Source organism: Glycine max, chromosome 15 (genome assembly GCF_000004515.6).
Source record: "Glycine max cultivar Williams 82 chromosome 15, Glycine_max_v4.0, whole genome shotgun sequence".
In the NCBI taxonomy this organism is placed as follows: Eukaryota; Viridiplantae; Streptophyta; class Magnoliopsida; order Fabales; family Fabaceae; genus Glycine; species Glycine max.
This window is the reverse complement of record NC_038251.2, coordinates 23,049,516-23,121,604: the sequence shown is the minus strand read 5'-3', so window position 1 is coordinate 23,121,604 and position 72,089 is coordinate 23,049,516. Positions and strand designations below refer to the sequence as shown.

Genomic DNA, 72,089 nt, shown 5'->3' with positions numbered 1-72,089 from the left:
AAGCACATCTGGTAGCGAAAGGCTACAATTAGAAAGAAAGAGTGGACTACAACAAGATCTTTTCTCTAGTAGTTCAACATACTTCAATACATGTTTTACAGGCTCTTGTAGAAACTCTAGACATGGACTTAGAGCAACTCAATGTCAAAACAACCTTTCTCCATGGAAGATTGAAGGAAGATATTATGATACAACAACCTGAAGGTTTTGAGATGCAAGGGAAGAAAATATTTGTCTAAAGGTTGAAAAGGTCTCTTTATGGGTTGAAGAAATGTCTAAAGCAGTGATACAAGAGATTCAATAAGTTCATTATGTGAATGTATGAATACATGGTTTTGATGATGCCAAAGAATAATCAAACAAGGTTGCTTTCAAGATTACTTCAACAAACATTCAAAGGTTAAGCATTGCTTCAAGATTAATTCAAGATCAAGCTTTTACCTTAAAACAAAGTGTTTCCAAGAGATCAAGGCTCTGGTAATCGATTACCAGGTAGTTTAATCGATTACCAGAAGACAATTTTGAAAATAAGCTTTCAAAAAGGGTTTTGAATTTGAATTTTGAATCATGTAATCGATTACCAGATGTTTGTAATTGATTACCAACAACGACACTTCAGAAAACACTTTGAAAAGTCATGAACCTTCAAAATATAACTGTGTAATCGATTACTAGAAACCTGTAATCGATTACCAGTGAAGAATTTCAGAATTTTTTTTTGAAAAGACACATCTCTTCGAACCATTTTGAAAAGACAAGAAGGGCCTATATATATGTGTGTGTCTGACTTCAAAAAGGAAGAGAGAGATATTCTAAGAGAACGTAATTTCCAAATGCTCTCTCAACAACTCTTGGGCAAACACTTGCAAATTTATTGAGAATTCATCCAAGAACTTCAAATTATATTATCATCTCTAAAAGAGAGAAATTTCTCTAGGAACTTCAATTTGTATCATCCACTCTAAAGGAGAGAAATACTTTTGTTCATCTCAGAAACTCGGTTGTAATCAAGAGACTGGTTGTCTCTTAGATTGTGAGAATTGTAATCAAGCGGGTTGTCTCTTGGAAAATCTTGAACACAAGGGTAAGGGATCCCATGGTGTGTTCAAAGTCTGTAAAGGATTTACAGAGATAGTGGAAAATCTCAAGTGGGTTGCTTGAGGACTGGACATAAGCATGAGAAGTGGACGAACCAGTATAAATCGAGTTTGTATTTCTCTTTTCCCTTATCTCATTTATGTTATTGCAATCAATTTTTTCTTGCATGTTTAAAGAACATTATTAAATTGATTGTTGCTTCTTCTTCTGCATTTTGAGACTATCATTTAGAAAGGGGTTAAAAGTTTGTTAGTGGGAATTTTGTAAGACTCAATTCACCCCATTCTTAAGTTATTGAGGCCACTTGTCCAACACATTATTTCTCATGGGTACAATAGAAGTCCTTATGATTCATGTGTCTATCATAGTAAGGTGGAGGATGGTTCCCACATTTATCTACTACTCTATGTGGATGACATGCTCATAGCATTTCAAGACAAGTCTAAAATTTAGAATATGAAGTCACTACTCAATAGTGAATTTGAGATGAAAGATATGGGAGCTGCAGAAAATATTTTGGGCTTAGAGATCAAGAGGGATTAAGTTTAAAAGAAGCTTTTTTTTATGTCAGAAGGAATACATTCAGAAAATGTTGAATCGTTTTGGGATGGCATCCATAAAACCAATTTGTACTCCTTTGACAACATTCATTCATCTCACTGAACTCAATGCCACTCAGTCAAAATCAGAAAGGGAATACATGTCTCATGTTCCTTATGTGAGTGTTGTAGGTAGTCTCATGTATGTAATGGTGTACACAAGACCAAACCTAGCACAAACAGTCAACGTGGTAAGTAAGTATATGGGTAAACTTGGGAAAGAACATTGGCAAACTGTGAAGTGTATATTTAGGTACCTTAAGGGTACAACTGATATTGGATTGGTCTATCAAGGTGACACATCTTGTGCCCTTGCTGGATATTCAGATTCTGACTATGCTATAGATTTGGATGCAAGACAATCCGTGACAGGGTATGCATTCACAATTAGATATTCTCTTATTAGTTGGAAGGTTACACTTCAATCCACAATTTCCTTATCCACTACAGAGGTTGAATACATGGCTCTAGCAGAAGTAACAAAGGAAGGTATTTGGCTGAAAGGTCTTATTAGTAATCTTAGGTTTCTATAGGATAAAGATATCATTTACTGCAACAGTCTAAGTGTAATTTGTTTAGCCAAGGATCAAGTCCACTTCATCTTGTTGGATCGAGTGGCCTCAGAATAATTAAGAAGGGGGGTTGAATTAATTATTCCTAAATCTTTACTAATTAAAAATTTACTCTTCTAAGGCTTTTACTATGTTGTTAAGTAAATAAAGAGTAGAAAAGAAACTTAACCAAAAGTAAAAGCGGGAATTAAAATGCACAGCGGAAATTAAAAGAGTAGGGAAGAAGGAGATAAACACACAAGAGTTTTTATACTGGTTCGGCAACAACACGTGCCTACATCCAGTCCCCAAGCGACCTGCGGTCCTTGAGATTTCTTTTCCAACCTTGTAAAAATCCTTTTACAAGCAAAGATCCACAAAGGATGTACCCTCCCTTGTTCTCTTTGAACAACCTAGTGGATATACCCTCCACTAGAACTGATCCACAAGAGATGTCTCTCTCTTGTTCTCAGTCAAAACCAAGTAGATGTACCCTCTACTTGTACCACAAAGGATGTACCCTCCAATGTGTTAAGACAAAGTTCTCAGGCGGTTAAACCTTTGAAACTTTGTGAATGGGGATACAAAAGAATTCTCAGGCGGTTAGTCCTTTGAAATCTTTTGTATATGGGAAAGGGAAGAATCAAAAGAATTCTCAGACTGTGTCGTTTTGAATTCTTTGACAAGGGAGAAGAGAGACACAAAAGAATTCAGGCGGTTAGTCCTTTGTTCTTTTGGAAAAGGGAGAAGAGAGACACAAAAAGAATTCAGGCAGTTAGTCCTTGGCGAATTCTTTTTGGCAAAGGGAGAAGAGATGAAAAGAATGAATAGCACAAGTTTTTAAGGTTTAGAAAACCAGAAAACTTTAGAAAGCTTTTGACAAAGAAAGAAGAAGAAGAAGTTCAAAGAGACTCAGAAATCAATGTGGAAAAATTGGTTGTGTAAAGAATGAATTGGAAAAGATAGATTGTAAGAATTGATTAATTGAATGAATTTTTTGGAATGCAAAACAAACCCTTGCTTTTATAGACTCTTCATGTCTGGTCAAGAGAACCATTAGAAGAGTTATGACTTTTAGAAAAACTTAAAACCAATTTGAAAAAGTCAAAAACTATTTGAAGAGTTACATCTTTTGATTTGTTCAGAAACTATCACTGGTAATCGATTACCAAATCAGTGTAATTGATTACACAAAGCTTTTTTGTGAAAGAATGTGACTCTTCACATTTGAATTTGAATTTCAACATTCAAACACACTGGTAATCGATTACCAAATCATTGTAATCGATTACAATTTTTTGAAATTAATTGGAACATTGTAAATTCAGTTGAAAGCTTTTTGAAAACTATTTTGCTACAGGTAATCGATTACAACAATCTGGTAATCGATTACCAGAGAGTAAAAACTCTTTGGTAAACATGTTTTGAGAAAAATCCATGTGCTACTCAATTTTCGAAAAAACTTTTTCATACTTATCTTGATTAATTCTTCTCTTGATTCTTGAATCTTGAGTCTTGAATCTTGATCTTGATTCTTGATTCTTGAAATCGAATTTCCTCTTGAACCTTTAAATGTTCTTGATTCAATCTTGAACATCTTGAACTCATTCTTTGATTCTTGAGATCATCATCTTTGTTATCATGAAGTTGTTCTTGATATTTGAGCTTTTTGTCATCACCTTTATTATCATCAAAACTTCTTTGAATCAATCTTGATTCATCATGAAGCTTGCTTCTACACATCTGTACTGAGAAGAGAATTGCATTTTAGAAAGTTGATATGAAGAAGAATCCAATTGATTTCTTCACAAAGCCTTTTTCCTCGAAGCAAGTTGTATCTGTCCATAGGAAGTCTTGATGTGAAGCATCATAATATAAGACTAATGATACTGCATAATCAAAGCCTTAGACAAAACACTAACACACCAACAATTATACCTTTACTTAATATCTATGAAGCAATCTACTTCAGAATGCTTTGTGTTGTGAAAATGTGTTAAGGTTGATGAAGTTATGCTACTTAAGAAAGGCTTATTTGTTGAAGAAGTTGTGTTACTTCGAAATGCTCATCTAAAAGGTTCCTCAGAATGAGAACCTTAAAATGACTACCTCAGAATGGTTCTACCTTTACTTAATATCTATGAAGCAATCTACTTTAGAATGCTTTGTGTTGTGATGATGTGTTAAGGTTGATGAAGTTATGCTACTTAAGAAAGGCTTATTAGTTGATGAAGTTGTGTTACTTCGAAATGTTCATCTGAAAGGTTCCTCAGAATGAGAACCTTAAAATGACTACCTAAGAATGGTTCAACATGTTATCATTTCATGATAGTTGTCATGTCTGCCTACTTGCTCAAGAAGCCTGTCAGTTGAGTAGGGCCCATTTCAACGATTTTCTTTAGAGGTCTAAGATATTATTGAAGAGTATCTTGAAGCCAAGTTGAAGCATTCTAGTGAGAGCAACTTGAGCAAGATCTTTGTGTGACAAATCTGCATTTTTTGCTTTAACTCTTTCTATTGAGAGCACATTCAAAAAAAACTTGTAATTTGTAATAGGTCTAAGTTAGAAGTGAGAAGATGATATTTCCTGAGTGGAAACCCTCTGTGAGGTGAAAATTTGTAAATGTGCAGTTCAAACATAGAAACCCCTTTACTAATAAAAGTCCAGTAGTAGCAGGCAAGGTTGAAATCCAGTGGTGTTGCTGGTTGTTCGCTTCCGACAAGTGCACCGGATCGCACAAGTAGTATAAAACGGTAAGAACCGAGTATCAAATTCTCGGGGAACTTGTGTTATTTGGTAAGCTATTTCAGCAAATAGGTGTTTGGTGTGTAAAGATAAGTGTGAATATGAACAGGTGTGTAAACTATCTGTGCAAAAAGGAAAATCACGCGAGAGAAAAGATGTGTAAAAACAAGTAGAAAACACGTTGGCCTTCCTAATAGGTGCCTGATGCTAAAAAGATATTCTCTATCTAACAATGCTCATGTGTTCCTATGGTGTCTCCTGAGATACTAAACCCCGATTCCTCATGATAGTTTAGCCTAATCCTGATCAAGCATCGTCTGCAGATTCCTCTTGTTGGACTAAACTCAACCAGGACCACATTAAGACACACATACACAACTAAATTAGCGGCACCAACTCCTCAAGGATATGCGCTAAGCTGAACATCTGCCACAAGGATATGCGCTAAGCTCCTTAAAGGCTGCGCTTAGTGGCACCAACTCCTAAAAAATTTCACTAAGTATGGGGAGCTTAGTGAGCGAAGCTCACTTAGCTTAGTGGATGCCGCAACAAATCGCACTTGGCATAGGAAAGCTCGGCTTAGCGCGCGGCTATCAACAAAAAATTGTCTAAGTTACCTGGGCTTAGTGATTCAGCCTCGCTTAGCCACAGGTAGTTCAACAAGAGGATGAGTGTTCATCCTCAAAGGATGAACTCGCTTAGCACGGTAAGCACACATAGCGAGTTCTTCAGAGAACGCCTATATACAATGAGTACTGATGAACTTGCTTAGCGCAGCATGCTCACTAAGCGAGTTCATTGCGTTTTCCAGAAAATGTAGTTCGTTTTCTTGCACTTTTCAAGCGTCTAAAAGGCATATCAAACATGCAATGTGTGCATTATAGTCAATATAGTATACAAGCGTATATAGTCCTAATCTTAAACTAATTCTAACAAAACATTAAAACCCTAAAAATCTAAAACTACAAGTGAAGTCTTCTATCCTAAAGTTTAGACAAGAAAAAGAGAAAAGGAACCAAGGAACTTACTTGGATGGTGAATGGTTGTTGCTTCGAAGTTGATAACGCAAAAAGAAAACACAAATGCAAAATGTGCAAATTTTTGGAGAGAGAGAATGCAGAGACGAAGTTTCCGAAATCTGGCAAGTGTGAGTGTAATTGCTGTTACACTCACTTAAGCAGTTTTCAACACTTTCGCTTAGCGGACCGCTGCACTAAGCGAGCCAGAGAGACGTTTAGTTTCTCAATGAGGCTCGCTTAGCGGATCCGCGCGCTTAGCCGACGTTTCAAATTCAAAATCAGTTTTTTTTAACAGACAAGCTTGGCTTAGCGCGAGGATAAGACCACTTAGCGAGGTTTGCAGATCAGAAAAGCTACAACTCTCGCTAAGCCAGGCTCTGGCCGGCTTAGCTAAAATGATGCATCTTAAGTACAAAGGAGCATGCGCTTAGCTGATAAGGACTCGCTTAGTGCTTACATTGCCACATGGAATTTAGCTTAGCTGCCATGACTGGCGCTTAGCTTCATGAACCTCTGTTCTGACCATAAGGAATTTAGCTTGGCGACAATAGGTCGCGCTTAGCCAAGGATAAGTTGTCGCTTAGCATTTTAGCTGTCGCTTAGCCAAATTGGATTAGGCTCAGCTTCGCCTTGGCTAGCTTAGCGGAATGAATCAGCCTAAGATGAAGGGGTTAGACGCTAAGTGCTTGAGACTCATGGCTTAGCGCATGAATAATTATGCGCTTAGCGTGAGGCTTGTGCTTAGCGAAAGGACTGTTTTTTTATAAAAAGTTTTCTAAGTTATTTTTCAGTCCTTTTTCCAAGAAATTGAAACCCTTATGTTTAACATTCAAAGATAGGCTGATATACTCCTATGTACAAATTATGCAGCAAGTTCCCAATGATCTAATGCATGAAAAACAAAAATTACAGAAATTAAAAATGGGTTGCCTCCCAGGAAGTGCTTCTTGAACGTCATTAGCTTGACGCTTTTACCTCACTGGGCGATCTTATGTTTTGGTTCTTACCTTCAGAACCTCTTGACCTCCTTCCATTACCTGTAAGCAGACATTGTGTTCTGGAGCAGGCTTGTCTTCAACAAACAAATCAAAATCAATTTTTTGATCTTCAAAACCTAGCTCCAGCTTTCTCTTCCCCATATCAACTACGCAGCTTGCGGTCAACATGAATGGCCTTCCCAATATTACAGGGATGTTAGTATCTTTAGAGATATCCATTACCACAAAGTCTGCCGGGAAGATAAAATGTTTCACTCTGACCATCACATCTTCAATTACTCCATATGGCCTGGTAATGGAGCGGTTAGCTAATTGTAAAGTCATTCGAGTGGGAATTATTTCCAACTCTCCCAATCTTCTGCACATGGAGAGTGGCATCAAATTGATACTTGCTCCCAGGTCAATAAGAGCTTTTCCCACATTGACTTCTCCAATTGAACAAGGAATAGTTACACTCCCAGGATCTTTATGCTTGGGTGGAAGGATCTTTTGGATCACAACACTGCAGTTTCCTTCCACTATGATGTTTTCCTGATGAATATATTTATGCTTCCTTGTTAACATATCCTTCAAGAATTTAGAGTAGAGTGGCATCTGCTGCAAAGCTTCTCCGAAGGGCATGGTTATTTCCAGTTTCCTGAAAATATCTAACAATCTCGCCAGATGACGATCTTTCTCCTTTTTGGAAGGTACCACTGGATATGGTACTTCCACACCTTCGTCCACCGCTTTTTCACTTCTACCCTTCTTTGCAGCCTTATTTTTTTCTTCCTTTTCATTTTTTTTCATTTTTTATTTCTTTTTCTACTTCTTTTTCTTTTTCTTGGTCCTCTATTTATTTTTTTTGGACCATTATTTGTTTCTCTTTTTCCTGATTCCCTTCACCTCTCCCATCATTTTTCTTAACTTCAGCACTTTTCTTTTCAGCCACTTTCTCATTGTACACCACAATTTCTTCATCCTCAGCTTCCACAAACCTCTTACTCCTTGTCATCACAGCTTTGCATTCCTCCTTGGGATTCTGTTCCGTATTTGCCACAAAATTGTTGGATGACTTGTCAGCTATCTGCTTGGGCAGTTGTCCCTCTTGGACCTCAATGTTTTTCAGTGTTGACTCAGTGCTTTTATGATTTGACATTGTTACCTGCATAAACTTAGTCAAAGTCTCCTCCAGCTTCGTCGTCCTCTAGAAAATGTTGGGCCCTTGTTGGATTGGCCTATTCGAAGGTCCATTCTAGTCTTTGTTGAACTGGTTACCAGGGTGTGTCCTCCACTGTCCTTGTTGATTATAGGGACTCTTCAAAAAGCCTGAAAATCCTCCTTGAGTATACCCTTGTCGTTGTTGATTCCCCATAAAATGAATTTCTTGAGTGTTTTCTTCGGTGGAAATATATTGGCCTGTTTCATGAGCCTCACCACAGATGGTACAACCTGTAACCTGCAAAACTGAAGAATGTGTATGTTGACCAATGGACAATTTAGTTGGCAACTTATCGAGTGTTTCCGTTAAAATCTCAAGTTGCTTAGAAAACAACTTGTTCTGTGCCAACAAAGCGTCTTGTGATGATAGCTCTAACAAGCTCTTCTTTGTGGGTTGATGGGTTCTGTCTCGCAGAATGGCGTGATCACTGGCTGACATATTCTCAATTAGCTCAGTTGCTTCTTCCGGGGTCTTCAGCTTTATTTTTCCCCTTGCAGAAGCATCTAGCAGTTGCTTGGTTTGTGGTCTCACCCATCTATGAACATATTCAGTTGGATTGGCTTGGAAAACCTTGAGTGGGAGTTCTTCTCAACAATCCTTTAAACCTCTCCAAAGCTTCGCTCAAAGATTCATCAGGGAATTGATGAAATGAAGATATTGCAGCTTTCCCTTCAACAGTCTTAGACTCTAGGAAGTATTTCTTTAGGAACTTTTCAACAACTTCTTCCCAGGTTTTCAGACTATTACCCTTGAATGAGTGGAGCCACCTCTTGGCTTCTTCTGCCAATGAGAATGAGAAAAGGCTTAGCCTAATAGCTTCGTTTGGTACACTGACAATCTTAACAGTGTTGCATATTTAAATGAACATTGCCAAGTGTGCATAGGGGTCTTCATTAGGTAATCCTTGAAATAAGTTCCCCTGTATTAAATGAATTAAGGAATGTGGGTAGTTGATGTTGTTAGTTTGCACTTTAGGACGTGTAATGCTGGTGAAAAATTGTGGTACTGAACTACTTGAGTAATCCTCAAGGGTAATCCTCTGGTCATGCTCTTCTGCCATGGTAATGACTTCAGGTAATTGAGTGGCAGATTCCCTTGATGATGGTGAATCAGGTGATAATAAGTAAGAGAAATGAGTCTCTTCCTCAAGAATGGATGCAATTGTTCTGTCTTGCAGAAGTTTCTTTCTCCTCTCGGCCTTGTTCCTTCGCCATGTAGCTTCAATTTCTAAGCCCAGAGGAACTAAATTGCCTGTGGGAGATCTATGCATATACAATACTAACAGAATAGCGGTTATCCAGTTCAATAAGAGAAGACAAATAGGAATTAAGAACAAGTATTCACAAAAACAATCAAAGAATAACAAATAAAGAATAAACACCTAAAAATGAACTAACTTCCCAAATAAAAAGAAGTTCCCCGGTAATGGCGCCAAAAACTTGTGCGCTTCCGGCAAGTACATCGGATCGCACAAGTAGTATAAAATGGTAAGAACCGAGTATCGAACTCTCGAGGAACTTGTGTTATTTGGTAAGCTATTTCAGCAAATAGGTGTCAGGTGTGTAAAGATAAGTGTGAATATAAACAGGTGTGTAAACTATCTGATGCAAGCTCCATTGGAGCTTGTAGGCCTAGGATTTTCTTCATCAATGGATTCCTTTGCTTCTTGGAAGATGAATGGCAGCGGAATGAAGAAAGGAAGAGAGAGAGGAGACGCCACTTCAAGGAGAAGATGAGTCTAGAAGAAGCTCACCACCATAGGAGGCCATGGATAAGAGCTTGGAGGAAGAAAAAGATGAATGAAGGGAGAGGGAGAGAAGAGCACGAAATTTTGTGCTCCAAATGAGCTTTGAAATCTGAAGTTTAATATTCAAATGATCAAAGTTGAAAAAAATGCACACACATGACCTCTATTTATAGCCTAAATGTCACACAAAATTGGAGGGAAATTCAAATTTCACTTGAATTTGAAATTGAATTTGTGGAGCCAAACTTTGGAGCCAAAATTTCACTAATTATGATTAGTGAATTTTTAGTTATGGTTCAGCCCACTAATCCAAGATCAATTCCAAGATTCTCCACTAAGTGTGCTTAGGTGTCATGAGGCATGAAAAACATGAAGGACATGCACAAAGTGTGACTATATGATGTGACAATGGGGTGTAGTAAGCAAATGCTCACCTCCCCCTCTAAAATTTAATTGGATTGGGCTTCTACCAATTCAATTAAATTTATTTCCAACCACACACATCAAATATCCACTTAGTGCATGTGAAATTACAAAACTACCCCTAATACAAAAACTAGTCTAGGTGCCCTAAAATACAAGGGCTGAAAAATCCTATATTTCTAGGGTACCCTACCTACATTATGGAGCCCTAAATACAAGGCCCAAAAATAATGAAACCTTAATCTAATATTTACAAACATAAGTGGGCTCGTACTTAGCCCACAGGCCCGAAATCTACCCTAAGGCTCATAAGAACCCTAAGGCCTTCACTTGCATCTCTGGCCCAATCTACTTGGAGTTTTCTATCCAATGCCCTTGCGGGGTAGGATTGCATCATTCCCTCCCCTTTGAAAAGGATTTGACCTCAAATCCCGAGGTTCTTGAAACTCTGGGCTTTTTTCCTCAACACCTGTAAAAAGAACAAAAACATATGTATTAGTGGTGTTTAGTATGTTGAAGTAAGGTAAGGTTTGAAAACTCATTTCCTGGGCATCTTCCCATGAAGGAACATGGTTCCTCACCAACTCAATGAGTGGTGCTACAAGTATAGAAAAATATGGGGCAAACCTTTTGTAAAAGTTTGTTAAGTCTTGGAAGCCCCAAATTTTTCTTACGCTTGGTGGAGCGGGCCACTCAGGAATGACCCTTATTCTCTTAGGGTTCATGGGAACCCCTTGATCACAATTTAAAAAATTAAGAAAAGTAAAGCAATAGAACATACCTTTTTCGGTATTTTCATGTTGATTATTCCTACCAAAAAGTATGACAAACCTAAGGTGTCCCATATGAGTGCCTAAGTTTGTATTGAAACTAAAAATAAGAACAAACCTACCTAATGAGTCCCTATGTACACAAATCATGAAGATGTTGGGTGCACGAGTGATTTTACAAAAGAGTGTTGCACCACCCAAAGCATTCATCACACCACCTATTTTAGGGATTTGGTGCCTAATAATACCTATTTTGGGCACCAACAAAGCACAAGGATTTAATCTCTTGTGAACCAAACCCTCATCCAACAACTCCTTTACTTGAGGAATAAACTCAAGCCTAAGAGATGAGGCAATGCTAACAAGTGTCTTTTTACAAAGGAGAAAATGTGGAGGTTGTCTAAGAAGGGAAATTTCTTTAATATTTGTCTTTATTTCAAAATGTCTTTCCTTCTATGCTAACCTCATGGAGGAGACACTTACCTCCTTACACTCCTCCTTAACCATTAAAGGTTGTCCTTCTTCTTGGGGGTAGATCTCTTCACTAGATTCTTCCCCTTTTGCTTCTTCACTTTTACTAGAGGAAGGTGAAGTAGTAGCCTCATCTTGGCTACTATAAATGTCTTGGCCCCTCATAATCATGGTTTTCTTGGTGGGGCATTGAGAAGTAATGTGTCCTCTTCCAAGACATTTAAAGCACTTCATGGAGCTAGTCTTCTCTTGCATACTAGCCTTAAGGGGTTGCTTTTCTATTGTCTTCCCCTTATCATCTTTGGGCTTAGAAGGTCTCACCCGTAAGATTCCTTGACCTTGGTCTTTCTTTGGATAAGAGTGAGAGCCATAAGATTTTGAAGTAGACTTCCTTTTAAGTTGTTGCTCTACCCTTATTTCCCAATCTAAATTGGCCTCTACATTGTCCTTCCCATGGAAGTATGGGAGTTTAATGTTAACCTCTTGAGGCTTTCTTTCATTTTCTCTCCTATGGGAGTGAGGTCGAAGATATGACCTATGCCTTCTTTCATAATAGTCACGAAGTTCTTCACTTAGGCTCTTGCAAGAGTTATGACTACTATAGGAGGCATGTTTTTCTCTTTTCATTTCTTTCCTTATTTTTCTTCTTTCTTCCTCTCTTATTTTCTCTCTTTTATCTTGACTTATTTCTTCCACTCTTTTTTTTTCCTTTTTCTTTTCTCTCTTGTTTTTCTTTCCACAACATAAGGGATCTCAACTCATCTAATATCATATACAAGGGGTCCTTAGGAGTAGAACCCTCACCATTAACACTAGATGAAGAATGAAGACTCATGTTGGTTCCTAAGTTATGGTTCTTTCTTGTTGGGGGTTTGAAAACAAAAGGTAAAAGAAACTATGGTTGAAACTAGCCAAAATAAACACTAAAAGAGGTGTGAAAGATAAGGTAAAAACTAATTGGTAAAAGGCAAGCTATCTAGGCGGTTTGACAATGGAGGGTAAAAGAAATAAGCTATGAAAGTAAGCAAGAAATTAAAGTGCAAGAAATGCAAACTAGGCGGATCCTAAGAGTGTTTTGATGACCTCATTTAAGGTTCCCAACAAAACACTCACCATCCTAAGGGAAAATTGCCTAAAATTATTACACACAAATGGAAGTAGGGTGACCTAGCGGAGGCTCCCAACTTACTTCCAATGAAAGACCTTTTTGTTACAAAATTTGAAAGCAAAGCAAATTGCCAATTACAAAATTACAAAGAAAAAAAAAAGTCCTCAATTGTGGTGGCTATTCTCTCTTTAGTGTTTCACTCAATTTGGAGTGCTTCTTAGTCCAATAGCTCTTAAGGTGGTTGACCCCTTTCTTTTTGACTCAAATTCTTCAAGATATGGCACCAATCCTCCTTTCCAATTCCCTATATGGCAACTCACAAACAAGGAAACAAAGAGACAAGCAATAACCAAAGACCAAAAAAAATGAAATGAAAGCTAAACCAATAGAGTTTTAACAAGACAAATTTCCAAGGATTATTCAACAATTAAAGCAATGAAAAGCACAAAAAAGCAAGCTAGGACTCAAAGAGAAACCTAGAATGGCTCTAGAGTAGAGTAGAAAAACTCTAAAAAAAAAAGACTCAAGAAACCTATAGTTTTGGCACTTGTTTTCACAATAATTTTCAATTTAAATTTCAGAACTAGGATTGGTATAAAATAGGCACCAATTATAGAACAAATTTTGAGCCAAAACAACAAGCACACTTTCCTTTCACTTTTTTTTTCCTGGACACTGATTTTTCTGCCTACTTGTGAGATTTTTCTTATTTTTTCCTTTAATCCAAATTGCTTGGTTCTTTTTTATAATTTTTTTCCAGATGTCTAGAAAATTCAGTAAAAGTTTCAGCTAAAAAAACGTAGTGATCAATTCCCAGTAATTTATACAAGTTCGTATGTTCAAGCTGCCAGCACCAGCGATTTCAACCTAGAAATCAAGAGTAGTGTTTATGTTGCTTAAGGCTTGGATAGTTACAATTTGTGTTTGCTTATGCTCAATTATCTTGAATAACACAATTCAAGAGAGCTTAAGACTTATTTGATTCAAAAATCCAGCCACAACTCAGCACCACAACTCAACTTCATCATAGGCATTATGTAGGAATCTTAGAAAACAAAAAAGAGTTCAACAACAAGACTACTTCTAGGAATTGATTTAGAACATGTTATGAACTAAATAACATGCATGAATTAGACTCAAAATTCAAAAGATAGGCTAAGAATGACAAGAATACATGAACAAATGTATCTAGAATTCAATCAACAAAATAAAAATTCAACACAAACTTAGAACATAATGTGACAATTACTATGACTAAACATGACTCTAAGACAACATGGATTAAGTGATTTACACTTAGATTTTTGTGTTTTTTTTTCTAATCAATATTTTGGAAGAAAATTTAGATCTAAGGTTCAGCACATGAATATTATGAATGAAAAATGATAGAACCTAAAATCAACACAAAAACAAGATTCAAGAGTAGATCTACAAAATTTGAACCATAGAAATGCAAGAACAAGTGTAGATCTAAGATTTAATCGGTTTATTTTTTTTTAATCTACTCTAAACAGCACCAAACCACAAGACAATGGAGGATATACATGGAGAATAAGATGAAGAACAAGGAATTAAAGAGAATTCACCGAACAAAAAAGATAGAGGAAGCAAAAGAACATCACCTAGATGAAGATGCTCTTGATACCACATGATGCAAGCTCCATTGGAGCTTGTAGGCCTAGGATCTTCTTCATCAATGGATTCCTTTGCTTCTTGGAAGATGAATGACAGCGGAATGAAGAAAGGAAGAGAGAGAGGAGACGCCACTTCAAGGAGAAGATGAGTCTAGAAGAAGCTCACCACCATAGGAGGCCATGGATAAGAGCTTGGAAGAAGAAGGAGATGAATGAAAGGAGAGGGAGAGAAGAGCACGAAATTTTATGCTCCAAATGAGCTTTGAAATCTGAAGTTTAATATTCAAATGATCAAAGTTGAAAAAAATGCACACACATGACCTCTATTTATAGCCTAAGTGTCACACAAAATTGGAGGGAAATTCAAATTTCACTTGAATTTGAAATTGAATTTGTGGAGCCAAACTTTGGAGCCAAAATTTCACTAATTATGATTAGTGAATTTTTAGTTATGGTTCAGCCCACTAATCCAAGATCAATTTCAAGATTCTCCACTAAGTGTGCTTAGGTGTCATGAGGCATGAAAAACATAAAGGACATGCACAAAGTGTGACTATATGATGTGGCAATGGGGTGCAGTAAGCAAATGCTCACCTCCCCCTCTAAAATTTAATTGGATTGGGCTTCTACCAATTCAATTAAATTTATTTCCAACCACACACATCAAATATCCACTTAGTGCATGTGAAATTACAAAACTACCCCTAATACAAAAACTAGTCTAGGTGCCCTAAAATACAAGGGCTGAAAAATCCTATATTTCTAGGGTACCCTACCTGCATTATGGAGCCCTAAATACAAGGCCCAAAAATAATGAAACCTTAATCTAATATTTACAAACATAAGTGGGCTCGTACTTAGCCCACAGGCCCGAAATCTACCCTAAGGCTCATAAGAACCTTAAGGCCTTCTCTTGCATCTCTGGCCCAATCTACTTGGAGTTTTCTATCCAATGCCCTTGCGGGGTAGGATTGCATCACTATCTGTGCAAAAAGGAAAATCACGCGAGGAAAATCACTATCAAAGAAAGTAGCTTAAACCATATTCTCACGGCTACTGTTTCACTCAAGCACAAGTGTTTAAGCTATTCATTAATAACAACTAGCAAGAGGTCCAATCTTTGCACTTCATCTCATGCCATAAAGTAAAAAATGTATAAACAGAATCAGAAGGACTTTCTCAAGCTTGTAGTGAGGCTTGGCTACAAAAATTCATTGGTTTTTCTAGGATTCAAAGGCTTAGATTCTAAGAGAGCATAAATCCTAGATTTATCCAAGTGATCTTTTTCATGCGCTTAGCTTGCTCATTAGCTTTTGACCTTGTTACATCAGCACACTTTTCCTTTTTTTTTTTTTGAAACAAACAACTTATGTGTTGTGTGTGCTGATGCTTTATCTCTTTCTTTGCATCCCAATTAGTTTCACTCCCCCAAATTTGGGGTAAATTTGCCTTGAACCATATGCTCTCCTAGAATCTAAACAAAGTATCTGGAGATAATTATTTAAGTTCAGGGTTCAAATTTTTGACAATATCATTCAGCTCAAAAAGGGGTGCAAAGGATACAATTATCATTCAAGGTAAGCTTTTTGGTCAAAAGGCTTGTGTATGTACAATCATGGCCTTCATCAAGTCCTCATTTATACATTTCATTCTAAAATCCAGAGATTTATGCAAAGATTATTACTCACAGCTAGTCGTTCACTCACAGTTTAAGTTCACACTCTCACCTATTTTGGTTCAAGCTTTTCTTTCTCAATCAATCTGTCTACTGACTAACAATTCTAAATGCAAGTTCACATTCTTGTTCTTTCTTTGTCTAACATACACACTTGTTCAAACTCATGAAAAGGAACACAAACTCCATCACAATCATGCATTCAATTCAAAATAAAAGCATATAACCATTTTCATAAGTCAATAAAAGAGCTTCACTGCCATATCATTAAAAACCAAGTTAAACTGTTCAAAATGCTTCAAAATAAGCAAACCAACTATCCATAAATAAAACTAGCAGTGTATATAAACATAAAAGAAATATTGTATTGAAACTATAATCATAATAATAATAATAAACCAAAAAGCAAAAAGTGTCATCAGGAATCAAAATTCCTGTGACTGGTCCTTGGTGTCCTGTGTCTGAACATCCTCCTCATCTGTTAGATGCAATATTGGAGTAGCTGGAGGAGAAGTGTCCATAGCCAGGACTGGTGTAGTCGAGTCCTCTGGCATCTCTAGAAGAGGAGTGGAGGGGTCTGCTGCAGGTTGAGGTGAGGGTATGTCCTCCCCTTGTGCAGAAAGCTCTGAAGTAGCCTCAAGGGATCGCTCAGGCATGGCAGCAACTACCTGTCTCACCTGTGTCTCCTCTGCCTCTTCTCCTATAACAAATGGCTCTGGGATGGTGGCCTCAGATGACTCATCCTCCACATGCTGGGGTACCTGGGTTGTGGGACCTTCATCTTCCCTGTGAAGAGAAGGTTGGGTCCCGGGCCAGGCTATCATCTCCCTGAACTGCTCAACTGAAGGAATAGATCCTGGAGGCGCCACCACCTGTAAACTCTGTAATAAAATGATATGTCCCTGATGAATGCTCTGAAGCATGGCTTCAAAGTGCTGAGAATCTGTCTGAGCTGGGACAGAAGGAGCTACTGAAGTGGATGCTGGAGTAGGAGCTGCAGAAGTAGAAGGAAGCTCAACTGGCCTTGCCCTCGCCCTCTTAGCCCCTCATATAGAAACTGTTAGATCCTCGGGGTTCCAACAGTTCTTCCTGATGTAGGCCAAGTTAATGACCTGGCTCAGGCGCTCAAAAGTGAGGCTATCAGAGACAACCCCTCTGGCTCTACATAATGCGGTGATTAGAGCAGGGAACCCAACTCTAGAAGTGTTAGACTGGGCTATAGAGGTCATCTGGCCAGAGATCAGTGCTTCTATGTTCATATCCAAGCGAGAAACTAGGCCAAAGATCAGCCTAGCTCTATCCAATGTCAAGTTAGAAGTGTGTGATGTAGGGGCCAAGTTGGAGTATGAGAGGACACTCCACACCTGAGCTAGTGTAGTCAAATCCTTCCTGAGAATCTTCCCAAGATGGCCCTCAGAGTTCAAGATGAACCCTCGGCCAGGTATGCATAAGGCAGCCTCTATCTCTCTATAGTCTATAGGCAATCTGCAGTATCTGGAGTAAGCGAGTAAGGTCTCCCCCTCAGCTAATACCACAGGTGTCTCCAAGAATGTGTTGAGACTGTCAGCATCAATCTTCACCAAATGACCTCTGACTCTGGACTCCTTTGGTGGACGGTCCTCAGAACTGTATAAATTTGCATAGAATTCTTTCACCAAAGCTAGGTTTATGCTTCCATCAACTAAATTGGTGAGGCGTTTATGGAAATTATGCCTCTCCAATTCAACCTTAAACTCATCTAGCTCAGAGTGATATATCTCTACTTTCCTCTCTGGTAAAATGTTTCTCCCCAGGACATTATCTATGTATCTGGTCCAAGCATCTAAGGAAGAGAATCTCCTTGTGTCATATTGCGCTGTGGGTCTTAAACTAATACTTTTACGTTTCCTAGAAGCCATCTAAAAATAAAGACACCAAACAATTAATCAAGACACAATTTATTAAAAATTAAAACTGAAAAAGACACTGGCCGTTTAGCGAGACATGGTCCGCTTAGCTGGCCTTTGCAAAAAAAAAAAAAAACACTACCGCTTAGCGACATGTGGAGTCGCTTAGCGGAAGTTGCAAAAATTCAACTTCTGCAGAATTGGCTTAGCTGGAAAGTGCCCGCTAAGCTGAACATCTGCCGCAAGGATATGCGCTAAGCTCCTTAAAGGTTGTGCTTAGCGTGTGCTTTTCTTGCTCAGCGGATGGACTGAAGTGGTGCGCTTAGCAAACCTGTACAGCTCATCTTCTTCCAGATTGTTCTTCGCGCTTAGCTAAAGAGTGTTGTGCTTAGCGGACGCTCGCTAAGCCAGCAGATTGGCTTAGCGAGAAGGTGAAAAACAACACTTTAAAACTTGCTTAATTAACCTGAAATTGAGAGAAAATGATTATTAAACACACAAAACAGAATTACTAAGTATTTATTACCTATCTTTAACTAAAAGAACTTATAAAACTACAAAATAACCATAAATTGGAGGAGTTTAATACAATTTACACAAGTTTTATACACAAAAGTTAGTCATATTCACCGACTAACAACTAGTCTACTTGAAGCTAAGAGTGAAGTCCAGTTGATGAATTGGCAGGTTGTTGAAATCCAGTAGTTATTGGTTCAACAATGACTGGTTGTATCAATGAAATCTCATCTTGAAGGGTAATGACTAGATGTAGCCCAAGTTTAGGGTAAACCAATATAAAAATCATTATACATTACTCTCTTTTTTCTCTGCACTGATTATCTGTCAATTGGTTTTTGTTAATCTTCAAGAAAACCTTTCATAAATATATCTAAAATTGAACCCTTTCATCTAAGTCTTGTCAAACAAACACATCTTTTGAAACAGAGGTTTGAACTATGAAAGAACCCTTTTTCAAGAACTTCTTGCATTTTCGTTCTGAGCTTAGAAATTTTTTTAATTATGAATTGTTTCATTCTAAACTTATATGAGAAACCTTTGTATTTTCCAAAAGACTTAAAAGTTGTTGAAATTACAATTCAACCTCCCTTCTTATGGTATTTTTGTGACTTCAATTGGCATCAATGCTTAACTCTTAGGGTTAAGCACACTTGATAATGTGAGAGAAAGATCCTTGAAGAAGTGATGGCTGGAAAAGCTCCAACAATATTTGTACCTAAAGGTGCTTCAACCAACAAGCCCCTTAGCTTTTTTGGAAAAGACTTCTACTATTGGAAATGAAGAATGAAGTTGTTCCTAGAATCTAAAGATGTTGATTTGTGGGACATTATAAAGATTGATTCTTACAAACCAACAAGAAGAAATCAAGCTAGAGTTGAGATAAACAAACCCAAAGCTGAGTGGACCCAAGAAGAAAAACCAAGAGTTCTTTTGAACTCTAGAGCAATGTTCTTCTTGAAATGTGCTCTTAGCGAATCTGAGTATGACAAATAGAATAATTTAGAACTACTAAATAAATTTGGAACACACTTAGAAAAACACATGAGGGTAAAAGTTAGGTAAAAAAACTCAAAAGTCAATATTTTAACTCACAAGTTCGAGACGTTTAAGATGCAAGAACATGAGTCCATATAAGAGATGTTCACCATACTCACAACTATAGTGAATGAGTTGAATGCCCAAGGAGAAAAATACACAACACATCAAAGGATCAAGAAGATTTTAAGAAGTCTGTCCAAAATCTAGAGACCAAAAGTCATTGCCATAACAGAAGCCACAGACTTGAAAAATCTAGCTATGGATGAACTTGTTGACTCCTTGAAAGTTCATGAAAAAGAGTTGATGGATGAGCTACAATTACCTAAGGGAAATGCTATAGCACTCAAGGTTTCTCAGAAAGTCAAAGCAAAGCATCATTCCAAAGCACTAAACTAAGTAGCCAATTCTAATGTTGAGAATAGTGATGATGAGCTTTCTAAAGAAGAAGAAGAATTGGCCTTTCTGACCAAAAGGGTTCAATATTTTTTAGAAGGAGAAAAGGGACAAGAAGGAACTTCTTCAAAAGATACTTTCAACAAGGAGAAACCTCTAGGCAAGTCAGATGCTTTGAATGAACAAGCCTAGCCATATCAAGTCTAAGTGTCCTCTTCTTAAGAAAGAATTCAAAAGAAGAAAACCAAAGAAGAAGACAATGATGACTACATGGAATGGCACACATTCATCATCTTCTGAGAAAGAGGTAGAGCAAGCTTCCAATCTGTGCTTCATGGTAGATTCTGACAAGGAAGAGATATGTGATTCTAAAAGTGTTTTAGATTTCTCAAATCATAAATAATTAGAACAAGCTTTTGGTATCTTACTCAATGACTCTCATTTTTTAACTTAGAAATATGTTCATTTGAAGGAACAACTTTCAAATGCTCAAAAAGAAAATTAGAAGCTCAGAATGGAATATGAAAGCTTTTTTTTAAGAGAAACCATTGTCTGCAGGAATCTCATTTTAAGCTTGCTGAATAGTTAAAACTGAGAAAAAAGACTACTATCTCTTTTTATCAAACTCAGCATGAAAATGAAAATAAAGTTGAGATGTAGGAATGTTTATACCACAACAAGAGGAAAGGACCCAATAATTTATGGGCACCTAAAATTCTATTACTTTTTGATGTAGGAATGTTTATACCACAACAAGAGGAAAAAGTTGTGATTCTTGGACAATGGATGCTCCAGGCATATGATTGGAGACAAAAGAAAATTCCTCAGCCTTGAGAAGAGAAAGGATGGAGGGTTTGTTGCCTTTAGAGATAACAAAAAAAAAACCCTCATCAAAGAAGTTGTCAAAATTGGTAAACCAAACTCTAGTCAGATTGAAAATGTTTATTATGTAAAATGGGTGAAACATCATCATCTAAGCATTAGTGAGATCTATGACAATGGATATGAAGTTAAGTTTGAACCCAATGTTTGTCTGATTAAAGAAGCATCAATTGGAAAAATCCTATTCTTAGGGGTGAAAGAGAGAAACCTCTATAGGATCTGTCTAAAGTCCTTACCCAGTCAATCTTGTCTAGCTTCCTTTGAAAGTGATAAGTGGTTTGGCATAAAAGAGTAGGTCATCTTAACATGAAATTCTTTTCCAAACTATCCAAACATAATGTTGTTAGAGGCTTACCTAATATCAAGCTTTACAAATACTGGTATGTGAAGCATGTGTCAAAGGTAAACAAACCAAATCCAATTTCCAACCCAAAAATGCAGTAACCTCTTAAAGAATACCAGAATTACTGCACATAGACCTATTTGGTCCAACCAAAACACTTAGCCTAGGTGGAAGGAGATATGAATTTCTGATATTTGATGACTTCTCTAGATTCACACGGGTTTTATTGCTCTCTCATAAGGACAAGTCTTTTGAAGCATTCAAAAAGTTCTGTAAGAAAGTTCAAAATGAAAAAGATTTAAAAATTGTCTTTGTAAAGAGTGATCATAGGGAGAATTTAAAAATGTTTTCTTTAAAATTTTCTTTGATGAAAATGGTATCTCCCATAATTTTTCTTGTCCAAGAACACCTCAACATAATGGAGAATGGTGTTGTGGAAATGAAAATAGATCCTTACAAGAGATGGCTATAACACTCATCATTGAATCTAGCATACAAAACTATTTTTGGACAAAAGTTGTTAACATAGCTTGCTATATTCTAAACAGAGTTTCTACTAGAGAGGTTCTGAATAAGACTCCATATGAATTATGGAAAGGAGGAAAACAAAATGTTTCATACTTCCACATTTTTGGTTGTACATACTACATTTTAAACAACAAAGACAACCTTTGGAAGTTTGATGAAAAATCAGACAAAGCAATCTTTCTTGGTTACTCTTTATCTTCTAAAGCGTACATAATCTACAATTTAAGAACTCAAGTTGAAGAATAAAGTATGAATGTTGTTTTTTATGAACATGATAACACACTTGAGAAGAGAAGGATTGCAAATTTAGAAGAATAACTGAAAAGAAAAAAGGCCAACCAAAATGCTCAAAACACTATTTCAGTCTCAGAAAGCCTAAAGAAAACTGAAGAAAACCATTCTGATGTACCTCAAAATGGCTTAGAAAGGAAAAGCTCAGAACAGGCAGTTGAAGCCGATATGCCAAAGAGCTAGAGATTTGTCTCTTCTTATCCTCCAAATCTCATCATTGGAGAGACAACATCTAGAGTCAAAACAAGAGCCTCTTTGAACAAAGAAAAATGGGTGATGGCACTCCTTTAAAAAATTGAGCCAAATAAAATTAATGTAGCACTATGTGCATATTCTTGGGTTACTGCTATGGAAGAAGAACTGAGTTAGTTCACAAAGAATTAGGTCTAGAACCTTTTAGCCCCTCTTTAGAATCAATCACTAATTGGAACCAAATGGGTTTTCAAGAACAAGCTCAATGAAAAGGGAAAGGCAGTAAAAAACAAAGCAAGATTGGTGGCTCAAGGATATAATCAACAGGAAGGAATTGACTATGAAGAAACCTTTGCACTAGCAGCAAGACTAGAAGCCATCAGAATCCTTCTAGCCTATGTTGCACACAAAGACATCAAGTTGTACCAAATGGATGTTAAAAGTGCTTTTCTAAATGGATTCATAAATGAAGAGATGTACGTAAAGCAGCCACTTGGATTTGAAGATAAGGAGAAACCTCAACATGTATACAAGCTTGTCAAAGCCTTGTATGGATTGAAATAAGCTATAAGAGCTTGGTATGAAAGACTAAGTTTATTCTTACTCTAGATAGTTACTCTAGAGAAATAGTGGACACTTCACTATTCAGAAAGGCTTAGAAAAAGGATCTGCTGATTATACATATATATGTGAATGACATCATTTTTTATGTAACCTCAGAAAGGATGTGCAAGGAGTTTTCTGAGCTAATGAAAAGAGAATGTAAAATGAGCATGATGGGTAAGTTGAAGTTCTTTATAGGACTTCAAATCATTCAAAAAGATTATGGAATTTTCATGCATAAAGAGAAATACATCAAGGACCTATTGAAAAGGTTCATAATGGATGAAGCCACACAAATGGCTACCGGTGCATCCTTCCACTATCATTGACTAGGATGAGAAAGGTAATGATACTTCTAAAAGGAAGTACATAGGTATAATTGGTTCCCTATTATACTTAACTGTTAATAGACTAGATATTGTATTTGTTGTCTGTCTTTGAGCAAGATTCTAGTCTTGTCCAAAGGTATCACATGTTACTGCAATTAAAAGAATTTTGAGGTATTTAGTTGGGACTACTAATCATGGCCTTTCTATTTGAGAAAAAAGGGTCTAAGTTTGATCTTGTAGGCTATTATGATGTTGACTTTGTTGGTGAAAAAGTAGAAAGAAAGAGAAACAATGGTGCTTGTCAATTTCTTGGAAAGTCACTGGTATCATGGTCTTCAAAGAAACAAAGCACAATTGACCTATCAACCCCAAAAGTTGAGTATGTCTCAGCAGCTTCTTGTTGTTCCCAAATCATTTGGATTAAGTAAAAAATGTTGGATTATTCATTGGATTATACAAAGATTGGTATTTGGTGTGACAAAACAAGTGCCATAAATTTGTCAAAGAATCCCATCCAACATTCATGGTCCAAGCACATAGACATCCAACACCATTTTATGAGAGATCATGCTTAGAAAGGGAATATTGAGCTAAAATTCATTGAGACTAAGCTTTAACTTACTGATATGCTTACAAAACCTCTTACCGAGGAAAATTCAATTTTAGTAGATCTTTAATTAATGTCAAAAGCTTGATTGATCTCTGATCGGGCATGTGATTTTGTGCTTAAGTTTCTGATATATGAAAATCTATGTTTAGGTGTTTGATCCTATTGCTAAATTTGATGTCCTCGTGTTTGTTTGACTATATTGGGCTATGTTATTGCTACCTTAAACACTTGCATTTATGGAAAAACTATTCGTTGGAGTATAACGACTAATTTCTTTTTCTTTTACCTTTTAAATTGGTGTTTTTTTGTTTTCTTTTTCCTTTCTCATTTGATCCACTATATAAAGAAGAATTAGTAAAAGTAGACTTCACTTTTACTATCTCTTTCTTTTTACTCTCTCCTTCAACCTCTTTACACTCTCTTCAATGACTCATGTTTTATTCTAAAGTTTCACAAATGGCTAGAACCAAAACCATAGGAGTAAAGAATCCCTCTTACTCCTCCACCTTAGAAAGTGAAACTTCTCACTCACCCTCTCCTAAAACCCACCAAGATAAGGGAAAAGGAAAGGCTATAGAAATGTCCTTAGGGTATGATTTAGAGACTACCATGACTGTCACATCCCCTCGTGCAAAGGGTATTGTGATTAGGTCACCTAAGAAGAGGAGTTTTGTGAAGACAAAAAAGTCTAGGAAGAAGACTAGAAGTTCAGAATATGAAGTTTTTGCCCTATTTAGTGACAAGAAGCTGAAGGATAAGTTTGACAAAAGTTGGGTCAACAAGAATGTTGTCTATGGAAAATACATTGATCTTCTAGAGATCAAATAGTATTGTTGGGATATTCTTTGCTTTGTGAAGAAGCATAAATGGACAAGGTTCTTTGAAGTGATATGACGAGGAGAATGGAAAAGACTTAGCTCTTCATGGAAATTGGCTGGTTGTCCAATGCAAGGTGAAGGACAATAGAAAACAAAATAGCTCCAACCATGTTGAGGGCTCTCAAACCCCTTTAGGATTCATACCTCAAACAACAACCCATGTGCCACCTCCTTTGCCTCAAGCCCAGGAAAGGCATAGGAAACATATTTATGCCCAAAATCCAAAATGTAAGCATCCTAGGAAAGACCCTTTGAAATCTGTACCTTATGGTCCCAATAGTCGCCTAGGATCAGACAAAGTTGTTGGAAAGAAACCAATTTCCCCTCCTCAGGACCCGAGTGCACAACCCTATCACCCTAAGGGGTCTACCCTCAAAGATGATGGGCCCTTATCTTCAAAGAGCCCCAACCTGCAATATGTCCCCACATTGACTATTCAAAAGTCTACTCATACATTGCCAACCTCAAATGAGATAAATGACAACACAACTATGATGGAGACAACACCTAAGCATGATCCTGGCCCACAACAGTAATTCTCTTTGTCCTTTTTGATTTAGTTTCCCATGGATAGTTCTAATCTATTTATTTTTTGTTGAATATAAGAGGGACTATTAATATCTATGGTAAAAAAGTTACTGATATATTTATTAGGAGATATAATCCTCAAATTATTTTCCTATATGCGACTTATTGCAAGTTAGATAAAGTTAAAGTGTTCTAGTCAAAACTTGGTTATGATTGTCGTTTACTTGAGGAAGTTACTGGTCCTAAGAGGGATATTTGGATCCTAGACCATAAGGATAGAGACTTCTCTGCGTCTCTTCTAGATTCTCATGTTCAAGCTATGACTTTCCAGATATCTAAGGATAATCTTTCTTGGCTTTACTCTACTATTTATGCTCATTTTGTCCCTGCTTCTTGAGACCTTCTTTGGGAGCACTTGAAGCATATTAGAGGCACCATCTCCCTCCATTGGCTTTTGATAGGGGACTTCAATGAGGTTGCCTATAGCTGAGGTCAAAGGTGCCACTTTTTACCAAGCTAGGGCTAACAAGTTTCTGGAGTTCGTTCATTATTGTTCCTTGTTAGATATTGAAGCTGAGGGGAGCAAGTTTGCCTGGTTTCACAAGGATCAAAATGGTACCAACAAGGCCAAAAAGTTGGATAGGGTCTTGGTAGATTCCACATGGAACCATGCTTTTCCTGGAGCTTATGCTATCAATCTGCCTAGAATATACTCTAACCATTGTCCCATCATTCTCTATCTAAGGGATAATGGTACTTCTAAAAGAGGTCGACCTTGACGTTTTCAAGTTTCTTGGACCCTTCATAAGGATTATTTCCCAACTATTCAGAAAGCTTGAAACCATTCTCAAATTCCTATTCATGAAAAGCTTTATAAGGTAAAATCCAAATCTAATTGATTTAATGACCATGTGTTTGGAAATATGTTTCCCATGAAGAAAAGGCTTAAAGCCCGTATTTGTGGTATCCAAAAGAAGCTTGATCACAATCCTTTTCCTGATCTTCTATCCTTTGAAGTTGAGTTGTAACTTGATTACCCTGAAGTCCTCAAACAAGAAGAAATTTTTTGGTTTAAAAAATCCAGAGGGTAGTGGATTAATTTAGGACAAGAACACTGAGTTATTCCATACTTAAAAATTGGTTAGGCGTAGGCAGAACACTCACCACACTATTCTCTTGGACTTTAGCAACTGGTGTAGTGAGTTTAATTGTCTTATAGAAGCAGTTAGGAACCATTTCTAGATTTTTTTTTCGCTCTCTTTCACGGGAGACTCTCTTCAAATTCAATATTTCCCTTAGTGAGATAGCTAAGGACTCTCTCATTGCTACAATCACTTTGAAGGAAGTTAGGACTGCTCTTATGAGCATGGAATCCCACAAATCCCTAGGGCCAAATGGTTTCCAACCATTCTTTTTCAAGAAATACTGGGCCATTCTTTTTCAAGAAATACTAGGATCTTGTGATGGGAGACCTCTAGGAACTAGTTTGTGATGCTTTTGCTTAGGGATTCTTAGAAAGGAGGATTATGGAGACCTTAATTTTTTTATCCTTAAAATTGGCCATCCTAGGAAATTTAAGGACATTAGGCCAATTAGTCTCTGTAATGTGATTTATAAAATCATCACCAAGGTTATTGTGTAGAGACTTTGGCCTTTTTCAGATGAAATTATTAGTCCTGTTCAAGGGAGCTTTGTCCCTGTCAGGGGTACAATTGAGAATCCATTGTTGCTCAAGCTGATCCACTTTATGCAAAAGAACAAGACCAAACTGCGTATTGTTGCTATAAAAAGCCTATGATAGGCTAAGTTAGGACTACTTGGATTGTATTCTTCGGGATTTTGACTTTTCTCACATTTCCATTGCTCTTATCATGTGGTGCACCAAGGCTCTTTCTTTGTATATCATTTGGAACAACTCCAAGACTAAACCTTTCACCCCTACTAGAGGTCTCCGACAGGGGGACCCTTGTCTCCCTACCTCTTTGTTATGTGCATGGAGAGACTCTCCCTTTACATTCAGAAATTTGTGGATGGTGGCCTTTGGGAACATGCTTCTATTGTAGAGGAAGAATAGGGATCTCTCACTGTAAAGCTAAAGATTCGTAGATTAAACTAATCACCTCCACTTTGGGTGTTTTCTCCAATGAATTTGGGCTTATGGTGAATGCCTCAAAGTCTAAGCTTATGTTCTCTAAAGGTGTCATTTGCACCATAGACAAAGATTCCAAAATATTTCCTTTCCAAGAGTCTGCATGTGCTATAAGATCTTGGCTAGTACTTAGGATTTCATTTTCCCAAAGGTAGAATCACTAACGCCTTCTTCCACTTTGTTGTGGAGGGTATCCAGAAGTATGCATCAGTTTTGTTTCATTTTAATTAAAGGGAGGCTCCCCCTTAATTTATATACTATAAGTTATAACAGTTAAATCGCAACATAATGCAAAAGTGAAACAGATAGAAAACTTTAAAGGATAATCATTCAATACCAAGATAAGTTTCATTAATAAGTTAGGATCATTACAAAATACATAAAAAAAGATATAAATAAAATGAAGTGATCAGAAAGTCACAAGAAGGAGGTTGAATTGTGATTTTGTCAACATTTCCTGAAACTTTAACCTTTATGAACTTTTACTCAAGACATTAAAAGGTATTTGTCTTAGGACACCATTTCTCAGCAACCCCAAAATACAAGTTTTGGCTTCTCTCTATAAAGCACTTGGTGCTCATGATGGCTTCAAAGATGCCAACTTTCTTCCACATTGATTCATACCTTAGTTCAAGGGCAACCACCCATTCAACCCACTTTTGTTTTGGGTAGCGCCACGAGCTGAAATGGACTACCGAAGGCCACTCCTTTGGTTCAAACACATGTGGTAGTGGCATAGTCATGGAAGATGAAATGACCTCAGAAACTGGTCCATCGAGGGACTTTGCAAGGGGTTTCAGAAAAAATCAATTCTGGAAGCTTGTTCACTGTCACCAATAGGTGGAACCATGAAATCTTCCTTCAACCCCATGATGCCCAATGTTGTTTCATCCATGTTGGGTACTTGACTCAAAAACTATAGTGCTTGGTTGTTCAATGGAACATGACAATGTTACAAATGGTATTCAAGGTTGATAAAATGAATCCAATTTGCAAAGCAAATGATTACTGTCAATGTAATGCTTTGACTAGAAAATTGACACATGCTCATGTGTGTGGTGTGTGTAATTTTAAACATAAACACTCTTGCGTAGGAAGGATGTTTGTGTTGATCTTTTCATTGAATTTAAGTCAAATATTACAGACATTAAAATTAGCATGACTTTGATCATATATGTAACATTGACTTAGTTTGATTTGTACATTCCATGTCACCGTGGTGTTCAAAGTCAAACTTGCTAGTTTGACTAGAGTTTGATTTTGACTAGTCACGTGATATACAACATCAAAATTTGACTATCATGTTAACTTGGTCAACAATCAAAATAATTTCAAATCCATAATATCCTAAAACAAATTCTATTTTGGTATTTTATTTTTACAAGTGGTCAAGTTTGGTCAATGGCAAGTAGGACACTTTTCAATAAAAAAAATAAATAGGAAATTTTAAAATCTAGGTAAAATTAAAAGACAAAAGATTAAAAAAAGAAGTAAAATTAGAAAAATATAAAAATTATAAATAAATTAAAAAAATAGATAATAAAAATGTCTAATTAATTTAAAATTGAAAATTCACAATAATAAAATTTAAAAATAAGGCATCTCAATTTTATAAAGGTATGTTTGATATAATATTTTTCTCTTGACCTTTGTAAGGAAAATTTGTGATAATAAAAGTTTTAAAAGTTCGTAGAGTAATTAATGAAAACATGAAAAATATGGCCCTTTTGTCCAAAATAAAATATAAGTTATTTAAATAAAACATTAAACATTCTAAAAATAACATGACTTTGATTTCTATACATAGCATTAAATTAGCTAATTTGACTAGTATGTTCCATGCCATGTAGTCAAGGTCAAACTTACTACCTTGACTATCGAATTTGATTACCTACATGACATAGAATGTTTTAGTTTGTTAACATGTTAACTTAGTCAAGAATCAAACAACTTCATACTGATAATATGTTTAAAAATTCCTTTTTTGAAGTTTTTATTTTAAAAGTGTTCGAGTTTGGTTAATTAGCCTTGTGTCACTAAGTTTGACTAAAATATTAAAAGTACTATAATAAAGGTAAATAGGAAATTTTCCAAAAAAATAGGTATTGCAATTTAAAATCTAGATAAAATTGAAAGATGAAATATTAAAAAACTAAAATTAAAATATAAATAATTGGTTTCTGTGAAATAAAAATGGATAAATAAATTAAAAATAAATTATAAAAAATGTGTATTTAATTTAAAAATTAAAATAATAAATAAAAATAAGGTAACCCAATTTTTTAAGGGTAATGTTTGATATAATTTTGTTTCTCTTGACCTTGTAAGGAAAAATTGTAATAATTAAAGTTTTTAAAAAGCTCTTAAAAAATTAATGAAAAAAACAGGGCCGTTCTATCCAAAATAAAATAAAACATATATAAAAAATCTATCTAAGACATTAAAGATATTAAAAGTAGCACGACTTTGATTGCTATACATAGCATTAAATTAGTTAATTTAACTGATATGTTCCGTACCACGTTGGGTCAAAGTCAAACTTTCTATTTTTGACTATCGAATTTGATTACCTACCTAACATAGAATGTTCTAGTTTGTTAACATGGTAAGGTGGTCAAGAATCAAAACAACTTTTTACTGATAATATGTGTAAAAAATTCCTTAATAGATATTAATTAATTACATAGGTGCCTATTTCGTATTTATTAAGATAGAAATATATAGATACAACATAACATAAAAATGTGATCTTACAATTTAATGAGATATTGGGAACCAAATAAAAAGGCATAAAATAACCGCTAAATATTTAGTAGTGTTCAATAGAAATTCCCAAGACTAGAACGAATTATGGTATATCTATCAAACACTAATTTATAGGTTTATGCATGTGCATATTAGGTAGCATGCATAGGTTCATATTGACATTTGTTACTATAAAAATACTTACCTAGTGCCTAATGCCTTTTGATGTCCCATATAAAATATGAAAAGGGTGGAGAAAATAGGAATAAGAAGACAAACCATAGTAGAGAAGCATTAAATTGGACCAACTTATTGCAAAAAACAATAAGTTAAATGCTTCATTCCAGAATCAAATTTGGAACTATAATCGTGCTGGAGAGATGGTGAAACACATAACATGAATTAAAAACGGGCATAAATATTTAAAGTTACCGATCCAAGTTTTAAACAAAGTAACATTCTGCAAAAATAATTCAAACAAAGAACATTTTGCAACAAAGAACACAAATCCTAGCAGGTGTGCACAAAGAATACAATTTGAGCATTCAATTTCGAACAAAACTTGCTCGTACTGATTAGTCTTGGTGCCATGGACGGAGACCTCCTTCCTCTTCCTTGCCAAGCGGGCGATGGAAGCACCTGCGGCTATTGTCGTGGGAGACGGTGAGGGCAACCTCACTGGAGGTCGTTGATGGCATAGTTGTCATGGACAGAGAGGGTCTTTGATGGAAGCTTGCTTGTGGGACTTCTATGGAGGCTGAATCTTTGAGCTTCAATGAGGTCCTTTAATGATGATTTTCCACCATGGAGATGCAGCGGAAGACAAAGGAGAAGAGGTGAGAGGAGGTGCCATCCACAAGGGAATAAGCCATGGAAGAAGGAGCTTCACCACCAAGATGAGCCTTGGATAAGAAGCTTGGAGAGGATGCTTCAATGGAGGAAAAGAAAGAGGGAGAGAAAGAGAGAGGGGGGAGCACGAAATTGAAGGAAGAAAAAGGAAGAGAAATTGAACTTTGAGTTGTGTCTCACAAGACTCTCATTCATCAAAGTTACAACAAGTGTTACACATGCTTCTATTTATAGACTAGGTAGCTTCCTTGAGAAGCTTTCTTGAGAAAACTTCCTTGAGAAGCTTCTTTGAGAAAACTTCCTTGAGAAGCTTCTTTGAGAAAACTTCCTTGAGAAGCTAGAGCTTAGCTACACATACCCCTCTAATAACTAAGCTCACCTCCTTGAGAAGATTCCTAAAGAAGCTAGAGCTTAGCTACACACACCCCCTATAATAGCTAAGCTCACCCCATGTCAAAATACATGAAAATATAAAAAAAAGTCTCTATTACAAAGACTACTCAAAATGCCCTGAAATACAAGGCTAAAACCTTATACTACTAGAATGGCCAAAATACAAGGCCCAAAAGAAGGAAAAACCAATTCTAACATTTACAAAGAAGAGTGAATCTAACCTTGACCCATGGGTTCAAAAATCTACCCTAAGGTTAATGAGAATCCTAGGGCCTTCTTTAGTAGCTCTAGTCCTATCCTCTTTGAATCTTCTATACCCTTGGGGGGTAGGATTGCATCAGTCTTGAGGTGGAAGATGTCATGGGTGTGAAAGATGGAGAGGGAGATGACAGGGTAGTGGCGGAGAGAGGTGACAGAGCAAGTGGCAAAACTGTAGAGGAGGATTTTGTCAATGGAGGCCTTCAACTGTAGATGAGGATTTTGTCAATGAAAGCCTTGAGGAGAGGGGATGGCTCAAAGATTTGAGAAGCCTAAACTAAATTTAAAATTAAAAACTTTTATTAATACATAAAATAGTTTATTAAAATTATCATTATTTTATTTAAAATTAGATTTTTGGATTTTTTGATGCAAAATTATCAGATTATTGGATTTCTTTAGTTATTACTTGTTAAATTTCTTTTTTTCTAAACAAACCTATCATATTAGTGTAGGATAGTTGTTCATTAATTATTATTTAGGATACCAATAAAAAAATTAATAGTTTCTTATAATATTTTAATTAAAATTTATTTTCAAATTAATACTAAAAAAAATTGTAAGATTTTTGTTTTTGGAGTCAGCTAAAGTCCTTGGTTGGGCCTTAAGCGGGTCCTGGCGACGAATGAGCCACAGAAGATAGCCACAAATTTGATGGGGTGAGTTGTGGGATGAGGAGAAGATATTGGTTACGGTTAGGGATTAAGGGTGGAGGGTGCTTAAGAAAAATTCTCGTTGTGTCTCTCTCGCACCTAGATAAAACCCTGCACTTTTCAAACCAGTGACTTGGGTTTTAAGTTTTAACTTGGACGTTGCATGCAGCCTTGGACTTTTCACTTTGGAAAATGTTAGACAAACCATCAAGTAGTTTTCGCCCCCCATCCGACACCCATGAAAATAACAAAATATTATTTTATTATTTAAGAATTTTAATAAAAGAAAAAGTAAATAACATAAAAAAATTAAATGAATTATAAAAAATGAAAAGAGGGAAAAAGGGAAAAGATAAAAAAAAACTCAAATTCTCTTTTTCCTGCACTTCCTCTGCTTCTATCGTTTCTCCAACATCCCCTTTGCATCATCATCGAGGTGATTTACGACGAGGTCAGAGGTGGTTCTTCTGCAACCATCGTTGGTCATGTATTTTTCTCTCTCTGACCCGCTGCTCAACAACTTCTCCTTCGCATTGGATTGAAGGTGAACCACGGCTTATCTTATCTACTTCTTGGTTATATTTATGCGTTGCGTCATATACTTGCACCTTTTTTTTTTTTTTGAGAAATCTCGAATTTCTACATAATTGTTATAATTTTTGCTTGTTGAATGGTAGAAGGTGGAAAAATTGTTTGTTCTTGATCATTTTTTTGTACTTTAAAGGTTTTGTGATAGATTTCTCTATTTAATCATCGTTTTCTCTCATTGTTAGTTTTGCATATCTGGAGATAAATTTTTGTATGGAAATGGCTCCTTTGTAGGACATATATGCCGCCACAATTCAGAAATAAATTTTTGTACTTCCTACTTTATGTTGATTCAGCTGCTGGGAGATGTTTGATGGGCTTCTTAATGAACTATTGGCATTGTAATAAAAAAAAAGGGTACAAATTAAATGATGAAATAAATGTGTGTAACAATTAGCTGTTGAGAGAATATTTATAGTTTGTAGTAAAAAACTAAAAAAATTAATTTGAAAATTTAGAAGAGGTCTTAATATCCAAATTAGAGGGAAAAATTGGAATCAAATTGAAAAGTTATTTCTAATTGAATGATCAAATGTTATATCAGTTTAATTTAATTTTAGTTATTTGTCTCTTACCGAACTTTGTGTCATTCATAAGCTAATATCCAAATGTTTTCTGGAAGATTTATTTTGCTGCTTTTTCAGTATTGGAAACTTAAAAAGCAAGCATAAAACATAAGCACAATTAGATTGTAACAACTGACTTTGTAGTGCATCAAACAAGAAAGGCAGTTGCAAGGTAGATTACAGGGTTAAACCAACATTTTATAATGCATCAAATGTTTAAAGAAACATCTTGGTGTAGATTTGGTTGATGAATCTATGCCACTAGATGGCATTGTTGTTGAATGGTAGAAGGTGGAAAATCTGGTTGTATTTGCCTTTCTAGTTCCCCAAATTTGTGGATTGGACACATTGATAGCAATCTGATGTATTACCAGAAAGAATAAGGAAGTTATCCTTCAGCGTCTGCATCCTGCAATTCCCCAAATCCAGTGTTTCCCCTCAAGTGATAAGATAATTTCCTCTTTACTTTTCTGTTTTGTTTATACATTTTATACTTCACCCTTCGCTAATGTCGATTCACTAACAATTCATTGTAACTAATGGCTATCTAACTTACATCATTGAGAGTCTTATCAGTAGAAACAAGGGACTTCCAAGTTTTATACTCAATGTGTGGTTGTGTGCTCCAAAAATTCTGACTTCAGTTTTGGATTTAAAAATACATAAAAGTAATAATATACTAGTAGTTAAGTTCAATCAGCCTACTGTTGATATCCAACTTGATAAAATTCTAGTAGTGAAATTACCAAAAAAGATTCCCCCTGTATGTAACAACAACAAGTCTCATGTAGGATGATTGTTTACATATATTTAATAGGCAAGCTATATGTAAATAGATGCCCAGCACATTCCTCCAGCAACACTCAATCTCGTTATTCTAAGCATATCATGACCTGGCTCGAACTTGCTTATCTCTCCCAAAGAGAAAAATTGAATAGAGAACAACTGGGATGATACATATCATAGACCACAGATAGTAAAACTAGGGATTTTAAAATCTGATCAACATATATATATAGAGACCTAAACTTCTCACTATAGTGGATGATAAATTGGTACTAATTCAAGGTAAAATGTTCAATGAGCTCATATTGTGTTTATAGAAACCGGAACTTGTGTTGCTTGTTTGCATGATGGTGTGTTCTACCATTTGTTGCTTAATTTTCTCCATTGAGTTTGTACATGTATGATATACAATTCATTTTGTATGTGTAGGTACACTCTGTCAATGCCTCAGAGATAACTCTTTGGAGATATGCAAAGAGAGTGAACACATGTAGTTTTCATTCACATGATGCATCATATGTAGTTTTGTAGCATGAATTTGAAGTTCATTGTTTTGGTAAAGACAAAGTAATAAACAGTTTTGTCTATTCCTGGTCTACTAAGGGTATGCTTTGCTTTGATATGATAAAAGATGATGTATTTTGTGCAAATTGCATAATAATCTTTTACCATTCATTTAGGATCTGCATGAGTTTTATGCTAGTGTGAACTTTTAACAAGTTTGGGTGTGTTTTACTTGTTAAATTACTTGGTCTTTATGTCAGAATTCACACACTAATTCTATGTAATGTTCTCGGGAAAAGGAATAAATTGAATCGTTATCCTACTGATAATTGCTAAATAAGAGTTATTTTTTTTATGAAAATAGAGTTAAAATATCTTTAAATATAATTATGTAGCAGTTATTCATGCTTAATTGTTAGGAATTGATGTTTTTCTATTTACGACTTGCATATATAAAAATTGAAGGAATTAAAAGCAAAAAGATGTAGAAAATACGAAAAAAGATGAAGATTTTAGCATCAGGCCCAGCCTAAGATGTGCTCGCGCAGCGCGCGTTAAGCATGAAAACTGGTACCTGCGCTAAGCGCGAAAACTGGCACCTGTGCTAAGCGAGCAGAGCACGCTAAGCATGAGTACGCAGACCCAAATCTACTCCAGCAACTATAAAAAGGGAGTCAAGCCAAAAGGAAAGGACACACCGAGTCTCACAACACTCTCATACCTACCTAAAGCCTGAGAATTCTTCCTTAGGAAATTCTCTCTTCTCTCTCATCATTCTCTTGTTCCCTTCTTTTATCCCTTCTCCTCCACCAATTCTTATACCCATATTTCAGTGTAAGGACCTCATGGCTATGAAAGGCTAAACCCCTAGTTAGGGTCTGGCAGGTCTAAAAAGTCAAGAGATGTATGATGTACTCCATATTTAACAATGCAATAAGTGTTTTATATCCTATTATCTTTTCCATTTTTTTATTTCATGCGTTATTCATTTTTACACTATTTTAGGGGTTAGATGCTCGACAGAGGGTAACTCTTAATAATAATATAAGGAAGATATGCATGCATCAGTTTTAGGGGTTAGACACTCGACAAAGAATGACTTCTAATAGAACAAAAAGAAAAATATATCATAATAAAATCATTGTTAGATATAGAATGATTGCATTATGTCCATGCATTAAAGTACACATCTAGAATAAAGGCTTCATGCATTTTGTCTATCGAATCTTTGCAAAGACATTTGGTAGATAAATAGGTAAAATAGGTTTGTCATCGTGAGACATCAGGGGCAAGTAATCTGATAGATGTGGGTAGGATAAAGTTACCTAATTGATAAAGAAAAATCTAAAAATCATACATCTTAGGCAAACCAGACATGCTAGGTCCTAACATTCTCATTTTGTTGGATTCTCTACTTGATTATTTTGCTTCCTATTATTTTCTTTTCTATAATTATCTATTATTATTTACTGTTTGCTTTATTTATCTTCTACCTCTCCTTATTTCTTCCCTTATAAATTAAAAATTATACAATACAAGTTCAAAACAAAGTCCCTATGGAAATCGACACTCAGACTTCCGAGTTTTTACTACTTGAACATTTGGTGCACCTACAAAATGCACAGTCCAACACACAAGAGGAATTTCTAGCAAATGCTTTTGTGAACTGGGTGACTAATGGATACACACTTTGCCATTGAACTTTACATATGATCTCTTCCACTAATAGATAATTGACATTTCTTTTGTTGGCTTGGCCTAAAGATGCTTATTAGAAGAAACTAGAGAGAAGGAACCGAGTAAAGAAAAAGAATCAAGCAATTGGGTAGGCTTCTGTTTATGTGGTGCTAATCTAAGAACTATCCTGGGACCAATCTTGGGAATGACATGCAACATTAATTTTGCTACAAAGATCTCAATTAAATCCTCCTGGCATAGTAGAAAATAATGCATTGCATGTGCATGTAAAATTCTTCGTTGTCTTTTCCTTCTTTTTTTTCCGTTGCTATTGTGTTCTTGTAGTTCAGTGTTTTCATTTTTCTTACAACAGTTATAGTAGGTGCACCTTTTGTAAATATTATTACCCTGCTTGTGGGAGCTTTATTTTATAATTGTAGATAATTGATTCTTTTAAATAACTTTGTTTGTTGTAATGTATAATAACTCATGAGTATGATCATACTACACTAGCTTTTAGGAAATGTGGTTCTTTACGAGCTAATGCTCAAGTTCTTACCAGGCTCCAAAATTTCCTTTCTATCTTAAAATTGTTTTGTGTGTACCAAGTGCACCCTTTGGTTTTTGAATAAGTTTTAGGCACAAAATAAAAATAAATATCTAATCCGATAACAAAAATAAATTTGTGATTTTTATTTCCATTTTTTTATACAAACAATACATGTAAAATAAGATGTTAAATATGTAATATTAAAATCTAAAATAATATAAATTATAGATCACTAGTTAAAATAATGTTAAGGTGTTTTTTAAAATTCATTCATATATTATAAATACATGTAAATTTATGGTCAATATTGTATCATAGATGGTTAATTATATATCAAAAAATGGTTAACTCTATGTCATTAGTTGATATTTTTTTTAGTTTCTAATGAATGTTTCGATAAATAAAGAAATTAAATTGAGCGCAACCAATTAAGTTACTAAATTAGCCTTAATTTTGGGCATAACTAACCCATAAAAGTAGCTTATGTGATTTCTCTAATACAAGTAGAATTATTTCCTTAAATGACATGACATAGCTTTGCTCCTACAAGTTTATAGTCTTTCAGGCATGAGACAAACAAATTAGTATTCACATATGACTTTTGAGTTAACAACAAATGATAACAACTATCATTTATGATAGACTTAGCAACCTTATTCCGAGCATGAATACAAATATTCATCATAAGGTGTGCCTTAGTTTAAAACAATACTAAGAGTTAACATGTGTATTATACACATATGAAATCATTTATGATAATTATTTATTGTAGTTTCTAGTGAAGGTTTGGATGTGTTTACTCATGTTGTTCAACTTGTTCTTGAAAATGAGGAAGCTAGAATAACATTCCTTGCTTGTATGGAGATATTCCTTTCTTGTACTAAAAAAAAGAAACAACTTAGTTCCTTTTGATTCCATCATATGGTGTGACTAAATTTAAAGCAATAGTTAGAGATAAAATGTGCATTATACACTTATAAAATCATTTAAGATTATCATTTTTTTGTAATTTCTAATAAATTTTTTTAATGTAAAATAAAATTCAATCGAATGTAACCACTTAACTTACTAATGCAACCTTAACTTTGTACATAACTAGCCAGTAAATGTAGTTTGCATGATTCCCTTGATATAGGTAGAATTATTTATTCAGATGACATGACATACGCTTTGCTCATACAAGCTTAGTCTTTTAGGCATGAGCCAAAGAAATTCATGTTCATATGTGACTTTTGACTAATAATATTATAAGAGTTAGAGTTAACCATAAATGATAAGATGTTAACAATTATTTTTGATAGACTTAACCACCTTATTATAGCATGATTACAAATTTTCATCATATAGTGTGCCTAAATTTTAAGAATAGTAAGAGCTAACATTTGTATAAACACTTATCAAATCGTTTAGGATCATCAATTTTTTGTAGTTTCTAATGAAAGTTTAGATGTAAAATGAAATTCAATTCAAGGTAACCTTAACTTTGGCATAACTAACTAGTAAATGTAGCTTTCATGGTCCCCATATGATAAAGGTTGAATTATTCTCAAAATATATGACACATGCTTTCCTCATATAAGTTCAGTCAGTCCTTCATACATCAGACAAACAAATTCTTGTTCATGTGACTTTTGAGTCATTATATTAAAATGATTAGAGTTAACCACCAATGGAAAAGGGTTAACTGTTGTTTATTATTTATTATAGACTTAATCACCTTATCCATAGCACGAACACAAATTTTCATCTTATGGTGTGCCCCAAATGTAAAACAATTATAAGAGAATAGAATTTATATTATACTATTATCAAATCATTTAGGATGATCATTTTTTATAGTTTCTAGTGAAAGTTTGAATGTAAAATAAAATTCAATCGAATGTAACCACTTAAATTACTAAAGTGATCATTTAGAGTTGTAACACTCCATTTTTCGTAAAATAAATAAGAAGAGTTTTATTTAAAAATAAATAGAATTTTAGAAAAATAATGTTTTCATATTTAAGTGAATGATGGAAAATAGTTTTTATTAATTAAAATAATAGATTTGAGGTAAATAAAATAAATATATGTTTCAGAAAATTAAAAATAGTGTTTTAGAAAATAAAAGGATGTTTTATTTATTTATTTATTTAATAAGGAGTAAATGGAGCTCTCTTTTTATGAAATAATAAAATAAAGAAAAATAGAATAAATAGTAGATTCAAAACCCTAGCTATAAATAGAGATAGGTCAACTTTTACAATTACGATAAGTCTCTATACTCCTTCTTCCTCCCAAATTCGTTCTCCCTTCTTTCTTTTCCAGAATCCTTTCTTTTTCTCTCATTCATCCAAACTTGTTTCGGTAAAACTATGATCCTAGACTCGTTAATCATTGGATTATCTTATAATTTGGACACCACCTTTGAAACTCATTTGTGCACATTTACACCATTGGGATTTCCAAAATAATGTCCATAGAGAGAGAAATGTCCCTCGCACGAAGACAGTGAAATTGAGGCTCCAATCCCTTCTCCTTCTCTCTAACGCTTGAAAATCCTAGCACATCAATCAAAGGAAATGCTTGAGGAATATTTAGGAACCGCTAGAGACACCGCTATTACTGTCGGACTACACACGTGAGCCCACTTAGAGGTAAGGGATGAGTTTATCGCAATTGGGATTAGAGTGAACATGTGTAGAGATTCTTAGAGAATCAAATTGGGGTTAATTTTGGGGGTGTTTCTACAATTTTGATTCTATCTTTACAATTATAACTGTGAATTATATATGTTTGATGGGCCAATTGACATCTCGATGCGAAATTGTTGTGTTCTTGTGTTAAGTTCCTAAAAATTGGGTTTTTCTTTCCTTCTAATTAACATGAATTGTACTCTAAATAATCTACTCTTTAATTTCTTATTTTATACAAATTATTGTCTTTGTCCTGTATCTTCCCACGATGATGATCAACATGTTATATATACATTGTAACAATAAAAGTATTAAAATAATATAGTTTGATTTTATATATATATATATATATATATATATATATATATATATATATATATATATATATATATGTTTTATGCCATGTATATATTAATATCGTGTGATGTGTATATGATTCATGAGGTGTGATAACATGTTGTTTTGGGATTACAACATTGTGAATGAGATTGGGTGTATGTGATAAATTGAATATGTGTTGAATTGTAAGATACATGTGTATTGAAACATTGTATGCATTGAGTTGTGAGCTATGAACCGTACACTCACACGACTATAAGACCCTTTAAGGGTGACGGGTTAATGCACGACGAGTATTATTATGGAATCCACTGTGGGAACCCGACGAGTTAAATTACTTTAAGGCGTGATGAGTTAAAATGATTTTGAAAACAATTGAATAATTGTGTGTTTTGCATAGTATATATACATGATTTTGATGATGCCAAAGAAGAATCAAACAAGTTTGCTTCAAAGAATAAGCATTGCTTCGAGATTAATATAAGATTGCTTCAACAAACAAAGTCTTGCTTCAAGATTTCTTCAAGATTAAGTCTTGCCTCAAAACAAAGGGTTTCAAAGTCATCCAAGGCTCTGGTAATCGACTACCAGGCAGTGTAATCGATTACCAGAAGGCAAGTTTGAAAATAGTTGTTAAAAAAAGTTTTGAATTTGAATTTTGAACCTGTAATCGATTGCCAGATGTTTGTAATCGATTACCAGCAACGAAACTCTAGAAATTCAAATTCAAAAGTCATAACCCTTCAAAATATAATTGTGTAATCGATTACTAGAAACTTGTAATTGATTACCAGTGAAGAATTTCAAAAAAATCTTTTTGAAAAGACACATCTCTTCAAACCATTTTGAAAAGGCACGAAGGGCCTATATATATGTGTGTCTGATTTCAAAAAGCAAGAGAGAAATATTCCAAGAGAACTTCATTGTCAAATGCTCTCTCAACAACTCTTGGGCAAACACTTGCAAATCCATTAAGAGTTCATCCATGAACTTCAATTGTAATATTCTTTTCTTAAAGAGAGAATTCTTCTTCTTCTTCTCCTTCTTAATCAAAGAGATTGATTAAGGGACCGAGGGTCTCTTAAGTTGTAAGGATTCCTGAACACAAGGGATGGGTTGTCCCTGTGTGGTTCAAACTTTGTATAAGGATTTTACAAAGAGAATGGAAAATCTCAAGTGGGTTGCTTGAGGACTGGACGTAGGCATGGGGAGTGGCCGAACCAGTATAAATCGAGTTTGCATTTCTCTCTTCCCTTATCTCATTTATTTTATTGCAATCAATTTTGTCTTGCATGTTTAAAGAACATTATTAAATTGATTGCGACTTCTTTTTCAACATTCTAAGCCCTAAGCCTATTATTTAGAAGGAGGTTAAAAGCTTGTTAGTGGGAAAATAATTCACCTCTTCTTAAGTTATTGAGGCCGCTAGTCCAACAAGTGGTATTAGAGCGGGATTCTTGTATAAAGCTTAGAAACTTCAAGAATAGATATGACCTCATCTAACTTATGTTCAATGGCAAGGGTTATTACTATTGGAAAACCCGAATCTAGATCTTTATTGAAGCCATAGATTTAAAGATATGGGAAGCCATTGAATTTGATCCCTTTATTCCTACAATGGTAGAGAGAAAAACAACTATAAAAAAAAACTTAGAGAAGAAGAAGATGATGATTTCAGATTTTGTGAAGAGATTCAATAAGTTTCTGAGAAACAAAAGAAATCAAAGGAAATCAAACATCAATCAAAAGAAGAAGGAAGAAGATTTCTCCTTAACCCCAAAATGCTATGAATGCGATCTACCTGGGCACATGAGATTCAATTGTCCTGTCTTTAAAAGAAGAATGGAAAAATCCGACCAGAGGAATTTCAAAGAAAAGAAAGAAAAGAAAGCATACATTACTTGGGAAGATAATGACATAAATTCTTCAAGTGATCCAGAAAATAAAATCATAAATCTGGGTCTCATGTTGAAAGACTATGAAAGTGGAGAAGAACAAGGTTGATACATTGATAGCGGTTGCTCCAAACACATGGCGAGAGACGTATCAAAGTTTATTCATATTTTTCCCAAAGATAGTGAATATGTAATCTATGGAGATAACAAACAAAGGCCACTTAATCAACAAGCCCAACAAGTGATATCAAATGATACCAACAGGTCACTTGTCTTTGATTGATTACTTTTGATTATTTTTGCCTATGATTGTTAACTTTGGATTGAGTTTTTTATGATTGTTCTTGATTGAGTTTTGATTGTCTTTAATTATTGAGTTTTTGATGATTTTTCTTGATTGAGTTTTGATTGTCTTTGATGATTGTTTTTTATGATTATTTCTGCTTGAGTTTTTGATTGTCTTTGAAGAGGTAATGTCTTCTAACTATGAGATGACTTATCTATTTCTTTTGATGAACTTCAAGATGCATTCAATGACTTGCATAAAGAATCTATTAAACTTTTCAAATTAGTTTCATATTTTAAGAAAAATATTTCAAATTTAGAAAAGGAAATTTTGAAATTGAAATTTGAAATTTGAATTTGAAAATTGAAATTTGAAATTTGAATTTGAAAATTGAAATTTGAAAGTTAAATTTGAAAATTGAAATTTGAAATTTGAAATTAAAATTTGGAAGTTGGAAGTGGAAGTGATTGGAAGTTGAAAGTTGGAAATGGAAGTTGGAAGTGGAAGTTACTGGAAGTTGAAGTTGGAAGTGGAAGTTGGAAGTTGGAAGTTGGAAGTTGGAAGTTGGAAGTGGAAGTTACTGGAAGTTGAAGTTGGAAGTTACTAGAAGTTGAAGTTGGAAGTTGGAATTTGAAATTTGAAATTTAAAATTTAAAATTTGAAATTTCAAATTTAAAATTTCAAATTTCAAATTTCAAATTTCAAATTTCAAATTTGAAATTTGAAAATATAAATTATTATGCATAGTTAGTTGATTGTTAATTTAATTAATTTAATTTGAAATGTTTGATGATTGATTGTATTTGTTTGTGTTTGAAGGTTATGTTGATTATTGATTACTTTTGATGATTTTTTTATTATTATATATTTTAATTGTTTTATAGTGGATATGTATTTTTGTGGGTGCAAAATAGTTTGTTTTAATGCCTTTTGGTATCACTTGACTCTCATACATTGCAACAAATGGTTTTCTCCTCTCTGCTCATGATTTGTTTTTGATGTTGACAAAGGGGAAGAGATAAATAAAAGATAAGAGAGTAAGGGAAATTATCTATTGTTTATGAGACAGCTTTTTATATATGAAATCTTCAACTGTCTCATATAAGCAATCATTGCAAAACCAAGGGGGAGTAAACTATATACAAATAGATATTTTTTTGTTGTTGTTGCTCCTAACCTATAGGTGGTTGTCATCATCAAAAAAGGGGAGAATGTAAATCATGCAGGTTTTGATGACACTACTAGAAAAATGGCATTTTACGACACGGGCACTACGACGGTTATTGGGGAACCGCCTTAAAAAGATGTGCGGTGGCTTTTATTGGGGAACCGCCTTAGAATGTGCTTTTTCAATTAAATTTACGACGGGTTTAATATAAAAACCGTCTTAATCTGTTTGGGTTAATAAATCCTTTCGCGCTTCCTCCTCTTTCCCCTTTCGCGCTTCCTCCTCTTGCCCTTTCACCCTAGTCTCGCTTCAAACCCTTTCGAACCCTTACACGAACCTCTCGCTGAACCTCTCGCTTCACCCTAGTCTCGCTTCTAAGCTGTCAGCACCTTTTGCCCTGTGAACACTTTCTTTCTGCTGCAAAGTGAACCTTTTAAAGGTTCAAAGAACCTCCCCCGCCGCCGCCGTGGAACCGTAGCCTCAGCTCCCTCGCCGCCTTTCGCCGGAGTATCACCCCAACGTCGTCGTCACTGGTGAGTTGTTCTTTCTCGTTACCACTTGCCCCTAAATGTTCTTCTTACTCAGAAATTAGGGAACATTTTGCACACAAGCCTCACTTCACTTTCAAAATCATCCTCTGTCTTGTTCGATTTCTCCCCAAACCTAATTTCTCGTTCAATGCCATGGTTTTGAAAATTTCAATAAGAAAGTTCCAGAAGTCAAATTTCTATGCTGCATCTTATTTGCTTTCACAGGTTTTGAACTGCAGATGGCAACTTACTATTTTATTTATCTCTAACCCATTTAAGGAGTAAACTAAAAACAATGGGAACATAAAGAGAACAGATTTTGAGTACAAAAAATGAGACGAAGAAATAACAACAATAATCAATTTACTAGGATTTGCTAATTCTACCCACTTAATGGACTGGATACAGATTTAGTATTTACCTGTGAAAAATGTTGTGCTGTGCCTTTTCTATTTTTGTTTTTTGCCTTAATAGCTTCCTCCCCTTTTTGTGATTTGAGTGTGTAAAGTTTCTGATGAAGGTAGACTCCACTTTCTCCAATAGAAAGTTAACCTAAAATCAGATGAAACAGATAGCATCACAAAGATGGTTGGGGATGTTAAGGATTAAGGAAGGATAACACTATTTCAAGCCTTAATATGTAACTGTGAATGACTACAAAAGTTTTTAGATAACAGATTCATTTTAAAATGATGGCAAGCTATTTTTCTAGATCAGAGTATGGAAACCGGACATTAACCACAAATCACAATTACAAACAAATAAGAAGAAAGGTGCACAATAGTCATAATAAAGGAACACTGCCAAATATGTATATCTTAAGAGCAGTATGAGTTCAGAGAAAGCATCTTTATATGGTTATTTAGTGAAATAAATTTGTCTTGTCTATCCATTTTAAACTTTAGAAAATGCATCAATGAATCTATGAAGTTCTGAGAAAGTATCTTTATATGGTCACATTATCTGTAAATTATAAATTTGTGTCCTCTTTTTAAGATTAAAATGCCTAGGTCTATAAATAGAGATTCTTGAGATGAGAAAAATTACCCCACTTGACCACTCAAGCTGAGAGAGGGGTCATGTGAAGATGAATAAAATATTAAAGAAGCTCCTCTACGTAATATATCTCCTTCTTTTACATATATATATCTTGATACACAAAAAAAAAACCATCACAAGAAGTAAAAGGAAGAAATAATCATGATTGAAGCTGTGAATATAGCAAACATATGATTCAAACTAACCTCATCAGAACTGCCCACATAGGAGTTATCCACTACTGTTATGTATGCTGCAGATGCTGCCCTTGATGTATGCTTTTCCGAGAAAAAAATGAAGTTAAACAAAACTGTCATAATTCTGTTTCTGAACAGAAGGATGTTTATTTTGTTTAAAATGCCATGAGTTGAATTTAAATTGTGAAGAATGTAACGAATAAAACTGAAGTTTCTACAGTACTTGGTATACTTCTAACCTTTTCGTACTTCTTCATGATCTTGGAAAATGCTGAGAGGTTCATAAAACTGTCGCATCCATTTGTATAAATACAAAGGCACATGGCAAAATGGCTTTTAGAAATGGAAGAACATTTGGCTTTATTAGTAATTATAAGGTCCATGAAATCTTTGTTTATTACCTGTAATCTTTGAGATGGAGGAGTTTCTGATAGAACTCAACAAACACAAGTCTCAGTTGCTCTTCAACTTTTCTCAGCTCTTCTTTGCTGAAGCTCAATTCATTATCACTGGAATCAGTAAAAGCTTTTTTAATTGTTGATATTGGAGATTGAGGAACATTATCAACCTTTACGTGTTGTAGGATTTCCAAGGGATCTTTTGTGATGTAATTATTGTTTGCTTCTGCTTGCTCCTCATGATGAGTATTTCTATTGGCCTGTTGAAGAGCATTATCTTCAGGTCCAACCATAGAATCTTTTTGCTGATGACTTTCATCCATAGTCTCTTCAGGTGAGGAGATAATCTGTTTCAATCCTATAGATTCAAGTCAAACTCAGTCTTCTAGACAATATTTATTATAGATAAATTAATTCTACCGATTAACAGCATCTAATTTGCCACTATGAGTGTCAGTGAGTTATTTTGAATGAAAATCACAGATATTCACATGTGCATGGCAACATAGAAAAACATATAATGAGTGTACATTTATTTGACTTAATGTGGCCTCAAATACATTGTGATCCTATTCCTATATCTTTTTTTCTCAATCCTCCCAACATAAAAAGCATCTAGTTGATGCACATTTCTCAAATTTTGCCTCTAAAAGCTTGCAAGTCCTCCCAATAGTAGAACTATGTGCTTAAATAACTATAAAACTATTGTTTGAATTTTGTATTTACATGTATATGGACTTTTCACCTTTACCCTTAGTGCAACCAAGGCCTCCATTTGTTTACTCAAAAGGGTTACTTCATGCTGGGCTGCTTCCACCTGATCCTTGTAAAATGCATTGACCTTGTTGAGCTCTTCATCAAGCTTCTGAAAGAGTCTTGCCTCAACCTCTCCTCCTTCTTCATCGAACTTCTGAAAGTTGGTCTTATATAACTGTCTGGAACCATCTTGTTCTAATGTTTTTACTTCTATAGCTTGGTCCTCAATATCCCCCTCTCTCTGATGATTGCTACCTTGCAAGTGTATTCCACTAAATGCCCTTTCAAGTCTGAGCCTGTGATGCAAAGACCTATTGTGTGTAGCTTGCTTGCTGTTTTTTTATCTCTTTCAATATTGTTTTGAGGCCTTCATAGTCCATGTACTCAAAAGTGGGTAGAATTAGCAAATCCTAGTAAATTATCCATTCTTTTGAGACGAAGAAATAACAACAATAATCAATTTCCAAAAAATGAAATCTGCAAATGTATGTAGTGAAAATGATAGACACAGATTTAGAAGATGATTGATGATACCTATCTAGGAAACTTGTATTTAACTTTTGTTGGTATTTACTTGTATGTTTTGTTTGAGACACTTGTGACCTTTTATTGTTAATTATGAACATCATGAATTTTGAGTAATTTTTATTTGCTTCAGTGCTTCAGTGTGCTTCAGTATATGGTAGTGTGCTTCATTGCTGCCCAAATAATCATCACTTGTTCAGTGAAAGAATTAGACATGTATTTTCTAGTAGTGCCTGCACCTCTTGCCATGTGATGCTTTGTAATTTTTGTTTCATTCAATTGAGGATAAGTATAAGTTGACCCTTATGGCCTTATCTAAAAAACATAGTGTTTTGGTTTGTCTAGTTTTGTGGTTCACCTCACACCCTTCGTGGTGTGGTTGTTCATATGTTTACATGCAAGAAGTAATGATGTTGAAGCTGCTAAAATTACCATGTGAAAGAAACTCTTCTCAATAACAAGACTTGAACTGAAGACCATTAGTCCAACTCAACATCATCGTTAACTTATATAGCAAACCAGTCGTTAGAGTTGCTAAAATGGTTTATGATTTTTTTAATGATGTCAATATATCATGGAATGATTACTTATTAAATTAAAAGTAAAAGGTACAGCTGATTAAAGACTCATGAATTTTGCCTTGTGTTGATTTTGGTTCCCTGTATGCAGCTAATTTGAACCAAACCTTTTTGTGACTATGTTGTGAAGCTCTCCATAGTTATTAGAGAATGAAAATTTTTTTAATTTAAATTAATAGATAATGGATGCAATCCTTTAGTTGAATTGTTTGCATTAGACTCCATTTAATTAATTTGTATTGTCTTCCAAATATTGTGTTTCGCTTATCTTTATCTGTTTGTATTCAACATTTTGATGAGGATAATTACAAGTTCGTACACTGATATATAGGGCTTTCTTAACAACATTTTGATGAGGATGATGAAGGGAGAAGGAACCATCAGGTAGCAGAGATTGAAGTTAGAACATCTTTTTTGCTGACCACAAAAGACCATAACCATTTTCCTCTAACCATCCTAGGCCACTCGTAAGTTTGTCTCTACTCTGCATTTGATTACTAGTATTTATTGTTCTCACAAGTAATTAAGTAATTAATAGTATTTTGGTTTAATTTCATTTTGATCTCTCTTTACTATGTTATATTTAATGGAACCGTTGATGTAACAGCAAAATGGTGATGTGGATGTGTAATAGAGGGTCAAGTTGTAATTTCTGTCAAATATTGAATATTAAGTTAAAAAATGAACTAAAATTACAATTAAAGAATTACTAGCTGATGTTCCATTTTTAATGGCTAATTCTGATAACTGATCAAAAGCTCCAGGCCTTATGATGAATATCCGTAAGCTCCTTAGTTGACCTTTATCCTTCTGCACCTTGTATATAGCTCCTAACCCACTCTCAAGAGAGGAGATACAACTTCTCAAAACTCTAACTGATTCCTTTTTGCTACTATTATGTGTATATTTGACATTTGTTGTTAAGAGTTAAGATATTTAGTTCACAAGACATTTTGTACCATTTAGGTATTTGGTATTTGGTTGGAACTTTTGTTTGTTACCCATTTTGCACTTTATTAGTATATTTGTTATATTATTAAAGTTAGTCAATTATTAACAGGTAATAACTCAAAAGAAAAATAAAAAAAGAAGTGCATAAGTGAACCTCATTCACCTGTATACTTAGCTCTGAAAATTTCCTGAATTTGCTTGAATTATTAGTATTTTTCACGTTTCTTTGTTAAAGAAATGCATAAGTGATCCATTAGTGGCCATATAGTTCCAGTGTCTACGCTTTTCTATGAATCCCAGCTAGTCCTTTAAGTCCCTATACCCAAGGGTTTTGTCCTATAAATTTTGATGCATTTGCACTCTCAATTTCCTTGGATGCCATTTGGTATATATAGATTTTTTTTTTTACTTCTACGTTTAGGATAAGATTCTTTTGTAAATGGGGTAATGACACGGGCCTAAGAAGTTAAAAGAAGAAGAAAAAGGTGTATGATCCTTTCAATTTAGTCATTGACACATTTTTTTAGGAAATTAATTACATTTGACACATTGTTGCTGTGATATTTTGCAAATGTATTTTTAGCTATGAAGTGGCATAATTGAGTTCTTTTGTGATTTTAATTTGAGCTTTGTTTGATTATTGATAATGAGGAATGGAGTGCACCAAGAATTTTCCTAGCATCTTTCCTCTTTTTTCCTTTCTCTTCTGACTTCTCTTATCTTCCTTCCTGTTTCTTCGTCATTTTCTACTAATGTTACATTTTATTGTTAACTTAAAACTAACTCTTATAAAAGTATGATGGAAAAAATTACCAAAAAATATACGAAGAAAAAATAATAAAAGTATATTATACCATACTAGGGGAAAGAGGTATTCCCTACATCTTCTACATATTTTAAATAAAATAAAAGAAAAGGAAAAAAAGATTTAGAAGTTAAAAAATAAGACTAATAAAAAGTAATTAACAACATAAAAGTAGTGAGTAACTATTAAAAGAGAGTAATAAAAGTTTAAAAACTAAAACAGAATATAATTATCTAAATTTTGTGAACACCAACAAATAATATTTCATTTATTAATAGTATAGATATCACAAAACATGTTTAAAACACGTTACATATTGTATGGCTGGTAGAAATGCTGAGAAATATTAGTTTGTGTAGTAATTGACATTACACTTCCTTCTCTTTTTTTTACATCTTCCTGTTGTCTATTAGAACAATTAATTTGTTATGAAAATTTTAATGGGTTGATAATGGCTTTCTTCTTACCGGAATACATGCACGGTTGTATTTGCACTTCTTAATCATTTAATGCAGTTGGATATTTTGAACTTAAATTCAAGAACATTGATTAAATTAGAATAATTTTGTGCTAATTGATTTACACGCATGATAGAAATAACAAGTTATTTTGAGTACAAAATAAGTTAATTCAACCTTGTAAAGGGGGTTTTTAGGATGATGCCTCTGTGTGTGTAGCATCAATGTGTGCATTTGTTTGTTTGCCGACTGGATTGTGGGAATAATACTGGATCATATGTCTTGGCCCATTTCCGTTTTCAGCATAGGTATGGAAACTAAATGTGTTCAATTAAATTTGTTGGCTTCACATCTTGAATAAACATGAACAAACATCCCCAGAAATATATAAAAAAAAGAACCCCAAAAAAAGATCTTGTAAAATTTGAGTTTATCGTTTATGATAAAAATGAAAAAAAATGTTAAAAAACTTAAATAAGATATTGAAACTGCAATAAAGTAAAACCAATGGTCAGTTTAGTTAAGTTTATTTTTTTTTAATAAAATAAGTAAATTTTCAGTTTTCTAATGTACTTGCCAAAGCTGTTTTTACTTAACCTCCACTACTATGACTGAGCCACAACACAGAAAGATGGCGATGCTGGGTTGGTTCTAACGAGGAAAGTTTGGATGTTAAGATTTATTGTTCATCTCACCTAGTCAATGAATTGCTAATAACAATTTCACCAATGCGTGGTGAATTTGCAAGTCATAATTCTTTTGCATATCATCTTTGTGTTTGATGAATTGCCTCAATTGATTGGACTAGATAACAGATTAATTAATTTTACTTGTCTCTTGGTTCTGATTTCAAATGCAATTACTGCATTGATAATATTGGTTGGAGTTACATAGTATCGCTGACAATAAATACTAAATAAAAACAAAACAAATGAAGAAAGAAATTGAGAAACTAAGCACAATAAACTCAGTAATAACAGCTGTAGAGACCAGAGAAAATTAATTGTAGGTAGAAAATTAAGGCATATCACACATGTCATATACTATAATCGTATTAGTATTATACTATTATATGTCACTAACTATATGCAGGTAACACGAGGAGACCAAGAAAAACAAAAGTACGGGGTAAGGGGACACAAACTGAGAAAAAAAAATATAAGGTCTCATCTAGTGTTATCCTTATAATACAGTAGGAAGTTTTATTGAATATTTTTAAGGTCTCACCTAGTCTAGGAACGTTCAGCTTCATTTTCTTTTTGTGCTTCACATGCTCAGGTTTCTGACAAAAAGAGTGTCATCTATAAATTGTTTAATTTTTTTTTAGATAAGCCTTTATTTGATACAAATTGTTCTGTTTATTTTCTTTCTTTTTCAATGTACATATAACCTGTAGTTGTGTTTCATTATTTGATCAGAAACTTTGTTTTTGTCCCTTCATTTTTAATGGAAGGCTACTAGAAAGATTCATTGTATTCAAGTAAAAAGCATAAATTCTTTACATTTTTATATATGTACGAGAGTTCATACCCTTTTAATTCAAGATTTTACACGTTTGGACTATCAGTACTTGAGAATACTGGAGGCCTTCAGAGAACTCATTGACAATCACTGAACAAACAACAACTGTAAGCACGGTTAGTTATGTTTTATGCTTCACTTTACTTCAAAAATTATATTAATAATATGATTGAAGAATGTTTTAAAAGTATTTTATAATGTCATGTGATTAAACTCTTAGATATTTCATGATTTAATTAAGTTTATGGTCGAATTGGTTATTTTCTAATGACATTTCTTGTAAAACTGATTTTTTAATAAAAATGATTTTTTATATAACGATTCTAATTCATTTTATTAAATAATTTTTTTAATAATAATTTACATGTATTTACAATTAAAACGTGTAATTATTAGTAAAAAAAAATCTATTTTTGTATTCTCCTGACAGTGTCTAAAGATAAGTTCCGTCTTTTCATACCATGAGTCAACTTCTCAATCCCTTGAAACAACCTAAGTGGATAACAATCTTATCATATTTTGTTTCCTTGTATTCTCTCTCTTGATTGTTGTACTTGTACCATGACTTTGACATATATAGAACATATGTTAAAGTTGAAAAGGAAACATTAAAGGAAATAATCTGAATATTATTGCTTGACATTGAAATACAATCATGAGTCTTCTACTATTCTTATATAGGCCATTGATAATCAAGAATAACTGAAAATAGGGAAATAAAATCTCCTAATTTTCTGGTAATCAATCTCTGTTCTTAATCAATGTTAATTATATGAAACCATTCCGTCCTAAATTAATTTCATATTTACAACAGTTATCTTCATTAATTTCTCTACTTAATATCATATAGCCAGTACCTTCAATGCTTGAATTGTTCCTTCTTTTTCTTCCTATGGCTGCTGAAACTCCTTCCACCAATCCACTCATTGAGCTAGCTATAGTGTCATCCCTTCCCACCAACATGAGGGGACTTGGCTTTCACGTCTGGTGGTGTTTTGGTTGTCTTTCGAGAATGTGATTCTCCCTTGTTTATTTGTGCCTTAAACCCAATGGTTGATAGAGATTTTTCTCCAACATCTCTGTTGATAACTAATTAGCTTGTGATCTTTCTTATCTACTAATACAAACTACACTAATGGTTCTCACGCATCCTCAACTCATGGCCAAATAAACCCTCGTAGTCACAATTCCTCTACTTCTACTGACCCTCCAAACAACAACACTCAATGGGGTAATGTCTCTCACTCAGTCCCTGCATGCCAGTATTGTGGTCGTTGTGACCACACTGCCAAAACATGTTACAAGCTGCATGGTATTGGGACCCCTCTGATCATCATCTCTACTAAGCAAATATGTCACAACATGATAACAGTTCTGATCCCAATTGGTTGCTTGATTTGTGATCTTGGAAATTTATCCGTCTCTTTTTTCAACACTCTGGCTCCACCTCTATACTTTGGCATGGTATATTTTTGGTAGCACTAGAAATCTCACTTCTCCAACTTGCAAATCAGCCTTAAATAATACATACTGTTGGTGTATCATTTTTAAGATTCCCTATCATGGAATTGGTGGATCGTACGTCTACTTGATTTTAGGTCTCTCAATTCCTAGTCAAAATTAGTCTCAATCATTATGCTTTAAAAATGATGATTTTGACACTTGGGAGATAACAATATTTCTTAAAGTTTGATTCTCAAGTTTGTATATATGAAATAGTGTGTTGGGAGAAGTAAACTCTTAAAATAAATTTTTATATTTTAGAGATGATTCTCTCATTCTTATGAAGGAGATATACTAGAAAAAAATGATTTTTATTTTTTTATTTTTTATTATGAAACTTAAGAATTAAGATACCAGGATGAGGGACAAAAGTCATTAATTATTAAAAAAAAAATACAAGAATCAAGATTATTATTTTTAAAATATAAAAAAAACTAATTTTGATATATAAAGAAATCCAGGGGATATAATACACATTCTATCCAAATATTTTGTTAAACCCCAGGGGCACAATGTTTCGTCTTTCCTCAACAGTTATAAATTGCTAATGATATTATTTGTCTTGAATTGGTTCCTGTGGCTAGCATATCTCTGCAACTTGTGCAACCATTTGGTAATTCAATTAAGAATATATAATATACTTTAAATTTACTAGGATGCATAAAAAACCCTGTGACTTGTCTGACCAAGACTTGCCAAATTTTTTTATCATGCATTACAAAAACCAGCCATTTGTTTTTATTTTTTGGATTTCTATTCTTTCCAAATGAAGGCCTAACAGATAAATTGCATGTCTAATTGCCCCTTGTTATTAGAGAAATAAGAAATTATAAGCTTTTGCTTTGACTTTTGAACATATTTTACACTCTTTGCAGGTTGCTTTTTATCTTGGAAGACCAGAGGAGTTCAAAATAACAGTGTCGCGGTAAGTAATTGCTCGTACATTTCCTTGGTAATTAGGTCTCTTATTGCGTATTGTTGCCATCATTTTTGAGGCCTTGTCTGGCTTGCATCACAATTGAACGAAATTAGTTTGATGGTTAAAATGGTATACCTTTTGTCTTCATTATTACTCGAATTACATTTAGAAAGACCTATTAATAATTACTTATTTGAGTTTATCATATCACATAAATACTTATTTAAACGTCTGGGAGAGTATTGTACGAAAGTAACATAAGAATTGACTTAAAAGTTAAATACTTTTGGCTGAATACGTTTGTCATTTGATATAGAAGAGAGAAAGAAAATATCTGTCAATTAAACAATTTATTAGTAATATTTTTTTTGTAGCATTCCATTTTTATTTTTTTTTTGGAATTGTTTGCACAATGTTTCGTCTTTCCCCAACAGTTATAAATTGCTAATGATATTATTTGTCTTGAATTGGTTTGGAATGTTTAAATGTGCACCCTAAGTTTGAAATGTGATTCATTTGCGACCTCACCATAGCCTTCTACCTCTATTATGTTGCCACCCATTACTTCCACCTCCTTCCCAGCCCTCTCTCTTTCTTGGCATGGCCAATCTACTAGGCTGTCCAAGGTTGCATCCTTACTGGAGTTTGGGTCATTGCCCATGAGTGTGGCCACCATGCATTCAGTGACTACCAGTTGCTTGATGATATTTTTGGCCTTGTCCTCCACTCCGGTCTCCTAGTCCCATACTTTTCATGGAAATACAGCCATCGCCGTCACCACTCCAACACTGGTTCTCTTGAGCGAGATGAAGTATTTGTGCCAAAGCAAAAGTCCTGTATCAAGTGGTACTCTAAATACCTTAACAATCCTCCAGGCAGAGTCCTCACTCTTGCTGTCACCCTCACACTTGGTTGGCCCTTGTACTTGGCTTTAAATGTTTCTGGAAGGCCTTATGATAGATTTGCTTACCACTATGACCCATATGGTCCCATTTACTCTGATCGTGAACGACTTCAAATATATATATCAGATGCAGGAGTACTTGCAGTATGCTATGGCCTTTTCCGTCTTGCCATGGCAAAAGGACTTGCCTGGGTGGTGTGTGTTTATGGAGTTCCATTGCTAGTGGTCAATGGGTTTTCGGTGTTGATTACATTCTTGCAGCATACTCAACCTGCATTGCCACATTACACTTCCTCTGAGTGGGACTGGTTGAGAGGAGCTTTAGCAACAGTGGATAGAGATTATGGAATCCTGAACAAGGTCTTCCACAATATTACAGACACTCATGTAGCACATCACTTGTTCTCCACAATGCCACATTATCATGCAATGGAGGCTACAAAGGCAATAAAACCCATTTTGGGAGAGTATTATCGGTTTGATGAGACTCCATTTGTCAAGGCAATGTGGAGAGAGGCAAGAGAGTGTATTTATGTGGAGCCAGATCAAAGTACCGAGAGCAAAGGTGTATTTTGGTACAACAATAAGTTGTGATGATTAATGTAGCCGAGGCTTCTTTGAACTTCCCTTGTGACTGTTTAGTAGCATGGTTGCTTATTGGGAATAATTTTGTTGAACCCTGATGTTGGTAGTAAGTATCTAGACAGTTGCATAGCGGTTTTGTTTACAGAATAAGATATAGCCTCTCTGAACAGTTTGATTATTGCACCATGGTTTGCAATCGGTGCATGTCGACCAAGTTTCTCAAGATTGTGGAGAAGCTTATTCTTGTTCCAATTCTTGAATCCAAGTTGTTACCGTATTCTGTTATTATTGACTTAGAATCCTTAACCTTTTCTGTTTTTTTCTCATGATCGTCACTCGCAAATGAATCACATTTCAAACTTAGGGTGCAGATTAATCACATTTCTATAATTAGGACAGGAGGCTGCTATGTTTGGTTTGGAAAAGATAAGAGGGAGCATATACATATATATGTGTGTGTGTGTGAGAGAGAATTAGGTCATTTAGTCATTGATGTAGTTGGAGATAAACTGCTATTTGTGTATGACTTGGACCTGTGAGTTCATTAATTAATGTGCATTGTGCAAAGCCTTTAATGAAGAGCTCTTCAGCCTTTTTATTAGTTATTTTATTTCTTATTTTGGAGAAATTATTCCGTAGTCATGCATGGTATAGCAGTCATTAATTTTCAAACAATCAAATTGTTATTGGATACAAAGATACTTTAACTTCTTTTCATATATAGTAATTCATATTTTGAAAGCCTTAAATCTCACTATAAGTTTCGTTCTTATTCATGCAATAATTCATATTGTGGGGCTACAATAAGGGGTTGGCTGTTCTCCACTGCTACAACACTACTCTTACTGTGGTCTTACAAGCTTTGCTATGATGCAGGTGTTACTGTTAAGGCGTGTGGTGACTGTTAAGGATAGCAATATAGTTGATACACTTCCATTTAGCATACTGTCATCTCATTGAAAGTTGCATCCCCGACAACAAAGATTTCCTTACTATCATCGTTCGAGGTATGTATGTGATTCTCACACTTATGTGCTTAAGTATTATAGGCAATGGTTGACATGTTACTATTCTTTAGTAGTACATTGTAATTCATTGAGTGAGCCATAGTTCCCCGTTTGAGATTGAATACAACGATTAATACGGACAGTTTGGATTAATTATTGTATTCAATCTTGAATTGTCCGTTTGGACAGTTTGGGAAGACAAATTGTTTTTACTTCATTTTGACTTATAAGTTAAGTATGTTGTGTTATTTTTGACTAAATTTCGAGCAATGCATCTTGCTTTGTTCTCTGGGTGAATACATGATAGGCGTGAATTGATGTCACCCCTTTCATTTTGTGTACTTGGAGATCAAAGCGAAATGCTGCCGAAATTTTGTCAAAATTAACATAACCGTCTTAACTTGTTTGTTTGAATGAAGTAAAAAATTGTCTTTCCGAATGGGGTAGGGTCATACCTTTTTTATGAAAAAGAGAGGTTGACATGCATATCGGTTAATGTGCGGGCTATGGCAGTACACCAAAATGGATCGAAGTTGGATGACAAGACCACGCATAAGTGACGAGTATGACAATGGAGCTGAAGATTTCTTGCAATTTGCCAAACATAATGCAACACCCATTGGTGGACTATAGTTATGTCCATGTGTTAATTGTTTGAATGGACGATGACAATCTTTGGATGACATTAGAACACATCTTATATGTGATGGTATCAGTCCAAATTATACGAAATGGATTTGGCATGGTGAATTACCACAAATGTCATCAAGCCCTCCGACTGCTCCAGTTGACGAAGAAGTTGGTGATCGTATAGAAGACATGCTACGTGATCTTGGACAAGAGGGTTTTAGGCAAGCATATTCACCTTACTATGAAAGCTTAGATACTGATTCTATGACTCCATTGTATATGGGATGCACAAAGTACACACGGTTATCAGCGGTCTTAGGTTTGGTGAATTGGAAAGCAAGATTTGGGTGGAGTGACAAAAGCTTCAACAAATTACTTTTGTTATTGAAGAATATGCTTCCTGTAGATAACACATTACCCAAGAACCATTACGAGGCAAAGAACATATTATGCCCTGTGGGTATGGAATACCACAAAATACATGCTTGCCCTAATGATTGTATTTTGTATAGACATCAATTTGCTGAAATGCGCAACTGCCCTACATGTGGAGCGTCACGTTACAAAGTGAAGTCTGATGAAAGCAGTGTTGATGGAAGCACATACAAAGATTGTCCATCAAAAGTGTGTTGGTATCTTCCAGTAATACCAAGGTTTAAGCGATTGTTTGCTAATGCACAAGACGCAAAAAACCTAACATGGCATGCTGATGGGAGGATTAAAGATGGATTGCTCCGTCATCCTGCTGATTCTCCTCAATGGAAGTCAATTGATGAGTTGTATCTGGAATTTGGACAAGATCCCAGAAACCTAAGGGTTGGTCTCGCCTCCGATGGAATGAATCCTTTTGGGAACTTGAGCTGCAACCACAGTTCCTGGCCTGTTTTGCTGATGATTTACAACCTTCCTCCTTGGTTGTGCATCAAACGGAAGTACATAATGATGTGTATGATGATAGCCGGTCCCAGACAGCCAGGAAATGACATTCATGTGTATCTTGCTCCATTGATTGAAGACCTCAGGAAATTGTGGGTAGAAGGGGTTGATGTGTATGACAGGAATGCTCAGGAGACATTCAGGTTGCGTGTAATGATTTTTTGCACCATTAACGACTTTCCGACATATGGGAATTTGAGTAGATATAGCGTCAAAGGCCACCACGCATGTCCTATATGTGAGAAAGACACAAGTTACCTCCAATTAAAGCATAGGAAGAAGACAGTGTATACAAGACATCGAAGATTTTTAAAAGCTTTTCACCTATACAGGCGAATGAAGAAGACATTTAATGGCACATCTGAGTTTGAAAGTGCACCGATTCCTTTGTCAGGTCATGAAGTTTTTGATCGGGTGAAGAACATCGTCACTATATATGGGAAGACACAAAAAAAGGATGGGTCCCACAACCAGCTTTGGAAGAAAAAGTCTATATTTTTTTATCTGCCTTACTGGTGTCATTTAGATGTGAGACATTGTTTAGATGTTATGCATGTTGAGAAAAATGTATGTGATAGTCTAGTTGTGACACTGCTAAACATTAAAGGCAAGACAAAAGATGGTTTGAAATGCCGTCAAGATTTAGTAGAGATGGGCATACGACAACAGTTGCACCCAGTTTCAAAAGGTGTTCAAACTTATTTGCCGCCCGCATCTCATACAATGTCAAAGACTGAGAAAAAAAGCTTTTGTCATTGTCTGAAAAATGTCAAAGTCCCACAAGGATACTCTTCAAATATAAAGAGCCTTGTATCTGTGAGTGATATGAAATTGGTTGGCTTGAAGTCTCATGAATGTCACGTTTTAATGCAACAATTATTGCCTATAGCCATCCGGGTTATATTGCCTGACAAAGTAAGGATTGCAATAACTAGATTGTGTTTTTTCTTCAATGCCATCTGCAGCAAAGTAATCGACCCAAAACAGTTGGATGATTTGGAAAATGAGGCTTCCATTATCATTTGTCAATTGGAGATGTATTTTCCACCTGCATTTTTTGACATAATGGTTCACTTGGTTGTTCATCTAGTTCGAGAAATACGGTTGTGCAGGCCCGTTTATCTGCATTGGATGTATCCGGTTGAGCGGTACATGAAGGTATTGAAAGGTTATATGAAAAATCAATATCGCCCAGAAGCAAGCATTGTTGAAAGGTATGTGGCTGAAGAAGCCATTGAGTTTTGTTCTGAGTATATTGAAAATGGTTCACCTGTTGGTCTTCCTGAAAGTCGTCACGAGTCCACCCGACAAGGCAGGGGTACACGAGGATTCAATGTTGTAACCATGGATCGGGAACAGGTCTCACAAGCGCATTTATATGTACTAAACAACACTGCTGAAGTTATACCATACTTAGATGCTCACAAGGAATATGTTGCAGCTTGTCACCCAAACATGAATATGATGCGCGTGTTGCAGGAGCACAATAGGAGTTTCATTAATTGGTTTAGAAAAACAATTTTTGGAATTAACACTGCTTCTAAGACATTAACAATGTTAGCTGTTGGGTCTAATCTTAATGTCCTTACTTGGAAGGGGTATGATATCAACAATTATTCATTTTACACAAAATCGCAGGATGATCACAGTGTTGTACAAAACAGTGGAGTCACCATTGATGCTCATTCGGACCACTTTAGTAGTGTAGTGGATAACCATCCTATTCGAGCATTCATGCCTTATTATGGACAAATCAAGGAAATTTGGGAGCTTGATTATGGTGAATTTAGAGTGCCTGTTTTCAAGTGCCAATGGGTTAATGGAAATGCAGGTGTCCGACAAGACAAAATGGGGTTTACTTTGGTTGACCTTCAAAGGATTGGATATAATGACGAGCCATTCATCCTGGCAGCACAAGCAAGACAGGTGTTCTATGTTGAAGATCCCAACGACTCAAGATGGTCAGTTGTTCTTCAGGGGAAAACAATTGGTATCTCTCCCGATATTGATGCTTCAACCCTTGATGTTAACGACATGCCAACCTTCTCCACAGAAATGCCTCCCGTAAATGATGAAAATGAGGAGGATGATGTATATGCAAATCATATCGATCATGATGAAGGTTTATGGGAAAATACATCTACTTGAATGCGGTATATAACACCATTTTGTTTACCTTATCCATTGTCATTTTAAATTTCTTATTATTTGTATTTCATTACTATTTGATACGTTTATGTTGTGGTAATTTAGTTGGCTTAATTTATTTCCGTATTTCTATGCAGGCATGACAACACCCCCGAGGTCCCCTCCACGACCAGATTCTCCTACGGAAACCACAAAAAAGAAGACTAGACAAACTACCAGGATGCGAAGGTTGACTGCCAAAAGCTTAGATCAACCACGACCAACTGTCCACATCAACCCTTCTACTGGTAGAGGATCTGGCCCTCATAAAGAAAAATTTCATAGTTACCTGGGGGTAGTGGCACGGGAGAAAATCCCTATCGTTCATACAACTTGGAAGGATGTCCCAGAAACTCTAAAAGTTCTTGTATGGGATGACATTTTGGTAAGTACGCTAAACTAGTAACTAGATATTTATTATTAGAGTAACTTATTCAGCAGTATTTAGAAGTAACATGTAACTAGATATTTTGAACTCTTCTCTTAATTAATATGATTATAGAAAAGTGATGTAATTGAGTCTATGCAATTCGAGGCATCCAACTTCATTGATATGTGAAAATGAGAACGAATTAGATTTGCACATGGAGAGGAATTACTTTTTTTTAAATGCATATCAACATTATGATCATATGGTGTTAATTATGATACAAAAATGAGAACGAGTCTCCCCTCCTGTGACAATATAGGATTATCTACCCACTGTGGGAAATTCATTATATAGTTTACATACTTCAAGCTATGTATACACGAGTTTAAGAGATTATTATTCTTCAAAGACAAGTAATTTTATATGAATTCATTTTGGGTGGGCATTTAATATGAACTAGCAATAGGCATTACACATCTGTGTGAAAAAGAGTTGTCTCTTAGCTGGTACTTAGTACTCATAGCTTTTATTAGCGGGGATAGATAGTCATAAAGGGGAATTCTGGTATGGACATTTCACCTTAGCATTTTAGAAAGGGCCCCAAGTAAGGTATGCACATGACACACACGTTAGAAAAGACTTGGTCTGTTACGGCGAGTTAAGTGAAACTGTATTTGTGGTTGTTGAATCTGTTGTGGCATATTCATCTTCATCTAGGATAAGTGTCCAAACCCTTTTCCTTGGATGGCCAATCTAGCTACCAATCTTAGGTCTGGAGAGGTTTGATGTAGTTAGAATTAGAGAATCAATTACATTAAGAGGTCATCACCATGAGTCTATGCAGTTCGAGGAACTGGTCAAGATTCATTAAGAGGTCATCACCATGAGTCAAGTATTTATTCAATTTTATTTATGTGAAAATGGGTGGGGGGGAGGGTAAGAACAAGCAACAAGTATTTATTGAATTTCATTTATGTGAAAATGAGGGGAAAAAGCTAACCATCAATGAACATAAATAGGTAAGCTCTGTACAACAAAAATTATAAAATCTGTATCAATGATAAGTTTGGACAGTGAAACACTACTTAAGACTCAAAGTAAACTAGGTTATTATAGTATGTAATACAATAATGGTTATCAAACATGAGACACAAAAGTGAAACAGAATCAAACATAGGTCTAGAGTACATTATTCACACTAAGATTTTTAAAATTGCACAATACCTTTCTTTCTCCAATAATCAAACATAGGTTAAGATTCTTAAAATTGATTGTCAAAATACATCACAAAAAACTATGATTCCATTACAACTTATAATAGAGCTCAATGCAAGTGCTAGAATACAAGTGATGAATCAAAATACATCACCAAAAGAATTAGGAAACAAAATGAATCTGGAAAATTTTTTTCCCCTCCAAACAATAATACAAGTGCTAGACTTGCTTGCATTTGTTTTTTTCCTTTTGATGAATAAACTATGATTCCATTACAAATTATAATAGAGCTCAATGCAAGTGAGCATACATAATAGGGGACACTGAACATACAAACAAACCTAATCTACTGTCAATATAATCATTGACAAATTCTAACTAAGAAGAAAAAGACTATAACATATTGAGTCGAAAACATTAAGTTTAACAGTGCAGATATTGGGATGAGGCAAACACTTTTTAAACATCAGGGTAAAAACTCTATGAGATTAAACTACCAGCGGTCACGTAAATCAATTTCTCATCTTGATGAATCTTGACCATTGGCTTCCAGCATTTCACGCAACTCTGTTGTTGTAACGTGCTTTTTGAGATCGTCCTTCAAATCCCAGAGTTCTTTGCTCTGGGTCTCCATTTTCTTCTCCAGATCACATGCTTCCCCTGATTTCACTAACATTGCACTGCCCACAGACACATCTCCCTTGGCCTTAGCAACTTTTGATTGCCGCTCACTATCAACATCCTTCCCCCGTTTTTTCCCCAGATGGAAGTTTGTTGTTGTGTGGATTCTTTACCCTCCTCAGTCTCAATTTTTGTATCACTACCACCTGAAAAGAATGCAGTGAGCAAGAAATCAATTCTTAAAACTACAGTGAAAATAAAGAGATTCAAACAACCACAACGGCAATAAAAACCAGACTTTCTTAAAAATATCAATCACCCTTTTTAGCGAAGTCACTGACAGCTGATTGGTCAGAAGATGAGAGATTGTTGTGTTGGATGCCAAAGAGTTTCCTAGTATTTATTACAACATTGACAGTCAGGCATATATAAGCAAGAAAAATAGAAGATAAATAGTCATAATGCTACCCAAATTACACCAAATATATACCTCCACTTCCAAAGAAACCAGGCTTCGTCGGAGTGTTTGTTAGTGGTGCAGATGGCCTAACAAGAGAGTTCCAAACAGATTAGACCAAAAGCAGGCATAAAAAATTATTTATTAGCAGAGTATAGACAAGGAAAGTACAGCATGAAGGACAATCATAGCGTAGGAAGCAATGATTGCAGACCTGCATCTTATCCATTCTAGAACGCACCATACTTCTAATCACCAAATTCCAAAGGAAACAGGGCTCCAAGGGATACCACCAATGTAACCATTAGGCCACTATAGGAATGTTTTCAGACACCAAATTCTCAAGACCCAGATCATTCTACAACACTTAAAACTGATATCCAACTAGTCTGTGTTAGCATCTATAAAACTATAATCTTAAATGGCAATAATAAAAGCTCTTGTGCTTTTGTCTATTCTCTTGACAATTACACCACAATCCTAAACAAAAATAAACAGTAGATAGGAGTTCTAGAAAAAGGGCTGTTAGTAGAGGTTAAATGCAATGCACAAACTATCAGGCATTCAGGCCTCATCAATACATTATAGGGTACAAACCATACTCCACTGGAGCTCACAGAACTCTGTTGGTTAAATTTTTTGGATTTTCCTTAAGTCATTTTCCAAACACAAGCAACTGAAAATAGAGAAAATGTTTCAAGCAGAGCAGGTCAATATTACCTTTCAAAACCCATGTTCAATGGAGTACTTAATTGGCTGAAGCTTGAGACTGACAATGGACTATTACTTTATGTGGGACCTGAGTGTTTGAAGCAATGCAGCAGTTTTAGCCCATGCAAATCGCTCTAAAGACTTGTTAGGCTCAAATATGTTGGCTAGCTGCTGCTATAAAGTAAGAAAATAGGAGACTTTCGTTGCTCAACCCAAACCCTCTAGTCTTGCTTCCGTGTACCACCTAATATACACATGTTGTTGCAAATATTGGATGTTTATTTGGCTGTTGCTTTCATCAAAGTAGCATATAAATTAGTACGAAAATGAAGGGGTTCCATACTAATCATTCATTCAAAACAAAATGCATGTGATTATTTTAGAACAGGGACATGAATTAATAGTTAGTTTTTCCAAAAGCATCACTTGCAATCCTCACTTAAGTTATTACTTACTTTCTATATATCCAAAACAAAATGCATGTGATTATTATTTTATTGAAAGGCTTAATTATGTTTATAGTCTTTAAAATTTAGGGTGAATCCAATTCTGGTTCTCAAATTTTAAAAGAGAAAATATCTTAATCTCGCATATGACTGTGCATTGTATTAAGGCCATCTCATACTATGACTGTGCATTGTATTAGGGAAAAATGCTTCCATATATGTAGTTTTTAGTAATGTACAGCAGTAAGGTACACCAGACTGTTTTGTCAACTTTTTATAAGCAGCTTGCAACCTTCTACTGACTGGTATATATATTATTTAATTGCGGTGGAAATGTGGTCTATGCAGTAACAAATTTAACTTTGTCTATTTATTATTTTAGGCCAAATTTGACATACTTGAAGGTTTAACTGCGAAGAAGAAGGTTATGTCCACCGTTGGGACCAGATGGAGGCAATTTAAGTCCTCCCTGACGACCAGATATGTATATGCTGAGAATGACGATGAACAAAATAAGGATCCATCTGCTAAGTATGGTATTGATCGAAATACATGGGAAGAATTTTCAAAGACTCGATAGACCCCTACTTGGAAGGTTTAAATTTCAATCTTTTTACAGAACATTTTAGTTACGTAATTTAGTTGTTAATGTCAAACATGTTTGAGTTGTATTTGAAAATGCTGACAGGGAATACGCAAAAAGTCACAGGAAATTCAAAAATTCAATGAATCTCCCCATGTACTCTCTCGTGGAGGCTACGATGTGCTTGAAAAAAAATTAATGGCCGAGAAAACAAAGTCAAGACTGAATGAAGGTGACAATAGTCAAAATGCAAATATGGTCGTCGACCCTCCATCCCCTATTGCGAGACATGAGAAATGGAAAAAGGCTAGGACAAACAAATTTGGACAAATGACATCTGCAGCAGCTCAAGAAATCGCAAACAAAATTGTAAGTTTAATATATGCCACAATTATAAATTGTAATTTGTAACCATAACCACAAGTTAATTTGTTGTTAATGTCATAGGATGAATTACAAGAACAAGCTAAACAGGGAGCTTTTGTCCCACATGGTCGTCAAGACATCCTAAACACTTCCATTGGTCGTCCAGAGCATCCTGGACGTGTTCCTGTCAGTGGACATGGTGTGACCATAACCAGCTACTTTAGACATGCTTCCTGTGGGTCCCACAGTTCTTCGCCTGCGATCACCGCCGAAAGATTGGTTGAAATCATACAAACTATAAAGCAAGAGGTGAAGAAAGAGGTAGAAGACGAGAACAAAGACCGTATGGACAAGATGAAAATGGAGTTGGATGAGATCAAGAGTGAATTATCCCAAATTCATACGCAACAGTCAGCTCCCCCAAGACCGTCTAACCCTGACGTATTTGTTGCACGTGTTAGCACGAAAGAGAGTTGTGCTAAAGTTGCTAATAATGTTGTTGGTAGTGAGCGGTCTACATTTGATACATGTAGTATGGGCTTCTACATTGTTTGTGGTGACAGTACACAGCTGGTGGCAGGGGGAAAGGTCTTTGGAGTAGGTGGCACGATACACACTGTTGCTTATGGAGATGATGTAGTAAGGGTGTGTGTTGACACTGTATACGATGCTAAAGCCATTGTCCCGTTACCCACTTCAGAGATTCAGTATGTCAGGGACGCCGTGAACTCATTCATTGGATGGCCCAGACATCTAGTGAAACCTTTATCTTATGTAAGTAATATAATAATCCCCCTGCCAAATTGTCATTTGAATACACACTTGTAATATTTGTTAAGTTGTTGATTAAATTTAATACTTATTTTCTTGTACCACTTAGGATTCTGACCTTAATGTGCGGAAGCCAGTTGAACATAGTAGTGATGCAAAACTTGCAGGTGAATCCGATCCATTGGGAGAGTTGATGAAGATATTGTTTTATGTGTACCAGAATCCAATGGAAGTGCCGTGGGAGGCTCACCAATTTGGACTTCCTGAGATTGGGGCAAAATTTTACATCACACATGCAGATCTAGCGGAAATAATATCAGGTGACAAGTGTTTAAACATAGCGATACTACAATTGTGGGCCATGTAAGTCATTTTCCTGCAACCTTTATGTTTGATTACTTGATAACCATTATTTTTAAATCTAAAACATTTAAAATAATCATGACTTGTTTTCCAAATAGATTTATGAATGAGTGCGGTAGAAGCAAAGCTGATCAGTCACTATATGGTTTGCTGGAGCCTCAATCTATACAAAATGCTAAGGAAAGACGTCAACAATGCCAACAATACATTGAAACATGGGTCAAGGAATCACAAAGGCAGTTGTATTTAGGAGCTTACTTGCATCAGTAAGTTCAATTGTTCTTCGAATTTAAGTTTTTTTTGTTGTTGTACAATTCTGTTATTATAATTGTCCAATTCAGGGCACATTGGCAACTATTTGTTCTCCACCTAAGGGAAAACACGGTCGTTTGGTTTTGTTCTCTGAGGAAGAAGCCTGATATTAGCATCAAAGGCGCAATTAACAGGTTCTATTCAAATATACATATCATGGCATCCTTTAGTTGGTAATTGTTGTTACATATACAGCAAAAATGGTTGTCATATATATGCTATTTTTTTAAACTAGTGCAATGAAGACAATAACCAGTTCTTTTGAAGGCATGTCTAATCAAGGTGCACCTCGGTGGGTTGAACCCAAGGTAATCAGTACTTGTTTGTAATGAACCGTTTGTACATCTTTAAGTGTTGAATGTTAAGTAACCATTAAAAATGTTATATGTAGACTAATGTGTAAAGTGGAGGGTTTGAGTGCGGATATTATGTCATGCACTGGATGTGGTGCATCGTGACTGCCGGTTTGAAGGACGACTGGCACAAGGTAAACATAATGCATGGAGTTACAATTGTAACTTTGGTTAATATTTGTTAAGTTACTAATAATTTTATCTAATGTTAATTTTGTAGTGGTTTTCTGATGGCTCATCGTTAGACGTGGAGGTCATCACAACAATTCGACAGAAATGGGCAACTTACTTTTTATCTTTTAGGAAAAGCAGTTGCTAAATTTGATTTTTATTATGTACAAATACATTTTTCCTGTGGTTTCATCAAAGAATTAGAACAATTATGGCTACAACTTTGTATGTTGGATACATTAGAGGATCATTAATTCAAAAAAGGGTATTCAATTTGCATGGACTTATATATGTAGGATGCATGTCATTTGATGCTATTGTTCAGATTTCATTTGATGTTATTATTTAATTTGCATGGTCTGATTTAATTTATAGGTACCAGAGATCAATGTAAAAAAAATGCATCAATAAAACGAAGAAAATAAAAAAAAATTAGACATACAAAGACGGTTCCCGAAAACGTCATAAAATGACAACATAATGTAGACCTACAAAGACGATTCTCATAACCGTCGTAAATTGGCATAACATACAAGGACGTTTCTCATAAAACGTCTTAGTATGCAGTCTTAACATGCCATCTAAGACGGTCATAGAAACCATCGTAAATTGGCATAACATACAAAGACGGTTATAAAAACCGTCTTAAAATCGAAATTATGATTGTTACAATTAAGACGGTTTTCCAATAACCGTCGTAGACGATCCGCACCTACTAAGACGGTCATCGTAACCGTCTTCATATCCCAAATTTATCTGTAGACTTTAAGACGGTTATAGAAGAAACGTTGTAATATTTAACACATACTAAGACGGTTATTGCTGACCGTCGTAATATTCAAAACTTACAACGACGGTTCCCATAACCGTCGTAAAATAGCTTATACATTTTACGACGTTGACATTAACGACAGTTGAAAACCGTTGTGACATGACCATAAGAACCGACTTAAAATCCAATTTTTCTAGTAGTGTGATGTTAAAAAGAATTTGCTTGATAATGAGTGTCATCATAAAAAGGGGGGAGAATGTGAATCATGTATGTTTTGATGATGTCAAAAAGAAATCACTTCATTGTCATCATCAAAAAGGGGGAGAATGTGAATGTATGTATACATGATTTTGATGAGGCCAAAGAAGAATCAGACAAGGTTGCTTCAAAGGATAAGCATTGCTTCGAGATTAATACAAGATTGTTTCAACAAACAAAGTCTTGATTCAAGATTTCTTCAAGATCAAGTCTTGCCTCAAAACAAAGGGTTTCAAAGTCATCCATGGCTCTGGTAATCGATTACCAGAAGGCAAGTTTGAAAATAGTTGTTAAAAATGGTTTTGAATTTGAATTTTGAACCTGTAATCGATTACCAAATGTTTGTAATCGATTACCAGCAACGGAACTCTGGAAATTCAAATTCAAAAGTCATAACCTTTCAAAATATAACTGTGTAATCGATTACCAGAAACCTGTAATCAGTTACCAGTGAAGAATTTCAGAAAAAGCTTTTTGAAAAGACACATCTCTTCAAACCATTTTGAAAAGGCACGAAAGGCCTATATATATGTGTGTGTATGATTTCAAAAGGCAAGAGACATATTCCAAGAGAACTTCATTGCCAAATGCTCTTTCAACAACTCTTGGGCAAACACTTGCAAATCCATTAAAAGTTCATCCATGAACTTCAATTGTAATATTCTTCTCTCAAAGAGAGAATTCTTCTTCTTCTTCTTCTTTTTCTTCTTCTTCTTAATCAAATAGATTGATTAAGGGACCGAGGGTCTCTTAAGTTGTAAGGATTCCTGAACACAATGGTTGGGTTGTCCCTATGTGGTTCAGACTTTGTAAAAGGATTTTACAAAGAGAATGAAAAATCTCAAGTGGGTTGCTTGAGGACTGGACGTAGGCATGGGGAGTGGCCGAACCAGTATAATTCATGAAATTCCAATAAATGAACAACAAGTCTAGAATAATCAAAATGAACTAGAAAATCCTCAGGCAGGGTTAGCAAATGATGGAGGACAACCAGTTGTTCCAAATCCTTTATTGATCAATAGAAATCAAAATGTTGATGAAGTTTTGCTTAATGTGCAATGAAATCAATTACTTAGGGGGAAAAACATGGAAAATGTTGGGTTGGGCCATGATGTGGTTCAAAACCCACAAATTGATCAAATGATAGAACAAGCCTTGACTAGAAATAGTTTCGAAATAGGATATGCACATCAACCTTATTTTGTTTATGTTTTTTCTTATTATGTTCTACAACCTGAATTACCAATGGGTTATAAAATCCCAAAATTCTCAAAATTTGCAAGAGTTAGGAGAATCTACTGTAGAACATGTGGCTCGATACCAAATTAAATGTGGTGATTTGGCCATAGATGAATTCCTTAAGATTAAAAATTTTCCTAGTTCTTTGACAAAAAGTGTCTTCACTTGGTTCACTACTTTACCACCAAATTCGATTTATACTTGGGCTCAACTCGAAAGAGTGTTTCATGAAAATTTCTTTTGAGGAGAAACTCGAGTTAGTTTGATTGATTTGGCCACTATGAAAATATTTAATAATGAATCACTTGAGGATTATCTAAATAGGTTCAGACAAATGAAATCTGGATGTTATACACAAATTCTTGAACATGAATTGGTTCGAATGACCACTATAGGCCTAGATTTTTTTATTTGTAAGAATTTAGAGAATAAAAAAAATTAGAGATATGGCACAATAGGCAGAAAAAGTAAGAAGGACCGAACAAATAAAATATGAGAAAGAAAGGAATAAGAAATTTGACAAAAAGAAAGGAGAAGGTTGCATGTGTTGAAGAATAATGATTATGATAATTTTATAAATTTCCAATATAATTGTTGTCTCTCACATGGAGGCGAGGTGACATGGCACACTTTGATTGGAGAGGAAAGGAAAGGAATACAAGTACAAATAGCAACATGTGCTTCTCTTTCGCGTCGAAGGCAACCTCTAAGGAATATTTTGTTAATGCCTTATATTCTTACTAACATTGTAGATGTTGATATAATAACGATTAAGCTATTTTATGAAGTCTGTCATGTGCACTTAACATCAACTCATTTGATTATAAATAATTTATACTTTTGTAAACATCAAATATATCTATGTAGATGTTTGGTTGTTATGTTGTGCTATGGGTTGATTTGTTTGGTGGTTTATACGAAGGAGGGAGACTTACCCATTCGAAAAATATTTTTACTGATGGAGACGAATGATTATGTGCAATTGACGAAGGTGGAATGGAAAGGCTACGACAACACCAAGGACGAGGACGGACTTGATCAATAAGAGGAGGACAACTTAGAATGAGTATATAAGGGTTAGATTTTTATTGACTCATTGCTCTGAGTCTTAGTCTCTTCTTGCATAAAAGAGGGTAGTCTAGGCTTTTACTTTATGATGTATTATTCTTTTGTATGTGACTCGAGTGTATTTTGTATTCATTTTAAAGATGTAAAAGTGTATGTATATTTGGAGAGTAAAGTTGTTTAATGATAGAATTTGAGGTTGTTTAAATGAAATCTTTTGTGATTCATTTGCCTAAAGGAAGTTGAGAATGTGATAACCTAAGATGATTCTTTAAGAACCATTTTCCGTTGATGGGGATTTTGTTTCATATACGAGGAGTTAATGAAAATAAAATTCTTTAGGAAATTTCATACAAGGTGGCTTTATATACAAGTGTTAAAAAAGGAAACATATTTTTATATACTCAAAGGAAGTTTTCGATAACCAAGTTTTAAATTTACTCAATAATTTTGAAAATGAACAAAAAGTATTTTATATATGGAAAGAAAGGTTTTACAGGCTTAGAAGCAAAGAGAAAAAAGGTTTTGCTATTTTTTATTCTTTCCAGATATAGAATGATCCAAGAAATCACCCAAAAATAATGCTTTTCATTAAGTCGCGAAGCACATGGAAATCGTTGGAACTTCTAGCAATGGCAGTGAGGTCATCATAGTAGGAAATGGTCATCAGAGAAAGGTTTCGTGATTAGGGTTATTGCAAAATGGCAAAGGGTGGAGAGGGAGTTAAGGGTTATGTTTGGGAGTTAGGGGTTTGCAGAGAAACTACACCATTTGTTGTTGCAGTTTGTGATAGGAGTTGAGGGGAATTTGTTAGTGAAGGTGAAGGTGGTGTGAAGTATCGACACAACAACTACAAATTAAATTATGAAGATGACTATATGCTTATTTTCATGAAGATTGAAGTTTGGATGAGAAGGCATGAAGAATATGAGAAGAGTTATCTACTTTGTAGACAATGTTGAACATGCATGGAAGATAAATTGTACCCTGTGAATAATGGATAGTAAAATGGAAAGTCATGCCAACGTGACTTTTGAGAGTGGCGTAACTTTTAAGACCTAAAACTTCCAACTTCTTGTAAATTGAGGGAAACAATAATGTGTGAAACAATTGCACACCTTTTGTTGTCTGACAAAGTACAGGTTCTAATGGATTACTATTTTTAACCCGTACTTGCTTGAAACTATCATTATGAAACTGATATTTTTCTTTCACTTAACCTCAAATTCAAACTTAATTTCACAAAATGCATATTTTTTAATGGGTTTGTCAGATTTTGAATGAGTGGCATTTACTAGCCCACTCCTAATTTTGACCTAGACACATGTCATTCTTTTGTGAAAATCTCAAGCTACACTAAATGAAATTGTGTGAAACCAATTTTAAATGAAACTAGAGTTAAAAAATCTAAAACTTTGCTCTTGTAATCACTAAAAAAAAAAGGCTAAAACAAGAGAGTTGTGTAAAATTTAAGTTGATACATTTTGGTAAGCCTGACAGTATGTAGATTTATAAAAAATTGTAACTCCTTGTTGATCTTTAACACAAAGTTTTTTATATCCTTGAACTAGACATAATATGTTTCAAACCATGTGTTTTAATTTATTTATTTCTTACTTTGGTTACTATTTTAAAATAAAATTTCAAGAAAGAAATATTGTGTTAACTATAAAATTTGTTAACTATAACTTGAAGTTAGATATTTTTAGTTTTAGGAAGGTCCAGAAAGAAAGTGATCTTTAAGATAGTGTTAAAATTAGTGTTATCAAGAGCTATATGGGGATGGTTTTCATTTTAATTTTAGATCTCATTTTCATAGAAGCCTACAAGGTATGGGGGAGTCTTTCCTTACTCTTAGAACCTATTCGTTGAATGGGCGAAGCTAAGATTCTCAAATGGTGTTGTTAGTTTGTGATAAATTTTATATTTGGTTTTGTTTGGTGAACTGCTATTTATTCTGTTAGAATATGATGATTTGGACTGAAAAAAATGAGTTCCTTGACTCCCCCCCCCCCTCCCCCAAAACCTAGGAAAGCATATATGATATGTCTCATTTGGAGTTGTATAGCATTTGGAAATAAAATTTCAAGTTAGAGCAAGTTATGAATGCATATACCTTTGTTTTCGAAAATTTTGAAGTTGGGACTAGAATAAGTGATTATAGACCTCAAAATTAAACTCACTGGGTCAAAAAAACCAGGGTTAGACATAAAATACACCCCATTTGAGTTAGTATAGCTCATGGAATCCCAATTTCAAGTTTTGTTCTTTCTCAGTAAATTCTACTCTATTTTGCATGAACTGCACTTGTGGGCTTGGTTTTTGTAGATTTTGATCATGGAAATAAATTTCTCATGTTTAAAAACATAGGGTTTGATATAAAGTTTGCATACAATGGATTTCTACAACTCTTGGAAATTAGAAAACAAGTTTTGTGAAATTTTATT

The 72,089-nt window shown here is 34.9% G+C and overlaps 3 protein-coding genes and 1 pseudogene across 3 annotated transcripts; 3 read left to right on the top strand and 1 right to left on the bottom strand.

Annotated features, from left to right (window-relative positions):
* Positions 1-1,687: 1,687 nt before the first annotated feature.
* LOC121173540 (secreted RxLR effector protein 161-like) lies at positions 1,688-2,230 on the top strand. The gene has a single exon (XM_041009589.1). The coding sequence runs from the start codon at positions 1,688-1,690 to the stop codon at positions 2,228-2,230; it is 543 nt and encodes a 180-aa protein (XP_040865523.1).
* Positions 2,231-43,574: 41,344 nt separating this feature from the next.
* Positions 43,575-46,440, bottom strand: LOC102663547 (phosphate transporter PHO1 homolog 10-like; annotated as a pseudogene).
* A 7,400-nt stretch (positions 46,441-53,840) lies between these two features.
* On the top strand, positions 53,841-54,992 carry LOC100779275 (omega-6 fatty acid desaturase, endoplasmic reticulum isozyme 2). The gene has a single exon (XM_041009562.1). The coding sequence runs from the start codon at positions 54,396-54,398 to the stop codon at positions 54,816-54,818; it is 423 nt and encodes a 140-aa protein (XP_040865496.1). The 5' UTR covers positions 53,841-54,395; the 3' UTR covers positions 54,819-54,992.
* Positions 54,993-56,575: 1,583 nt separating this feature from the next.
* Positions 56,576-63,969, top strand: LOC100778749 (uncharacterized). Its single transcript, XM_041009588.1, has 3 exons — positions 56,576-59,504; positions 59,668-59,954; positions 63,772-63,969. Exons 1-3 carry the CDS (start codon positions 56,576-56,578, stop codon positions 63,967-63,969), a joined length of 3,414 nt encoding a protein of 1,137 aa, XP_040865522.1.
* Positions 63,970-72,089: the final 8,120 nt, after the last annotated feature.

Coding starts and splice junctions, on each gene's coding strand:
- LOC100778749 (XM_041009588.1), top strand. CDS start 56,576: ATGTCATCAAGCCCTCCGACTGCTCCAGTTGACGAAGAAGTTGGTGAT. Junction 59,505..59,667: donor TCATATCGATCATGATGAAG/GTTTATGGGAAA, acceptor ATTTCTATGCAG/GCATGACAACACCCCCGAGG. Junction 59,955..63,771: donor TTGTATGGGATGACATTTTG/GTAAGTACGCTA, acceptor TTATTATTTTAG/GCCAAATTTGACATACTTGA.
- LOC121173540 (XM_041009589.1), top strand. CDS start 1,688: ATGTTGAATCGTTTTGGGATGGCATCCATAAAACCAATTTGTACTCCT.
- LOC100779275 (XM_041009562.1), top strand. CDS start 54,396: ATGGCAAAAGGACTTGCCTGGGTGGTGTGTGTTTATGGAGTTCCATTG.